The sequence below is a fragment of the Telopea speciosissima genome, chromosome 1, assembly GCF_018873765.1.
Source record: "Telopea speciosissima isolate NSW1024214 ecotype Mountain lineage chromosome 1, Tspe_v1, whole genome shotgun sequence".
In the NCBI taxonomy this organism is placed as follows: domain Eukaryota; kingdom Viridiplantae; phylum Streptophyta; class Magnoliopsida; order Proteales; family Proteaceae; genus Telopea; species Telopea speciosissima.
In genome coordinates, this window is record NC_057916.1 from 59,087,423 (window position 1) to 59,159,511 (window position 72,089).

The 72,089-nt window shown below is 44.2% G+C and overlaps 1 long non-coding RNA gene across 1 annotated transcript; it reads right to left on the reverse strand.

The window, feature by feature from the left end:
- Positions 1–19,123: 19,123 nt before the first annotated feature.
- LOC122645644 lies at positions 19,124–43,267 on the reverse strand. The gene is made up of 3 exons (XR_006330495.1): positions 43,014–43,267; positions 28,262–28,267; positions 19,124–19,135 (listed from the first exon to the last, which is right to left on the reverse strand). It is a non-coding gene; the product is annotated as an uncharacterized LOC122645644 (long non-coding RNA).
- Between the last annotated feature and the right edge of the window lie 28,822 nt (positions 43,268–72,089).

The window sequence follows — 72,089 nt, forward strand, 5'->3', positions numbered from 1 at the left end:
TCTCCTCTCCAGACCCGAGCCTAAAGAAGAACTCCAAATCTACCTAGTCGCAACCCCGGTGGAGGTCAATATGGAACTAATAAGGGTGGAGGGCCAAGCACAAAAGCCCATATACTACATCAGCCACGTTCTCGTCGACACTGAGATGAGGTACTCCAAGTTTGAGAAAGTAGCGTTCGCCCTTGTAATGGCCGCTAGAAAGCTGAGACCATATTTTCAAGCTCATCCAATTACGGTGCTAACTGATCAGCCCCTCAAGAAGATACTACACAAGCCGAATGTATCGGGTCGGTTGATCGCATGGGCAGTGGAGCTGAGTGAGTATGATATAAGCTATCGCCCGAGGATAGCGATAAAGGGGCAAGCTTTGGCCGACTTCATCGCCAAATGCACCATACCCGATACCCAAGGTCGAGGAGATGACCCAACAAATAAGGCCGAGGTCAAAGCTAAAGCCGAGCATTCGTGGATCATGAACGTAGACGGCTCGAGCAACTCTACCGGTAGTGGAGCGGGGCTAATGTTAGTTAGCCCCGAGGGATTTCACATCCAGTACACTTTGAGATTCAAATTCCTAGCCTCCAACAACGAGGCTGAGTATGAAGCCCTCCTGGTAGGGCTCTGAGTCAGCAAGGCCATAGGCGTCAATCGACTGAAGGCGCGAAGTAACTCACAGCTCGTGGTCAATCAAGTAAACGGAGATTACAAAGCCAAAGATGAAAGAATGATAGCCTACTTGAGTCGAGTTCGAGCATTGATTTTTGAGCTCGAGCATTTTGAGATGGCCCGAATACTAAGAGAAGAGAATACTGTAGCTGACTCCCTCTCAAGGCTGGCTAAAGTCGATTTCCCAAATCTGAGCTGATCAGTATACATTGAAATTCTGGAAAAGCCCTCCTTACAAGAAGAGAATGCCGTACACATTGAGGAAGATGGGCCGACTTGGATGGACTGGATCGTCAACTATCTAAAAAATGATCAACTCTCAAAAAACTGAGATGAGGCAAGAAAAATCAAGATCCGAGCCACGAAGTACACGATGATTGACGGGTCTTATACAAGAGAGCTCTCTCGACTCTACTTCTCCAACGTCTCGGGTGGAAAGGGGCCGAGTACGCCTTGGCGGAAGTGCATGAAGGGATATGCTGGAGCCACATGGGAGGCCGAGCACTAGCATGTAAAATACTTCGGCAAGGATTCTACTGATCGAGAATGCAAAAAGAGGCCAGGAAGTATGTGAAGACATGCGAAAGTGTCAACTGCTTGGGCCCATCCCGAACCGACCCTTGACGAAGCTGACCACGATGTTGAGCCCGATACCGTTCGCCATGTGGGAGATGGATATTCTCAGAGATTTCATCCCGGCTTTCGAAAATCGAAAGTACTTGGTTGTAGCCATTGGCTACTTCACTAAGTGGGTCGAGGCCGAGCCCTTGGCCACCATTAACGAAAAGAACATAGAGAAGTTTTTTCGGGACAAAATCATCTGCAGGTTCGGGCTACCCAAAGTGCTCATCATGGATAACGAAACACAATTCAACAATCCGAGCTTTGGGGAATTCTGTAAACACTTCTACATCGAGTTACGTTCAATAGTAGTAGCTCATCTAAAAGCAAATGGCAAGTAGAAGTGTTGAACCGAACAATGCTAGCAGGAATCAAGAGGAGATTGGACGAAGCAAAGGGAAGATGGGTGGAAGAGCTACCGAGCGTGCTTTGGGCGTATCGAACTACTGTGAGAACGCCAACAGGAGAAAACCCGTTTCAACAAGCATACAGAACTGAAGCGCTCACTCCCGTGGAAGTAAAAGCCTCATCATATAGAGTGCTCAACTTCGACGAGAAAACCTATGAAGATGGACTAAGGGCAAATCTCGACTTCCTCGATGAAGTAAGAGAGAACGCCTTGCTTCGGAATACCACATACCAGCAGAAGATAGCAAGATACTACGATTCAAGGGTAAAGGAAAGGCACTTTCGCCAAGGAGACGTTGTCCTCAGGAAAGAAAGCATGTCTCTGCCAAGGCAACAAGGAAAGCAACACCCAACTGGGAGGGACCGTACATAGTCTCCAAGCAAATTCACCCAGGGACGTATCGCTTGTAGACTCCGGGGGGCAAGAAGATACCTAGACTGTGGAACACTGAGAACTTGAAGAAATATTTTCAATAAAAGTGACCAGTATTCTGTTCAGCTCGGCTTAGACTTTGCTTGTTTTTGTTTATCTACGCCCTCAGCCTCAGCCTTGGCTTCTATGTTCAGTTAAAATTCGACGTCAATAAAATGATTTCTTTTCTACTCCCGAGTTTGTTTAAAATCTACCACATACAAAGTCATAAGACCAGCCCTCATAGGTTGGCTGACGCCGAAGATCGACCCTCATAGGTCGGTAGCAAAGTTATAAGACCAGCCCTCATAGGTTGGCTGACCCTTAAGACTAGCCCTCACGGGTTAATTATGCATTGAGTGCGGCGACTGAGCCGACCGACAGCTAAGATTAAAAGAAAATTAACCAAGGCATCAAGCTCCACTGAGAAATCGAACTCGGTGCAGTATTCTTACGCTAAAGCCGAGCACTACCATTGAGCCGACGTCTAAATTTAGAAAGAATAAATTTGTTAAGGCATGGAGCTAGGTCGAGTAAGCAGATCGGGTATTCGGTCTCGGCGCTCAGATGCGAGAATAATGTTGTCAAAGCGTTAAAAAGAAACAACCGAACGCAAACACTTAGACAAGTTTGGAAGGGGAAAATCATTTCATTAACTAAAGCCGAGAACTCAGCACAGTACAATTACAAAAAGCCGATGGCTCGGCACAGTCAAAAAAAAAATTGTTCTTAAGACCATGAGCACAGGGTATGTACATCATCATCAAAAGAGAAAAAAGAAAGCTTCAGAGGGTAGGTGGGTCCTTTGGGTCCTTAGCAAGGAGCTCTTTCGGGTCCTCGGTGACGACAATCAACTGAGCCACGAGGTCGACTTCGGTAGAGACCATCTGAAGGACCTCGACCTTATCCTCCTCTCCTATGTCCTCGACCACGGTGGTCGCTTCTTCATTGAACTGGGAGAGGTTCAGATCAGGGTAGGCGGCCCTCAGCTCGGATAGAAGCTCGGCTCAGCCCTCATCATAACCGACCGTGTAGGATGGCTTTCGCAAGCTATGGCACACCTCTTCGAAGTCCTTCAACTGAAGGTACTCCCCCACGGCCTCGGTTCGAGCAGCGGCCAAATCGGCCTCGGCCTTCTCCTTCATCCGCTTGAGCTTGGTCTTCAGGGTCTTCACCTCCTTCTCGGACTAGGCCCGTAAGGTGGTCAGCTTAGCTCAGAGGGCCTCGAGGTTGGCCTCAACCTTCTTTCTCTTCCCCTCCTCTTCTCGGCGTTGCTGGATGGCCCTTTGGGCCTCCTTCCCCGCCACTGCGGTCTAGGCCTCGAGAGAAGCATTATTCGCAGTCATCGACTCGAGCCGAAGAGTGGCCTCGACCGCCTTAAAGAAACCCTATGACAAAGGATTGAAGCAGACATCAGAATACCGAGCCCAAAAAAGTAAAACAAATAGTCACATAAGGAAGGAGAACTCACCATAGCCACATCCAGAAACAATGTGGATAAGAGCTCGGTGTTGCTTAGGTCCGAGAGCATAGCCTTGTCGGTGGGAAGATAGTCGGCATCGAGCCACTCCTTAGCATGAGTGGTCGAGGTCAGAGCCGAGTAGCTCTGAAAAAGATGCCACACGGGTCAGATTGTAATGTTGCTCGTAGAGGCCCTCCCCAGGGCCAACCCGGCCACGCCTGAGCCCGAGGACAACCCAGGAGGATTCATGCCCTTGACATTGAAGGACAGCTTAGGGCGCTTATCCTTCTTCGATGGGATTGAAGCAGACATCAGAATACCGAGCCCAAAAAAGTAAAACAAATAGTCACATAAGGAAGGAGAACTCACCATAGCCACATCCAGAAACAATGTGGATAAGAGCTCGGTGTTGCTCAGGTCCGAGAGCATAGCCTTGTCGGTGGGAAGATAGTCGGCATCGAGCCACTCCTTAGCATGAGTGGTCGAGGTCAGAGCCGAGTCGCTCTGAAAAAGATGCCACACGGGTCAGATTGTAATGTTGCTCGTAGAGGCCCTCCCCAGGGCCAACCCGGCCACGCCTGAGCCCGAGGACAACCCAGGAGGATTCATGCCCTTGACATTGAAGGACAGCTTAGGGCGCTTATCCTTCTTCGATGGGCTTAGATCCCCCTTGTCTTTTCTCTTCAGCTCTCTTTTTGATGGGCTCAGGTCGCCCTTTTCTTCTCGGCCTCGAGGCAGACCACGGTCTCCATAGGGCTCAATACGGCCAACGCCTTGCCCTTTTCAGCCTTGGAGGCCCCGACCTTCGCCCTGGCCTTCTCGGCCGCCTTCCTCTTCCTCTCCTCTACGAGCTCGGCCTTCAACCGAGTCGAGTTGAGTTAGGGGACGTTGCCGATCAGTGCAAGAAAAGAAGGAAAGTAAGGTTACAAAATTTCAATTGATAAAAAATTATAAGTATTTGAGCTCGGCTCGGACTTCCTACCCGAAGTCAACTTCCACAATCGGAGGAACTCCTCATTCGGGCGCTGTTGAACATCGAAGGGGGCGTGCCGAAGGATCTGATCGCACGAGGCCTGCTCCTCATTCAGAGGCAACACCCGGTTGACATAACTTAACTTTATTTTCTTCCACTCGGTTCGAAAGGGACAGTTGGGGATGGAAGCAAAGAAGAACTGAGGCTTCCAGTGTTTATTGGAAGTCGGCACTCGACTCAGGTACTTGTAAGAATTCAATTCCAAACACTTTTGCATTCGGCGGGTGAAATAGTACCACCTGTTGTCCTTGTACTTCTTCAAATACCAGAACTGAGAGAAGAGATTCACGCGCGTGGCTAGACCCATCCTGCTGAAGAAGATGTGGAAGCCGTACAACAGCAACCACGCGTTCGGGGTCAGCTGACCCGGGGACAGGTGGAAGCGATTCAAAATTTGGTCCACCAGGCCGAGCACGGGGAACCTGAAGTCATATTTGAAGGCGATCTCGTACAGAGCCACCTCACCGGGCCTAATGAAGCAAGCCATCTCCCAAGGACGTGGGGCTCGGAGCTTGATGTCCTTGGGAATGGCGTAGGTCTCCCTCAATAGCTAGAGCTTGACCTCGATAACCGTGCTCTTGACTACACCGACACTTCCCTCGGCAGGCTCTAGGATGTCCGAAGATGAGTCGACCGAACCGACCTCATTGTCAGAAGATCTCTCTTAATCTGATTCTTCATCTTCTGCCGAGGACGATCCTGAGCACTCAACACTATCCTCAGGAATGGGTTGAGCCTGTTGGCAGGATTCTTGGGGCAGAGGAGCTTCGACACCATTGTTCGGTTGGGACGCCACCACTTTGGGTTTGGGCTCGTCCGAGCCCGAGCCCAGAAGGTCTATAACGGGAGAAAGGGTGGAGAGCTCTCGGGTTGGACTCATGATCTCTCGCACCCTGGCTAGCACTTCGCCTTCAGAATCACTACCAACTGACATGTTGAAAGAAGGGAACTTACTAGTTGAACGAAGCTTGAGCTACGAGCTGAACACGATGGGGAGCTGAATGCTGAGGAAAGCCGAGCACTTGGAGATCCGAGGACTCTGAGTAAGCCGAGCGCTCTGAAGGTTTGAACAGTAACAAAATGGAAGAAGAACCTTTGCTATTTATAGACACCGACTCGCTGAGATCCAACAGTCGAATAAAATCCTAGATAGAAGATCTAACGGTCCAGAACAAGAGACTGTTCGAATTCCTGAGCTCCATAGTGGTGCCGAGTGACGTGTCATTAACAGCGCAACTGTCCAAATCCGTACGAGAAGTCAAATCCTTATAGAAGGAGAGCTCGGACTCGACCACAGAAGGAAGTGATCGGCACATCATTGACCATACTCATCAAGGTTGAATCGAGCCTTGATGAGTGGGGGGCCTATGATGAGTCATAAAACAGCCCTCCATACAGGGTGTGACAGGTGGTTGGAGCTAGGCCGAACCCGAGGACCGAGCCGAACCAAACGATGGGGCTCCAAATAGGGCGCCGAAGGAGAGGATGATCTCCTCACTCACCGACATGGCCGAGCTCGAGGCCGACTGGTGTCGATCGGCTGAGTACTGAGCCGAGCCCACCCTGCTTGGCCATACTGTTGAGGATCACCGAGGACGAATACCTGCCTGAACTCCCGCATAACCTGCAACCGTAACAAGCTGGCCGAGCTGAGCATAGTGCCGAGGTTCAAAACACCGCCCATCTGGGCCGAGCACGAAGCCAAACAGCAGGAGCATGGCCATTCGAGGCCGAGGCCCCCCAGAAGCAATAACTACTGCCCACCCGGAATCACGAGGCCACGTCATCATACCCCTATGATCATGGGAAGCGAATTGGGCCGCAATCCAGCAACGGAATCGAATCACACTCCAATAAGGACTCTTACCTCATTAGGAGTCCAACTCCGAGAATAACTCTCCACTTTGCTCTGCATGGAAGAGCCCAACCAAAAGAGGACTCTTACCATACAAGGACTCATCTGGCCGCCTCAACTCATCTTATAAATACTCAGGTATGGAGCTCAAACGCTCATCTCACTTTTTGCTAAGTTGAAACGCTGTTGCACCGGAGACCTGACTTAGGCATCAGAGAGTTCTTGACCGGAGCCACACTGGCTCTCTTGTGCTCACTCGATTTTTGTAGGCTGATCCTTGGGCGAACTGAACGACGGAGGTTTTCACATGCAACATTGTGTTACTGCTGAAGTCTTTGCCATGTAAATTCATCTACTTCAAAAACATGTGAAATTTTTTAAGTTCCTTACTATGGCTGATTACCTAGGATATTCTATACTTTTTGGTCATCTTTTATAGAACTTCTTTACATTTTAGAAAAAGCAAGAGAATATAAAAGGTTTAATGTTAATAGTTAAAATTATTTTCTGGTTGTAGTTTATCTACTATATTCTTTGGAGGTGTCGTGGTTGTTATGACTATCAAGTATCAAGTGAGAAAATTGTATAAACAAATATTGGAAAAAAACTAAAATTTATTAAGAACTCCATACTGTGATCATATTAATAAGGTTTTTTTTACTGTCATTTCACATGGTCATTGCATTGCTCATTGCTCTAATCTCGGGCAATATTGTACTGGAAGCCAGCAAGAACAGGGGGTGTACGTTTGGACAGAACCAGAGAATGCAAGTAGAGCTCAATACCATTGAGGATTTTTATCTGACGGATGGGGCTTTGATAGATGAGGTTAAATTTTTTTTTGATGAAAAAATAAAAAAACATTTCCACACGCTGTAATACAAAACAATGATGGAAGATGTCAGTTTCTCTTGTATTAATTGTAGCAAAATGGGCACAAAATGAATAATCCATCGGGAAACATGCATGAGCTCATGTTATTTGCGGTATATGTATTGTACGTGATTTTACACCATATTCTTCAGATCATGCTCAAAAATTGTTTTCTAATTTGTTGTACACATTGTCTTTCTCGATTGTTTAAGAAATACCCACACGTCCATTTAAATGCACGTGCAAGTCGCACATACTCCACAATTTTCATTTAATTTTTTAAAGAAAAAAAATTCTCTGTTCGAGAGTGTGGCCTACGCCAGCACTCTCATGAGTCTATCTCTCTCCTCTTCGGCCCCCTTATTTTACAGAAAAGAGATACATACATGGGAATGCTGGCGTAGACTATACTCTCATACAGAAAACTGCTTCCGAATACCCTTCACCATGTCAAAAGTTTCAGAAATATCCGTAACCCGTCTCAAAAACCTCGAACCGGTCGGTGCTAAAACGTCTTCATCTCCCTCCCAAGAACCGGCGCCAGAAACCTTTGCTCACTCCTTGCAAAGAAAACAAGAAACGCTCTCACATACATCTTGATCAGAAGATACATGTCGATTCCTCCCTCCCTTTCTCTCTCTCTACCCCTGACATTTATTTCACTATTTCCCCTCCAAACCGACACTCTTTCCCTGCTTCTCATCCATATAAAAGGTAACCTCTCTCTCGTGTCCTTTCTCACAGTCTCTCTCTTCTCCCCTCCCTTTCCCATCACACATCCCTCCCGCAATCCCCAGAATAAAGCCCCTTTACTGTTCGCAATCACGGTTGCCGAGGATGAACATGACCTCATGATCGTTGCGCTCTATTAGAATTCACAAGGGATATTATCAATGGCTGCATGTCTAGAAATCAAATCACCAAAGGCATAACTGATGCGTTCAAGGTAATTGTTTCTTGCTGTCCTTATCCCGAGAATTCGGAGATGCATTTTTGTTTTCTTCAGTAATGCCCAAGTCCCTGATCTCAGTTTCGTTTTGGATTTTTATAATTTGTTTGCAATTTTAGTGTGTTCTCTCTTTGGTTTTGGTTTGAGTGATTGTAGTGATGGAATTCTGAGGTTACTTTCTTGTATGGCAACAATTATCACTTTGGGGATCTTGTGGACTCTGGACAATTTGCTTTCACTGCAGTTGAACGTGGTTACTATGGCAACCACGGTTGCCAGGTCTTTGCAGAAACCAGAGTTGTGGAGTTTCTGTCGTTTTTTTCTTCCAATGATTTTAGGCAAGAATTTTCCATTTTTCATTATTTTTCTGCAGCCATTGGTTTAGCATGTTGACTTTCTCTGTTTTCAGGACTCCTTTTGATCTTTTTTCTTTCTCACGTCCCTTTCTTGGAGACACAAACAGTTTCTGGGATGATGCTGCCCTGAAATCTACAATTTTCCAATGCAGAGAAAGGAAAACCTTCATCATTCTTGATTAATGTGACAAGTACCTCTCTCTCTGAGTTTTAGAAATACCCATCTGCGCCTGTGATTGTTCTCTGTTTCCTTGAATTCTTTTACTAATAGCAGGATCATTCCTAAGGCCATCAATCGACTGAATCATCTTTGAATATAGTGCAACTAGAAATCACTTCAAGTTGGTGTGTTCTTGCATGTTTGTTTTGTTAGTTTTTTCTCCATCTTGAGTGGGTTGACTACTGTTGGGTTCCTCCTCTTGAAGAAGGCCACCAGCTACGGAGCACTAGCATTGGGATTATTTCTTGTGTTTTCTTTGTATCCACTGTCTACTTTCTTTCTCCATCTTCTATCATAGGTTAAGAGAATTAAAACACATTCGTTTATTTTAATCAATCAAGCAAGTGTAGGAAGTGGCAGCAGACTGATGAAGTATAACTGGAAGCAACTCAAGCAAGTTGCACTACTGCAACCATCAGGTTGCGGGTTCAAAACATGGAAATATCCTCTCCGTGAAGCGGAGGTAAGGCTATATACATTTGCCCCTCCCAGACCTTGCAGTAGTGGGATCCTCGTGCACTGTGCCTCTTTTTTTTTTGTTGAGGTTTGTCTTCCCTTCATTATTATTATTTTTTTTCAAATGGCGTTGGTAGATTGCTCAACTTTTTTCTACTGTACTATGTGAATATATGGGAACAAAATGTAGCAGTCAAGGAAACTATAGAATTTTCTAGGGTTCTTGCATGTTTGTTTTATGTGGGTTTGTTTTGTTTGTTTTGGTGATGTGCATCAAATGGTTGTTTTGCGTCGAGATGCCATTATATCTGCTTTACCCTTAATCTGATCAACAGAATTTGTTTATTATAGGTTTTGGTTGAGTATTTGATTTTATTCTCCTTTGCATGCAGTAGAAAAATGATTTTATTTTAATGAAAAAAATCACATGAGCAGAACTACAGGGTAAACCAGATCAAGGGCTTTGCCCTCATTTTTGATTAATTGTTTTGGTCATGTGCATCAAATGGTTGTTTTGCATCGAGATGCCATTATATCTGCTTTCCCCTTAATCTGATCAACGGAATTGTTTATTAAAGGTTGTGGTTGAGTATTTGATTTGATTCTCCTTTGCATGCAGTAGAAAAATCGATTTTATTTTAATGACACAAATCACTTGACCATAACTACAGGGTAAACCAGATCAAGGGCTTTGCCCTCAATTTTGATTAAAAAATATTATCTGGATAGATTTACCCTCAATTAGAGGCATTCCACCGATCAGGTATCAACATCAGGCACAGCTCCTGATATAGATACGCCGAACCGTAACCATTTTTTAAATCCAGTGTATATGTTTTACTCCAGCGAAAAAGAGAGGTACAAACAGAGAAGTGAGAAAAAATGTTTCAGTTTTAATCCTCGGCTATATGCTTTGTTCCAAAATTATGTCATCTAGAGGCCTTAGGTATTCTCTCGTTATAAAGAAGTAAGTTTAGAGCTTTAATGCTACGCTTACTATTCTTTTCCACTTTCCACGCATACAGAAATTGAATTAAGGTCTCCTTACACAAGAAGGAAGGTAAAATCAGGGTGAGATTATAAGGTTTCAACTTCCAAGCTTCTTCCATACCCTGTAGATGCCATGAATATCCAGGAAAAGAGGATCAAGTACTTGATATTCATCATAGGCCTCATTTCTCTCATCATCATAGGTATGCCACTATTTAAATTCTATTCAGTTAAGTTGTCTTATGATTGCTTTTGATTAGAAAAGCTTTAGTTCTCAATTCAAAAACACAAATGTATCACTTGATTTCCGGACTTAAATGTGATCAATTTGCTGCACATCGATTAATGTAACTGTTTCTCCTAATATATTGAAAGTCAGCTCAAATAGTTATTGTGGTGCATCATCATTGAGCTTCGGTTGAGTGTCATTTGCCCCAGTAAATACTGGATTATTTACTTAACTAAAGTTTTTTCTTTCATTCTCTAGATAATTTATTAACAGACTCATGTTTAGAGCATTGAGAGTGTAAAGTGGTATTTGACGAGTAGTGCAATACGCCTTACGCCACAGTTCTATATTCATTTCAAACCCCTTACGATGATTTTATTTGGTCTATAACTGGACCTTAGAGATAAATTGATGGCCTTTAGAAAGTCCCTGTAGACCATTAAGCAGATTGGACTGGGAATTAATCAGTTGGTAGGTTAAGCAGGAAAGAATAATCAGATACTATCTCTTTTAACCTCTCCGTCTGAGAAGTTTTTGAGTATTAAGCCTTCCCCCTTCATGCCTATTTGTCTGCCTGTATTTGTTCTTCTCCCCACAAATTCTTTGACCCATTAGCTGAGAAGATGAACTTTGTTGTGCTGCCATTCTTTTTGGGTGATCTCAGGGAAAAATCAAATTACACTGAGATTTGACCCTGTATACAGTTCTAGATTAGATCACCATAACTTTATTTTCTCTAGCACTTTCCATTCAATTCATCTTCAGCTTACATTACCCTATTAGAGTTTATTAGCTATACCGAGGGCTAATATGTTTAGGAGAAGCAAATGTCTTCCTTGTCTTCCTTCTGACTTAATGTTATAGAAGTCCTTGTGAAAGTGTTTTTCCTGTACTGGTTTCTTGCTGGATCAGTTGAGGGAGCTTGTTACTGGAGTTCTTCCAGGCTTAATGAAAGGTGGAGATGAAGACAAATGTAGTCCTAGGTAGGAGTAATCCCACTAGGAGCTAGGGTAATGGGGTCACACACAAGGGCTGGCCGATTGGGCAAGGGTTTAGTAATTTAGGGCAAAACTAGGGGTAGGGTTGGATATTGGAAAAAAGGGTTTATAGGGTATTAATGGGCAGGTCTAGGGGGTCAATATGGTATAAAAAGGTTAGGGTTTGGATGAGTTTTGAAATTCTGCAATTTAGGGCAGAATTGAATTTTAGGGTTTTTTTTCTTCTTTTTTTTTGATGAAACAACAACAAAGTGAAGTGTAATCACACAAACCACACACCAGCCCCAAAAGGCTAACCGACTTTTGGAACCGTGGAATGGCGGATATACACAACACATACACCACACACGCACCCAATGTGGGACTAAAGCCACCCCCTTTTTTCTTTTGATGAAACAACAACAAAGTTGAGACGGATGGAGCAAGGAGATGAAGGGGTTAGAGTGGGAGTTTGGGGCTGAAACTTGGATCGAGTGTAGGGGCTGAGACGGATGTTCGATGGGAGTTTGGGGCTGGTCTGATGGCTGGATGTGGGTTGCTTAGAATTTAAGCTAAGAATCGAATGGTGTAGTTGCAGGTTTAATGGAGGTTAGGGTTTAGTGGATGAAGGGGGGTATGGATTAGGTCTAATGAAAGGAAAGGCTGGACAGATTGGGAGGGCTTGGGCTGGAGGATGAGAAGAAGAAGGTTTAAATAAGATTTCAGATTCAAACTTACTGGATTGAAGAGATTAATGGCAGCAGCTTGAGAACTAGAAGAATCCTCCCGATCTTCACAATGCAAGGAGTCGCAGGAGTCCACCTACCCTTTACCACCTTGAGATCCACAAGGATATGCACTCAGAGAGCAATCAGTTATGGCAGCAGCAAGCTTGAAGCAAAAAAAGATTTTATTGAACTGTGGGGGAGCCTCCCACGATGTGTATTATTTATAATCAAGTCTAAAGCCCAAACTTCTACTCAGACTAGGATTCAAATCAAATCCACAGTCTTAAGTATGGGAAAAAGGTTCCAACGAAAATAAACAAGACAGCAGCCAAGTCAAGGCTGCTTCTTCTTCCTTGTGCTTGGACCGGCATCAAAAACCTAGCAATAGAGCATTCATAGAGTACTTCTATCTTTGTTTCTGGTTTCTGATCTCATTATCTCCTCTATTTCTTCAAATTCACGGTTTCACGGTTTTGATTTTGTTCTTACTTTTTAAAACCATATTTCAATTTCTTATTTATTCATTTTATTATCAGCTATTCAAGTGGAGCAATCTGTCTTTGTTCTCATTTTCCGGATATTTTCATGATCTCATGTATCACTGCTGAAGATCCCTTTTTTAACAGTTTCTATACTGTTGTTTGGGTTTATGATATGCACCTATTTTGAATATGCACTTAAATTTATTCCATTTTTTTTCTCTAACATCTTCCCATGTATTGATCTCTTTCTTTTTCTCTTTTTTTTTTTTTTTTCAGATTCCCAGGTTTCAATTCTGAATCTGTATATAGATTCTATCTCGTTGGCTGTCCAGGTATTCTTCACTGATTTCTTCGTTGATCTCTGTAGTCTTTGTACTTCTGGTTTTATGGCATCATCTTTTGACTAAGATCACTAAACAAAACTCAGTTCACCTTGGATTTTATGCTTCTTTCTTTACAAACGCTTCTGATTCAGATACTGAATCTAACTCCAATCAAACCCTTAAACCTGAAAGAAGAACTTCTGAACCTACACTCACTATACCCAACCTCAAATCCAACCTTTTTTTATGAACATGGGGGAAATGGATCCGCTTCATCCATAGTTATCAAGGCGGCAAGGCGACCATGGTGTTAGAGGGCCTTCCTAAGCGCCTTGGCGATAGGGCGGCCCTAAGGCATTGCCTTGGCGAACAAGGTGTTCTAGTGCTCTTTTTTTTATATAACCATTTTATTAGGCACAAGTAGCATATTAATTTTTATATAATTCTACTTATATACTAAATAAATATGAAAGAATTGAAGTACATAATCAAGGAATTGCAAAATAGCATAATCACAGAATTACAAACTTATAATAGCAGTAAACAGATGCATTTCATAAATTATACTAAGAAATGCACAATTTTCATTGAATCACAGAAATTACAGCAGCAGCCAAAGCCACCGGCCACCACTAGCAGAAGCCAGCCATAGAAGAAGGCATAGGAGAATAAGAAGAGGAAGAAGCTAGAAGAATAAAAGGAAAAAATGCAGCTGCAAAGCCACCAACCACCACTAGCAGAAGCCAGCCATAGAAGAAGAAGGTAGAGGAGAAGAAGAAACTAGAAGAATAAAAGGAGAAAAAATGCAGGGAAAGAGGGTTTCAGACCGTTCACGTAGAAAGAGGGTTTTTTTTTCAGAAGAAAAAGAAAAGAAAACAGAAACAGGAGGAGGACGACGGAAGAACTAGAAGGACAAAAGAAGCCAAAAGAAGAAGAAAAAAAGAGAGCAGGAGAAAGAAAGTCGAAACATACCTGAAGAACTTGTTCGCAGAGAACAACAGCAGCGGAAGCGGCATCCGCTTCGGCATCGGCAGCAGCAACCAGTTCCTTCTCTTCTTTCTCTTCGTCTTTATTTTTTTTCTGTCCCTTCTTTCTCTTCGCTGCCAGTGGGAAGTGGGACGTGGAGCAGCAGCATAAGAAAAAAACGAAAAATGGAAGAGAAGAAGAACAGTAGAAGGTAGTCTTTTTAGTTTTTAATTACTTACCTTGCTGGAGACGGGGTAGCCAGAGGAAGACTCGTCGGAGTCAGACTAGCCAGACTGCCAGAGAAGATCCAATGCCAGAATTGATGGAGGTGTTCACCACAGGTTTTTTCTCCCAAACCCAAATAACGCGAGAGGAAAAGTCGAGGGTTTTGGACTTTGGTTGAGAAAGAAGAAAAAAAAGGCTTTTATAGCCTTGATCTAATGTATCTCAATGTAGATACTTCACATACACCGGCCAATGAAAATTTAGGAAATCGAATAAATCAATAAAATAAATATACAAATATAAAATGGGTTAGTACATTAAAATAAATTTAACAGCAAAAAGCGACCGCCTTGGATACAAGGCGTCCTAAGGCGTGGCCTTGGTCGCCTAGGAGACGCCTTGGTGACCAAGGTGGTCGCCTTTCGTACATAACACAAGGCGCCCCACCATCATGTGCCCATATTTCCACCTGGACGCCAGGTGACGCCTTGATAACTATGGCTTCATCTTCGTAGACATCTTCATGGATATGCTCATTATATTACCCTTATGTGTTTTTTTGCAAGGGCACAAGAACCATGTTCTTTTGCCTGCCATTTCTTTTACCTCCAATATTTGTCTCCTTTCATGCCCTCATGTGAGTCTTTCATCGTTTGTTTTCCCGTGAATCTTGCATCATCTCTATTAACATCTGACAGTTAAATATTTGAGTATAATATTGTTAATTTGAATTTTCTCTCTGAACTTATTTTAGTTGCACTCCTATGAGTCTTTCATCATTTGATTTTCCTGTGAATCTTTCATCGTCACTATTAACATCTGACAATTAAATATTCGAGTAGAGCATTGTTCCTTTGAATTCTCTCTCTCTCTCTCTCTTTTGCTATTTCTAATCACGCCAACAAGTGCAAGACCTGAGGCGCTTGGAACAACACTTCCATTTCTTTCCCTCTTAGTTATTTTTGCTACCGTGTTTTTCTTTTTCTTTTTTCACCTGTTACCGAATTAAGAATAGCAAATGAAATCTGCCAGCAACTGTCAAATTTTCAAACTTGTAGGCCAGGTTCACTTCCTACATACTCTTCATCAGTATTTATCTTCTGATTGTTACCTGTTGGTGGAGTAAAGCCTAAGACACACCAATGAAAGCCCCTTTTTTTGTTAAAAGTTTAAAGACCTTTTTGAAAGTTGATTGACTTGATAATTATATGTGAAACTAAATAAGGCCCTTATATGTTGTGTTCTACTCTTATTGTATATACTCTTTTATTAGATGTGCTTTTATCTGTTTTATTTACAACTTCCCTCCTTATATCAGATATCCATGGTTTGCATACTTCTGAACAATAATTCGCAGGCCTATTTAAAATTGATTCTGGACCCCTCAGTGGCTCAGTCGCTGCATGCAAATGTGTCTGTTAAAGGTTTAAAGACCTTTTTTAAAGACCTTTTTTGTTAAAAGTTTAAAGACCTTTTTGAAAGTTGATTGACTTGATAATTATATGTGAAACTAAATAAGGTCCTTATATGTTGTGTTCTACTCTTATTGTATATACTCTTTTATTAGATGTGCTTTTATCTGTTTTATTTACAACTTCCCTCCTTATATCAGATATCCATGGTTTGCATACTTCTGAACAATAATTCGCAGGCCTATTTAAAATTGATTCTGGACCCCTCAGTGGCTCAGTCGCTGCATGCAAATGTGTCTGTTGAATTTCCCAGTTGCTCCACTGCAAGGCATTGCCAGGGATCCAGTCAATACCACTTCTTCGAAACTAACTGATATTTGGAAGTCGAAAAATGAAATTTGCAAAGCGTTTGGTGGAGCTTCCGGTATCGATTCAGTATGTTTTTATGGTGAACCATTTTTAAAAAAATAGTGTACATCCCAAAGGGTCTGTGCCTTGAGAAATACCGTTGGCAACTCTTTTAATTTGGAATCTGAAGGAACATTATAGTGATTTTGGGCTAGGTTTAATGAGCCATCTCCTATGATCCAAACTTTATGAAAAGGTCTGCCTTGTTTCATTCAATTGTGTCATGTCTAGATGGGATGATGATGAACGAACTGGGCTGTGTTCATGTAATTCAGATGTGAATTGTGTGTCCCAGAAGATTATTAATGAGATTTCAAAGGAGAATGTGGTCTTCTTAAACTCAATAGGATCTGGGTATATTAAAGCTGGGCTGTGTTCATGTAATTCAGATGTGAGTTGTATGTCCCAGAAGATTATTAATGAGATTTCAAAGGAGAATGTGGTCTTCTTAAACTCAATGGGATTTGGGTGTATTAAAGCTAGGGATATGGAGTGTGATTCTTAAATTGTAGTCCTTGGACAACTAATAATTTGATTGTAGATTCTTTTGAGTTTCAGCCAAATAAATGATTATGGAGCCTGAATTTGTCCAATTCTAAGTACATAATCTGAATTTGATTTTGATTTTTTGAAGTTTCAAGTTTCTTGAGGTGCAGCTTATAGATTTGTGGATAGTAATTGATTTTTGATTGTTTTTGTTTGTCTTTTTGTGGGGGATTTTACTATGACTATTTTTTCATAGTCTCTACCTTCACCAATATCTAATTTACTAAAAAACAATGCTTTGTTGGTCTCCATAAATTTTACTTCACAAGGTGGTCTGACATATAGATTTTACACTGTTATTAGAAGGTTAGTCATGAGAATATGCTGTTACTAATCTTTGGGTCCCAAGCTTGGAACCTTTCATTAGGAGCTGCATTTCCTTTTTCCATTTGCATTTTTCCTAGCTATCACTAGTTTTTCATTCATTAAAAAAGGAAATTGTGCTTGGACCAACTAATCGCAAGAGTTAGGAGGGAATGCTTGGTTAACTTGCATTGAATGTGTCCCCGCATGATCACCTTCTGTTACTTCTGCATCTAGGTAAATGTTTCTTTAACTTGTATTGGATTTGTTGGATTGAACTTGTGAGAATTCTAGGGGATTTCTTTTGATCCACCTATGGATTCAGCTGTAGAGAATGGATCCTATAGCATTATTTTTTCATTTCTAGTATTTTTTAGACTAGTTTAGCACCAGATATTTTTCATTTCTAGTATTTTTTAGACTAGTTTAGCACCACAAGGTGGGGTGGGGTGGACAGATTCTTTACTTTATGTTCTTTGTCAACTGCTGAAGAGGGGTTAGATGTGCTGATTTTGTGAACTTTGCTAATTTTAGATGTTTATATTCCATGAACTTTACATGTAATTGAATCTTTTTGTAAAATCCTTATTTAGAGGAATGAACAAGTTCTCAAGTTTCAAGTTCGCACATGCTTACTGGAGTCAGAATGGTTTCCCTATTATTAGTAACTGTATATTGGAAAAGCTAAAACACATCTTTTTTTTTGGGTTGGGTGGGGTGGGGTGGGGGGGTGGGGGAGAGGAAGATTCTGGAAAGGCCCTTCTTTTTGGTCTTAAATTACATAATGTTAATGTCATCTCTATAACATGGTGCAGAAGCAGTGTGCATTACTGCATTTGCTTGCATTGAGGGCACTCATAATGGCAGAAGATTCTTGGATTCCTTATAGTCCTTATCCTGATTGATTTGGGAACTCAGAAGTATATACCTAGGTCAGGAAATGTTTTGGGCTTCTAGTAAACTTGTCTTTTAAGTAATTGGCCAGCCTTGTAAATTACCTTTCTTCTTGGCTAACAGTACGAGTACTTTTGACGAATTGAAATCCTTATCCTGGGTTTTGTAAAGAACTATATGGCATCAATAGACGCTGAGTTAGCTAGTACACAGAAAAAGAGGAAGAAGTGGGATCAGTCTGAGTCGGGGACTAGTAGCAAAAAGGAGAAAATTGCATCAACTTTCGACAACTTAGATGAAAAGGTCAGGAACAAAACTGTTAGGGCTTTTGGTAATTATTGCATCTACATTGGGAATTCCTATAGTATTGCCGTTCTTGAAAGCAGTGTGTCAGAGCAAGAAATCCTGGCAAGCCCGTCACACAGGAATCAAGATTGTGCAGCAGATTGCCATCTCAATAGGCCAAGAAATTCTTCCTCATCTTAGGTCACTTTTGGAAATCATAGAGCATGGTCTCAAAGATGAAAACCAGGAGGTGAAAATGATGACTGCAGAGTCCGTGGCTGCTCTTGCTGAGGCAACTGCTCCATATGGTTTTGAAAGCTTTGATTCGGTCTTGAAGCCTTTGAGAAGGGGGATCCAGTCACACAGGGGAATGTTTTGGTTGCTTTTCTAAAGGCAATTGGGTTAATTATTCCTCTTATGGATACATGTGCCACTTTCTATATGAGAAAAGTGATGTTCAGACTTGTTCCATATTTTCAATCACCAGATGAAGAAATGAAAGAAACTGTGCTGATGGTGGTGAAGAAATGTGTGACCACAAAAGGAGTACAGGCTGACTACATTCGTACTGGTAATGTTATCCCGTTCTTTCGTAATTTCTGGGTTAGAAAGATGGCTCTGGATCGCAGAAACCATAAGCAACTGGTAGATACAATCGTGGAAATTGCAAAGAAAATTGGTGTTGCTGCTGTGCTATGGAAAATAGTTGAAGATCTTAAAGATGAGAGTGAACTATATAGGCGGATGGTGATTGAGACAATTGGGAAGATCGTTACAAACTTGGGTGCATCTGATATTGGTGAGCGCTTGGAAGAGATTCTTATGGATGGAATCTTATATGCTTTCCAAGAGCAGAGCAGTGATGACTGTGAGGTGATGCTCACCGGGTTTATGGCAGTGTTCAAAGCTCCTAGGCTCAGACTGGGTTTCTATATTAATGATATATCTACTACCATAGAGTGGCTATGGAAAAAAAAAAGTGGGAAGGTGAAGCAGCAAGCATTAGATCTCAAATCAAGGATGGTCGAAGTCCTTGTGCAGTATAAAGAGGAGGAACTGTCTTCAGGATCTGTTCCACCAGGTGAAGGTGGTCAGGGAGGGGTGTCTACAGGGTCTGTTCCACCGGACGAGGAAGAGAAGCAACTGTCTACTGGGTCTGTTCCACTGGGTGAGGAAGAGGAGCAACTGTTTACAGGGTCTGTTCCACCGGGCAAGGAAGGTCATGGAGGTGTGTCTTAGGGTATGAAGGAAAGGAGAGTGGAGGTTGTCAAAATCATCTGGCCAATCTTGCTTATGCCTGCTGTGTTAGTTTTACATGGGTAGTACATCTGTTGCAACCACTCTTTTTTCCCATGGGGAGGAAATTACTACAATTACTTTTGGTTTTTATGCTAAACAGTTCGTTTGGATATGGATGTATCATACGTCTCTTATATAGGCTTCAAAAATTAAGAAATCCAACTGGAAGTCGGACTAATTTTAATAGACACCCTTGGAGTCTAAATGCTAACTTGATTACAGACCAAACAAATCTAATAGGACTAGGAATAATGGGATGGACTCCCCTAGACAAGGAGGATCATAAGTAGAAGAAGATGTCGGTGCCCAAGGTTGAAGGTGAAGGATTATGGCAAACTTGATGCAAAGCTTTGATGAGCTATGAGGAGTAACTATGTTGTTCGGTTGGGGACTTCCCATTCAAGAACAGTTGATGCCCAGCAAAACCATGAACCACTCAGCTACCTCACTGAAAAAATTGCCAGAACTAAGGAAATTTACACCAAAAGAACAGCAGGAAACAAAGTTCTACAAAGAAGATCCATATGGGATTTCGCAATCTTTAGTGCCGCAAGAACAAAAATTCCTAGTGAGGCGAGCCACTCTAGGAAAGACCTCTCACTAAGAATTTTTTCGAGCCACTCTCATTAGGAATTTTGTTCCTGCACACTAAAGATTGTGAAATCCCATCTGGGTCTTCTTTAGAACTCTGTTGTTCAATTGGGGACTTCCATCTTGTGATGGATGGGAAGCCAAACGAGATGGAAGTCCCCAACTGAACAACAAAGTAACTCCTTGATGGGACAAAAGACCAGACGCGACAAGAACGAGTTGTAGAGGTCGTGAGTCCAAGACGAAGTCGCATCGCCTGTCAAGCACGAACGAGGATGCTCTCCAAGCTCGTAGAAAGGACCGAATTATGAGCTTCGTGCTGGGCTGGGCGCCAGGTCGCACCCTAGCCCGCACCACCAGGGCACCATGCGCTCGCCTATAAATGACAGCGGCCTGTCCGCAACTAGGCATGTGAGGAACGACCTCCATAACTTACGTAAACACCACCAAGCCTAACATGGACCAGCAAGGTCTGAGACTTTCGCCCACGTCACGCCTAATCTGGCGCGTGGGAAGTAACGGATAAACATTATCCCCACACTTCACTCTGTAACAGTCTCACTCCACTCTGAGATTCAAGCGTACCTATTCAGGCACGATTCTACCTCTCAACCACCATAAGTAAGGGAGGTCACACACGTTCGATCTATCTGAATTCTCATTGAATTGACTGCTGCTCAGAGATCTAACTTAAGCATCGGAGTGGGATCACCGGCGACGCCCGGTCCTCTCTGCTAATTCTTGTTTTGCAGGCAAAACTCGCTCTTACAGGATTTCTGACGCAACAGTTTGGCGCCGTCTGTGGGAACGATATTCTCGAAGCCTAAAATCTCTACCTAACCGACAACCTAAGATCATGGCAAGAGAACAAAATGTCGTTCCACCCAGCACTCAAGTTCCACCAACCGTAGAAAATCCAGTGACACGCCGGGTGACGAAAAACACCCGCGGCGGAGGGCAAACCGGAAAGCAGACCTTACAGCGGTTGAACACTGCACCAACCGATCCCTAACTACTGGCGGCGGGGGAGGCAGCAGAGACCCAACCTTCAGCAACTGCGGATGCTGGCCAGAATACAACATAGGATCAGGGCCAGTCCAACCGCAGCACCAGGGCACTGCCACCTCCGCCACCACTACCTTAGGGGTTCACCCCAGCGGTGACAGATCCAAATGCACCGGCCAATGTGGGCCAGATCCAAGACCTGCAACGACAGGTGCTCCATCAGAATGAGTTCCTTAGGGACGTGGTTAGGGAGCTGCAGGCGTTGAGAGCAGTCAACTTGGCAGCCGCTGCCACCGTAGGCTTGCCAACACCAACCTTGCCCCCAGCACCAGTGCTGGTACTCCCAAAGAACACTCAGGAGAATCTGAGGCTCGCGAGAGATGGCACGCGAGCAATAGGAAGTAGGGCTGTTTCCTCCCACCCATCCAAGAGAGAACTGCCCCATCCAGAGATCGTCTGCACTGGGAACCTGCCAACAAGGAGCAGGACCAGGAGCAGGCCCTCACTAGGGGGGGAGCAATCGGTGTCCACCGGCCAGAGAAATCATAGTAGAACCGAGAGAAGTCGCACTAAGGTCTCAGATGCACGTATTGAGCAGGTTGACCAGCAGAGGTCACCCCGGCATGACCTCCGAGACGAGTTGAATGCACGTCGCGCTAGGGCTGACGCCGTCCCCAATCAGAACATGGAAAGTGAGCTTGACCGTAAGCTCAGAGAGATGAATACAAAGATCGAGGCCCAAGAGAAGGGAAGCGTCCCTAAGGAGAGTTTCAGACCCGGCCAACATCCCTTCATGACTGAGATCATGAGAGCTGAACTCCCCAGGGGCAACAAGCCTCCTACTTTTGAGGCCTATGATTGGAAAAGCGACCCTAACGACCAACGCCATGATGACAGTCTATGGCGGGTCTGATGTAGTGTCCTGCCGCTCCTTCCCAACTTCCCTTAAAGGACCAGCAACACTCTGGTTTGCAAAGCTAAGACCAACTCGATCCGAAGCTTCACCTAGTTGGCCAAGGCGTTTGTAAGCCGCTTCCAGAGCAGCATGAAGCAAAAGAAGACTGCTGCCAACCTGCTAGCCGTCAAACAGCGGCTTGATGAAACGATCAGAGATTATATCACCCGCTTCAACGCGAAAAGCTTGGAGATCAAGGACCTAGATGATGTAATGGATTTCAATGCCTTGCATAACGGGGTCACCAATCACGACTTGGTGAAATCGCTCGCCCTAGACCCGGTCACCACCATGCCACAGCTACTGGATCGCTGCTACTAGTACGCCAACATGTTTGATATCATGAAGGCAAGAAAGGCAGTGGACACTAAAGCTCCGGAGAAGAAGAGAGCAAGTGAGAAGGACGAGAAGAAGAAAGATACCAAGAGGGTGAGGTCAGGCAGGGACTAGAGCCCAGATTATACACCACCAGGACCAAGATCCTGATGGAGGTGTATGACCGAGCTCTACTCTAATGGCCTAGGCTGATGTTCTATAGGCCGGAAGACAAAAATAAAAATAAATACTGCAAGTTCCATAAAGATGTCGGTCACGACACCGAAGATTGCAGACAGCTGAAAAGAGAGATAGAGCACGTGATCTAAAAGGGCCATCTGAAGCGTTATGTTAAGGAGGACGCGAAGGATAACTCCAGGGGTCGTGAGGCTGCAAGAAACAACCATAGGGGAGATGATAGAGCCCACAGGGGAAATGATCAAGATCGTCGTGATGACTGGCATGATGACCAAAGGGAGGCCCGAAGGAACCAAGACGAAGCCAACACCTCCACAGCGCCTGCTATCCTCACCATCCTGGGAGTACCAGGGCAGGAATCATCACATAAAGCCAAAACAAAGGTGCGGTTCATGGCGGTGGCTGAAGTCCCTGAAAAGAAAGCACGCACCGAGTCCGTGATCACGTTCTCAGATGAAGACATGGAGGGACTAAGCTGGCCACACGACGATGCTGTCATGGTTTAGGCAGTGATAGCCAATCGTCCAGTCCACAGAATCTTGGTAGACACAGGGGCATCCGTGGACATGCTGTCCTATGATGCATATTTGCATTTCGGATTCGAGCCAGGCACGTTGAAGCCTGAGTCTGCACCTCTGTACGGGTTCTCAAGTGCGCCAACCCCGATCGAGGGGTCAGTAGAGCTCCTGATGACAGTGGGGACCGCCCCTTGTCAAAAAACCATAAAGGTTAATTTTATGGTCGTCTGAGTAGCAACTGCCTACAACGTCATACTGGGCAGGCCCAGCTTGAACGAACTCGGAGCCGTGGTCTCCACCAAGCACCTGAAGGTCAAGTTTTCCACCCCGAATGGCACAGGGAAGTGTGAAGCAGAACAAAAGAAGGCCCGTGAATGCCATGCGACATTCTTGAAGGGCATCAAAGGCAAAAGTTCAGAAAAGGACATTCATTGTGACGAGTTGAACTTAACAAAATGGTATTTTGATGGACAATGGAGGTGAAGCACGTTTTTGAAGCAAGATAGGCAATCACCAATCAAAGCGGTGGAAGCTGAGCGTTCACCTTAGCGGCACCTCTGACCTCAGATGCATGTGTTAAGCATATAACTAGCGAGCGAACCTGACTGAGCCTGCCTTTCAAGAAGCGGATTCTGGAAACAAGCAGGCATGAAAGGAGGAGTTCAGATCATGGCCATGGGAGGCGCTTACTTTCTGTTCAGATTTGCAAACGTTGAAGACTTCAACCTCGTTATTACTTTAGGACCATGGTTTGTCTTCGGACCTGGTCTTGCGAAGATGGCACGCAAAGTTTGATCCATTTGAGACCAAACTGGACTCCGCTATTATCTGGGTTCGATTACCTCGACTTCCTCTTTCATACTGGCGACCGGACAGCGGTGAAAAGCAAAAGCACGGAATGTAACCATCTTCGAATTCAGTCTTCTCTACAGTAGCACCATGAATAGCGCATAGCGGAGCAGCGCCCAGGAGGCAAACAACTCCCAGCAAACTCCGGAGCGAATAAAACCAAACAAGCAACGGCCCTACTACAACACAAAGGGTGGTCGTAGATCACCAGAACAAGCAAGCTTAGCCGTTGTTGTATTTGCAATTTGAACTTCTTGACTATGCCGGCCGCCGGTCTCTCTCCGGTTCCCGGTGCCATTGTTTTCGGCAGACACTTGCTCTTGTTGATTTCGATGGGAAGATCGTCGAGGAGGGACCAGGATCTATGGTCCGTAGCTCGATCTTCCTGGTTCTATAACCTAACACGGAATCAGGCCAGCTATTTCGACCTGAACTTGGTTAGTGTCATCGGCGTGGGAGCGCATCTATCTGACTCACTCGTGTGTTCAGCATAATGACATCGCCCGCACAATCATAGCCGGCAGTTTCTGACCCCATCCAGTCTGAATGAAAGGTAAGGCACAGAGCTTCTCCAAGCCAGACTAGTTGAGAAATTAGTATCCGGCCTGCGCTTGCTTGAATGCCAGTACGTTACGTTACTAGAATAGGCGGTTGGCTGCTGCGCTACAGATCTCACCGGAAGGGTCTTTTCCTTTGCTTGCGGAAGTGACCCTGCTTGCTATTCTATCACCCCTCGCCCGGCGCAGCTCCTTCACCAGGATCAATAGCCCAGCTACACTACCACTACCCGTGAGATAGAAGTAGGGCACTTCACTCACCTCAGAGTGTTCCGTTTTCTCGCTTGTTGGCTTCGCCGTATCTTGCTTGCGCGGAAGCTACCGCAACTAAAAGAAAATGAATGAAGGAAGAAGGAACGAAGTGAAAGACTACAGAGGCATTCCGGGCCGACTACAAGACTACGACTACAATACAAGTCATGAGCGATAGCGAAGCCAAGCCGGCCCTAAGCAGGCTAAGGAAAGGAATAAACTCTATAAACAGATCCGTGTGTCGAAGACCGGACGTGCTAACTTTGATATCAATTGCCAATACTTCCCCCCTCCTCAAACTCGCTCTTAGGGCCCAGGGAAGAAGCATGCAGGCAGTAAACAGGATGAGAGCTTCGCTTGTTGATTTGACCGGGTTTTTCCAAAATCCTCCCGGCCCGTGAATGCCATGCGACATTCTTGAAGGGCATCAAAGGCAATTGTAGGGGAACAGGTTGAAGAGCTCATTGAGGTCCCGCTAGATGAGCAGGATCCCACAAGAACTGTGAAGATAGGATCTCTGCTGAAGAGTGAAGAAGCGAGGGAGCTAACCTCGTTCCTACAGAAGAATAGAGACGTGTTCGCCTGGTCGGCGGTTGACATGCCAGGCATACCACGCCACATTGCTGAGCACGTCCTGCACGTGGACCCTACTAGAAAGCCAGTGCAGTAGAAGAGAAGGACGTTCGCCCCAGAGCGACATGCTGCAATGAAAGAGGAAATTGAGAAGCTGAAGGCATCCGGTTTCATTAGGGAAGAGTAGTTTCCCACTTGGCTAGCCAACGTAGTAATGGTCCCCAAGCCCAATGGAAAATGGAGGATGTGTGTGGATTACACCGACCTCAATAAAGCATGCCCCAAGGACGAATACCTACTGCCTAGGATTGACCTGCTGATAGACGAGCCAGCAGGGCACGAGAGGTTAAGCTTCATGGATGCCTATTCAGGATATAACCAGATCATGATGAAGAAAGGAGATGAAGAGTACACAACATTTCGCTCCGACCAGGAGAACTTCTGCTACCTGGTGATGCCTTTTGGCCTGAAGAACGCGGGGGTGACCTACCAAAGAATGGTAAATAAGCTGTTCAAAGCCCAGATTGGCAGAAATATGGAGGTCTATGTAGACGACGTGTTAGTTAAGAGCATACGTGCAGAGAATCACTTGGCTGATCTGGATGAGGCCTTTCAGGTGTTATGGGCCCACCAGATGAAATTGAACCCGGGCAAATGCACCTTTGGGGTCAGCTCTGGCAAGTTCCTGGGCTACATGGTGTCTCAGAGAGGGATTGAAGCCAACCCAGTCAAAATCAAGGCCATCCAAGAGATGAGCCCTCCCAAGACGGTTCATGAAGTACAGAGGCTAAACGAGAGGATTGTCGCACTAGCAAGGTTCGTGTCCCGTTCGGGGGATAAATGCTTACCGTTCTTCAAGACTTTGAAGAACCTAAAGGACATCAAGGGCTTCGTGTGGATTGAAGAATGCCAGAAAGCCTTTGAAGATCTGAAGAGAGTGCTCCATAAACCGGACGTATCAGGGAGATTGACCGCATGGGCCATAGAGTTGAGCGAGTATCAGATCGAGTATAGGCCTAGGATGGCCATAAAGGGCCAAGCTTTGGCAGATTTCGTGGTCGAGTGTACGCAGAATGAGAACGTGCCAGAGCAAGAGGACCCAATGGAAGTAGAAACTAGCTCGTAATCATCATGGACCATGTTCGTGGACGGGTCGAGTAATTTAGAGATCAGGGGGGCTGGCTTCATTCTAACAAGCCCAGAGGGCTTCAAAATATAGTTCGCGCTGCGCCTTAACTTTTCAGCCTCAAACAATGAAGAGGAGTATGAAGCGCTGATAGCAGGGCTGAGAATGGCCAAGGCCATACAGGTCAAGAGGTTGACAGTATTAGCTGACTCACAACTAGTCGTGAATCAAGTCAACGGACACTACGAAGCAAAAGACAACTGCATGGCGGCCTACCTGGGGGTTGCCAAGAAGCTGGTGAGCTCGTTCGACATGTTCGAGATGAGCAGGGTGCCACGAAATGAGAATGAGAAGGCAGACGCGCTCTTGCGCTTGTAGACAGAGGCGCTAGCCCAGCTGGATGGGTCAATTTATATTGAGCAACTATCTGAGCCCTCTCACCAAGCTCGAGAGATTGTACTGATTGAGGTCGAGCCCAGCTGGATGGATCCAATCGTCACCTACTTGAGAGACGACATTCTGCCAGAAGATAGGATCGAGGTGCATAAGGTTCAAGGTTGCGCAGCTCGATATACAATGGTAGAGGGGGAGCTGTACAAAAGGTTAGTCTCTGGTCCCTTGCTGAAGTGTCTGAACCCCACACAGGCTCTAAACTCCCTAGCTGAAGTATACCGAGGCATATGTGGCAGTCACATGGGGGGATGCCACCTGGCCTATAAAGTGCTAAGAGCAGGATTCTACTGGCCCAATATGCAAAAAGAAGCAATCCAGTACGTGAGAAGGTGCGAGCAGTGCCAGAAGTTTGTAGCAATACCGCGTCAACCCGCCACAGAGTTAGCCTCCATACTTAGTCCTATCCCCTTCGCTATGTGGGGAATGGACATCCTCGGTAACTTCACCCCAGCCTCAGGGGGAAGGAAATACCTTGTGGTGGCGGTGGATTACTTCACCAAATGGGTGGAAGCAGAACCAATAGCAAAGATCACGAGGCAGCAAATGGAATTTTTTTTTCAAAGATAAGACCATCTACCGGTTTGGGCTGCCAAAGATACTGGTGATAGACAACGGGACGTAATTCAACAACCCGCAATTCAGGGCGTTCTGTGCCCAGTACGACGTAGAGCTCAGAACAACCTCAGTTGCCTATCCACAAGCAAACGGCCAAGCAGAAGTCACCAATCGCACCCTCCTGTCAGGGATAAAAAGAAGGTTAATTGAGGCGAAAGCAAGGTGGGTCGACGAGCTCCCCAGTGTCTTATGGTCGTATCGAACTACAGTTCGAACGCCCATGGGGGAGAGCCCGTTTTGGCTAGGCTATGGGACTGAAGCTCTGGCACTGGTCAAAGTGGTAGCGGGCTCGCTCAGAAGTTTAAACTTCAACGAAAGGACATACCAGGACGGACTGAGGACCAATTTGGACTTCCTTGATGAAGTCAGGGAGGACGCATTGATGAGAAATGTGGCCTATCGACAAAGAACGGCCCGCTAGTACAATTCTAAGGTCAAGGAGAGGACATTCAGACCAAGTGACCTAGTGTTGCGCAAAGTGAGCTCCTCCCAACCTCAACACCAAGGTAAGCTAGGTGCAAATTGGTAAGGCCCATATGTGGTCTCCAAGCGGATCAGGCCAGACACTTATCGCTTGAAGACCCCGGGGGGCAACAAGATACCACGACCCTGGAATTCAGAGAATCTGAAAAAAATTTATCAGTAAAGTCATTAAGGTCGCTGTAAAAGTTGCTCGTGAATCAATGAAAATATCTGTTCATGGTCACAATTTTGTCTACAGTCGCGTTCACAGTTGACCCAGAGTCCAGCTCGTTGAGTAGGCACTAAAGACTGACCTCTAAGGTTAGCATCAAAGACTGACCTCCAAGGTTAGCACTAAAGACTGACCTCTAAGGTCAGCACGAAAGACTGACCTCCAAGGTTAGCACCAAAGACTGACCTCTAAAGTCAACACGTAAGCCTAATCTCCAAGGTCAGCATGAAAAACTGGTCTCTAAGGTCAGCACAAAAGACTGATCTCCAAGGTCAGCACGGAAGACTGATCTCTAAGATCAGCACTAAAGACTGATCTCCAAGGTCAGCAAGAAAGACTGGTCTCTAAGGTCAGCACAAAAGACTGACCTCCAAGGTCGGCACAGGAGACCAAATCGCCAAAGTTAGCACTAATTTCCAAGTTCAGCATTAAAATAAGCAAAAGCAGCAAGATCGCGACTTGAAGAGGAACTCAAGTGAAAGAGAAAGAAATTTTTTTATTAATATTCCAAAGCATAAAGTACAAATATATGGGGAGATTACAACATCCAAGAACAGTTACAGAGATCGATTCATGATCTAAGTTCCCCTTCACTGTAAGAGAAAACGTGGCAAACTAAAGCCCACTAGCAACCCGAGTTCGGAGTAGACCGTCTTGGTGCTCTCGAACAGAAGAAGGCTGATGAAGATAAGGACCAGGGGTCACAAAGTGTGAAACAGGAGTAGCAATAACAACAACATCGGATAGAACGATACTGAGCCCATCAAAAGCACCTGTCCCAGAGCGACCCCGAGAATCAAGAGCAGGCCGCCTTGCCAAATGGGATTCACCATCAGAGAGCTGAAGCACCAAAATAGCCCTGTTTCCATTCCTTTACCTCTGAGGGGAGCGAAGAGCTTGAAGGGCAGGAGCTTGTTATTGGCTTAGGTCCTCCAGTACCCTGATAGTTCCACATCACCACCTTCCAAATCCTTTAACAGTTGGGTGGAGAGGTGGTAGCCTCCTCAAGATTCTCCACCCCTTTGATGTAACATTCCCACTTCAAGAAGTTGGCAATGGGATGAAACACAAAGGGGGGCCCTCACAGCCGATCACTCAAAGGACATGGCATGTCAATTGAGGATTGAAGCTGTGAGGGTCAATGTTGATGGAAGATTGAAGCCGAAAGTAACACCAACAAGGAAAACAAGCTTCCCAAAATTTACAGTCCCTGTATCTGGAAAGGCAGTGGCATCGTGAATGCCGGGGAAGGTACAAACCTCCAAGAGAAGAGAAGTGCAGCGAAGAAGGTGAGAAAATCATGGATCTGTGAAGATGCAAAATGGTATAGCCCCTATTTAAAGAATTAAACAACGGTTGGAATTCGGGAAAATCTCTCTCAACGCATAACCACCCACGTAAAAGTGGAAATAAGTCGAGGACCACATGCCCTTGCCTTATTGGCTTCATGCCTAAAAAATCGGAGAAGGAACAGCTACAATGGCGGCGATTCAGCTTCCGAGACAGTGCCATTACGCCCAAGGCCACGTGCCCTTTATTTATTGGCTCTTCGCCTCTCTAAGAAACCTAGATGGCGCTGTTATCAAAGCGACAATTCAACTTCAACACCAGTTCTATTAATGGCAAGGGAAGATTGCATGACAAGTCAAAAGGAAAGCAATAAATATTGGTATGGAGAATCCGCAAGAAATCTTGGGAAAGATCCTAAGTCATAATGGTGCGTGTCACGTAGAGAGGTAAACGTCACAGACGACAAATGCGGGAAACCAATTTCAAAGGGTCGACAGAAGGACCCAGCCCGTAAGGTTGACCTGAAGGTACGACCTCGAAGGTAGGCATGCGAGAACAGACGATCTGGAGAAAGCAAGAGACAAAGAACAACGTGCTCCAACACTTGAGGAGAATATCTTTCATTAATAATGGGTCAAGTACTTACACAGTGCAAAAAAAAAATAAAAAAATAAAAAAGGGAGACGAAATCTTCAACTGGTGGTTGGTGGGGGACTCGAATCAGAAGCAGCAGTGGCTGGGGGCACATCTACTGGAGGAGGATCGTTGGAAATCTTGTCTTCCGGAAGAGGATCAAGAGTAGCCTCATCGGCGGTGGTCGTGATAGCCTCTGAAGGGGGCGCTGGAGCGACAGAAACTTCCTCAACCGCAGGGCCTTCGAAGGCCACGGGCACCTCAGGGGTCGTAGGAACAGGGGGAACATAGTACTTAAAACCTAAGAAGTCGTAGCTAGGAGTCTTCTCGAGAACGTGCTTCACGATGTCGTCCACACCACCCCTATAACCCCTGCAGCTCACCTCTTTCATACGATCTTTAAGCTCCTGGGAAACCTTGAAAGCATCCAGGGCTTTCTTGACGGCCTCCACGATGACCTGAGGCTACCAGTTCTGGAATTTGACAAAGTCCTCCTGAACAGAGTTGGTCCTTCGCTTCTCCAGCTCGGTCTCCCTATCCGTTGCTGCCACCTTCTTCTCCAGCAACTCAATACGATCAGTGAAGGATTTGACCGTCTCCTTATAGTCCAAGGCTTTCTCCTCCAGTGTGGAAATTGTGGTCGCGGCGGTCAGCACCTGCTCCTCCGCGACCTTCCTCTTCCTTTCCTCCTCCTCATAGGCAGTAGACAGAATCACCACCCTTCGTCGGAGCTCACTTGCCCCACGGGTGACCTGCTAAGGGCAAAACGGCGTCAAGAAATGCAAAACACAGGAAATAATAAAAAGAGCCAAGTTCGAGGCTCACCCTGGCGAAATTCAATGCAAACGAATCCATGAGCTCGTCATCAGATTGGGCGTGAATGGCGGCCATGTCCTGTGGGGGGCCGTGATCCATCAACTCCTTAGTAACCTCGGGAAAGTCGAAAGATGATTCGCCCTCATAGACGTCCCACTGGAACTGGAGGCGCTTCTTCCCCTTCGGAGGGGGTAGGCTCTTCTTGCCCTTGGCAGTACCCCTCTTTCCAGGGTCCTTGGGGGCTTGCTTCGTGTCCTAGGAGGCCTTCCCCGAAGACCCTGTCCCCAGCGTAGCCTTCTTTGGAGGTGGATCGAGGTCCACCAATTCATTGCGTGTCCTCTTCTCTGGGGCCTTTGGTGGTAAAACCTTGTTGGGCTTCTCCATCCTATCCTTGCCCTTATCCACCTTCCCCTTGTCCTTTGAGGGAAGCTCCTTCTTCTCCTGGCTGGCAGTGGTGGCTGAGGAATCCTTGATGGAGATGCCCGGTAAGTAAGAGCGGGTCGTTTACTTGGACTGCTTCTCCAAGGCTTTCAGCCTATCCTCCTCCGCCTCACCTCGGAGCTCGTCAAAGTTGGGCTCGTAGTCCACTAGAAAAGCAAATAAAGACAGATCAGAAAATAGCTCATGATCCTAAAGCAAAGGGAAAAATAAGTTTGCAGGAAAAAGGACTCACCCCATGTTGAGCTCAGTTCGTACCTAACCAACAGATCCTCATCTGTCAAATCGCGTACGTCGAAGGCCGCGCCCTTCTTAACTAGCTCGAGAGACCGTTGGTCGTATGAGCTCAGCATGGGGACCTAATTCACTTGCAGCCGCACAAACCCCCACTCCGCTTTAAAGGGGTCACCCTTGATGCGCGCGAAGAAGAAACGGTCTTTCCACTTCTTTGCGAAATCGGGCATATGGCATACAAACGCTTTGGGCTTCTGTGGCTCCTTCATACCACGCAGAGCCACATAGAACCACTCATCGGTGGTCCTCTTCAGGTGGTAAAAATAAACAAAAAGTACCCATGAGGCCTCACGACCGAGCTGGGCGAAGAACAAGTAAAAACCAAAAAGCTGCTTCCAGGAGTTCGCCACTAACTGACAGTGAGAGATCATGAAGTGATGCAGCACGTCCAAGATAAAACGATGGATGGGGAAATGGAGGCCGCACTGAACCGTAACCTCGTACAGGCATACGGTGCCAGGCCGTGGGGTGTTTGCCCTCTCGGCTCTGGTAGGTATCTATGTCTCCACCCATGAAGGGAAGCCATACTGGGCCCTAAGAATGGCCAGTGAGTCCTCAGTCATGGTGCTCTCAAAAGCAGCCACATAGGTGGCCCTCACCATGACCTCTTGCTCTTCCTCCACTCCAGGAGCGCCATCACCGTCGGCGGTACGCTCTGATAGGCCCTCAGTTGACGCCTGCATACCCCCACTAGACTGGGCAGAGGAAGCCTAGGCCAGGCGTTTGGCCTGGGCAGCAATCTTTTTGGACCCAAAGAGTGCAGATCGCTCCTCTTGGGTCCTCTTGGAACTCACTTCGGGGTCAGAACCCCCACTCATTCCAACACCCTCGCAGGAACCCCTATTGGATTCAGTTTGAGAGGAAGACGATGATACAATGGTAGAAGCTTACTGATAGCAAAATGGCGAAGACTGAGCAAAAAGAAGAGCAGCTCGAGCGGGACGCACAACACAGGCTTGCAAGAAAATTTTGAGTAGAGGAGCTTGAGAGTTGCTAAAGGAAATGACAACCACCGGAACAAGTGCAGCGACCGGAAACAACATCAACACAAGGCAAAAGGAATAGAGGATTCGAATTCGCCAAAAGACAATAAGAGATGCAGTAAGGATGAAAGCCCCAATTTATAGATGGAAGAGAGAAGTGGAAGCGTCCTCAAATCCAACGGCCAGGTGGCAAGTCCATCGAAAGGCCGAGAACAACCAATAATGAATCCGCCCAAGATGTAATAAATGCGTAAGCCATGTGGCAGGACAATAATGGGTGGTTTAGTGCGACAAGGATCAACTGGCAGTAGGCATTGCCCAGATCTCATGATGCCTACGGCCTACGTGTCCGTTCAAAGATGGAACGTCAAGCGTCGTCTCAGATCAAGGCGTCTAAATGGTATAGGCTACATGTCAAACGATGGCTGGAACGTCAAGTCATGCCCCATCGTCGATATGTCAGGCTTGCACGTACAAAATCAGACACCAAAGAATTTGAATCGATTTAAACTCCCCAGGACGCCAACGTCCTGGAGAGTGGGGGGCTCGTGATGGGATAAAAGACCAGACGCAATGAGAACGAGTCGTAGAGGTCATGAGTCCAAGACGAAGTCGCGTCACCTGTCAAGCACGAACGAGGACGCTCTCCAAGCTCGTAGAAAGGATTGAATTATGAGCTTCGTGCTGGGCTGGGCGCCAGGTCGCACCCCAGCCCACACCACCAGGGCACCACGCGCTCGCCTATAAATGACAGCGGCCTGTCCGCAACCAGGCATGTGAGGAACGACCTCCATAACTTATGTAAATACCACCAAGCCTAGCATGGACCAGCAGGGTCTGAGACTTTCGCCCAAGTCACGCTTAATCCGGCGCGTGGGAAGTAACGGATAAACATTATCCCCACACTTCACTCTGTAACGGTCTCACTCCACTCCGAGATTCCAGCTTACCTATTCAGGCACGATTCTACCTCTCAACCACTATAAGTAAGGGAGGTAACACACGTCCGATCTATCTGAATTCTCATTGAATTAACTGCTACTCAGAGATCTAACTTAAGTATCAGAGTGAGATCACCGGCGACGCCCGGTCCTCTTTGCTAATTTTTATTTTGCAGGCAAAACTCGCTCTTGCAGGATTTCTGACGTAACACTCCTCATAGGTTATCGTAGCTTTGCATTAAGTTTGCCATGAGAGGGTGAGAGGGTAGGGGCCATGGGGGTGGGGAGGTGGAGGGAGATGAGGAGGCGAGATGGCAAGTGTAGGGGGTAGGGTTTTGTTAACCTATATGGATTGGGTACCCACTTGGGGTAGCTATGGGACCTATGGCCCATTAGAGTTAGGGTTAGTGGAAGGGGGCCACATGGTGGTCCCCCCATTTTCTATATATCGAATGAGAAGGAGAAACGCACAACAAACAATTTGAATTGCCGCTCCTCTCATTTTTGCATTTTTTCTCCCTTAAGCTCGCTCTTTCTCTCTCGGCTTGCTCTTTGTCTCCACCGTGAGTGTGTATTTTCAAGAGGCTTCTATCACTATCTCTGGTCTTAGTATGGAGGATTGATTTATCTCAATCACTTGACGAGAACACTGTCACGAAGGAGATTGTTCACCCTCTTGCTGCTCAAGACATAATCGTTTGGTTGTTGATCAAGAACATCACGATCCGTCTTCCGCTGCGTTGTGGATATCACGCTACGAAGGTAACGATCGATATTTCCTTTATATTATATTAATATTAGCATCATAGTCTTTACTGTTCTTGGTTGCGCTGCGAATTGTCACAAATCGCCATGCCTCACCATGTTTGGCCGTGGCTATGCCGCATCGTGAAATTTTTTTTTGTGTGCGCATCTTTGTTGCTGCAAATTTTTTTTAGATTTTATTTTTTCTAGCCGTGAGATTATCTTGCCGCAGGCAGTGCGGGCCTGTGTGGCTTGCGCGACCAAAGGCCGGGGCTCCTTGCTTCTTTTTCTTTGGGTCTGTGTGTCACATGGTCATGGCAAGCTGCTACATTTTTTTTAATCTGATTCATACTTGATTTTCCGTAATTGATTGAGTATTAAAAAAAAAAGGTAGCATGCAACCAAAGGGGCAACAACACCATATGGCATGCATGCACCCAAAGGAGCAACAACACCATGGCACAGATGCACCCAAAGGGGTAGCAGCATCATGGCACGCATACACAAAGGGGCAGCAGCAGCAAGCCACAGCCTGCAGCTGCTGCACCTATGTGCATCCTTCGTGTGCAAAACCAGTGTGATGGTTGTGTTTTTTTTTTTCTTTGGGCACTACTTGTTAGTGGTGAAGCCTGATTTCGGTTCAGAAAGTGGTTCAGTGGATCTTTGGAGGGTCATTTCTGCCTCGAAATGACCTCGGATGGCCAAAAAAGGGTATACATCACCACCAAAGGCTATGTGTTGTGTTGGGCTCGTCGAGACCTTTGAAACAGTATATTTTTTTATATATGTTATGTTTTGGTCCGACCCTGTCCAGTTTGGCAATTTTTGGGTCTGGGGGCATTTTTGTACTTTCTGGGCTAAGGCTTCTCTATATATTGTTCTTTTCTCTGGAAGGACTAGTGTGAGGGTTTGTAACATTTCAAAGATAGTGAAATCTCTTCTGTTGTTTGACCATGGACTTAGCTTCCCATCTTGGGGGTGAACCACGTAAGCCTCTTTGTGTTGTGCATTGTGTATCTTTTCTATTTTCGTTTTCTTCTGCATATTGCCACTTCTGGGCGTTGTTTTCTTAACACTACTGTGTGTGTGGTTGCTAGTGTTTTTGGCGCACTCGTGCTGCTGCTTGGCCTTTGTGACCTTTTTGGATTTAGTGGTCGTGGTTGCTGCCTTGCTGTTATCATTCAACATAAATTTTTTTTAGGATTGTATTAGGGTTCTTGAGGAAGAAGATGGGTGAAGGGATTCCCTTTTCACCCATAAATTTTTTTTAGGATTGTATTAGGGTTCTTGAGGAAGAAGATGGGTGAAGGGATTCCCTCTTCACCCATATTATTACTCAACCCTTATTTGGTTTTTCTTAGATCCATTTTGTTTAAGTTAATTTCTATCCTATGGTTTATTTTATTGCTTTAAAATTTGTTTTAGCAATTTATGAATTGGCAATTTTACCCTCCCATGGCGGTTATTAACCTTTGACTCACTCCACTTGTTAGGATGCATAGTCGATCTCCACCCACCGGCCTAGAGATGTTTATGCATGTTTAGGGTTAGAGACCATGACTGGTATATAAATGGACATGTTTCTATGTATGTGCGTTAGAGGTAGTCTTCGTGTGTGATGTAAAGTGTGGCACTCCCTACTTAGTAGATTGATGTAGTAGGATTTGAAAGTTGTAATTTTCTTTTTGGGACAATGTAATTATAATTTTGAGAAGCTTTGTAAAGGGTTGGCACCCACACTGCATATCACACGGTTACACTATCTCGACATGCCACTTTAAGTACCTATCGGGTTCCTTTGTGGGACCCACGCACACACGTATGTATGACGCAATTTCTGGATAGGAGATGCCCATTCCTCCTTTTGTGATTGATTCATTCAAAATCAATCAAAATTATAGGTCACCAACACTAATGTGAGATTTGATTATGAGCTAAGTCAAAATTTTTGGTCTCACTCTGTGGTACATGGAACCCATAATTTTGATAGAATTTTTGGGAGTGAATCTGTTAATGGATGAGTAATTAATGTCGCGCTATTGTTGTTTGTAGAACAATGGCCACAAAAAATGTGATTGCTAACTTGAACAAATGTGGAAAATTGAATGACACCAACAATGACCTGGGGGCCTAGAAGGTTCAATTCTTGTTCAATGAGAAAGAATGTCTAGACTATATCACCATTGAGATACAAAAGCCCCCCTTGAGGGCACTACAACCAAAGCTCGTACGAACCTTGAGGCCTACGGTACCTGGTTAAAAAAGGATCGTAATGTGTGCTACATTTTATTGAGCATCATGCATGACGACCTACTTGGTGAATTTGAGACATGCACCACAACAAAATCATGTGGGATGTGTTGAAAATAGCTTATGATGGTACGTCCACCACCAGGTTGAAGGGTTTCACCTTGAAATTTAAAATGTATAGGAAAGATCCCAAGCATACCATTATTGAACACCTTAGTGTGGTCAAAGAAATGAATACCCTAACAAATGAGCAAGTTCAAGCCGTTATTCGAACACTCCCAGACTCCTAGAACTAGATGAAAATTGTTCTTACACATAATGACAATATCAAGACCTTCTCTGATATTGCTCAACATGTGGAACTTGAAGCGGAGCACCAAGAGGCGAACCGTGCTACTGCCTTAGTCGCCCAAGGCGACAAACACAATAACAAGAAGCACACTACACAAGGAAAGCCAAGAGGTCGGGATGGGGCTAAGAATGATGCACCACAGGAAAGAAAGGTCACCAAGCGTAAAAGGGATAAACATGGTGGTAAGAAGGATATCAATAAGATGACTTGCTATAACTACCAGAAAAAGGAACACTTCACTCGTGACTGCACTGAGCTGAAGAAGGTACCATATCATCCTTGCTCTCTATTTACCTTTGTGTGTACACATGTCTTTATTGCTAACACACAATCCGATTGGATTATGGATACAAGAACGACATGACACATAGCTAGAGATCGAGTAGGGATTGTAGATTATAGAAGGATTTTGGCTGGTTCGCAAAGCATCTTCTTGGGGAATGGAACAAGCGAGGACGTCAAAGGTGTTGGAGTCTACCAACTCCAACTGTGCACTGGGCGCACTATCCTATTCCATGATGTGCTTTATGCACCTGGCATCGAACATAATCTACTTTCAGTTACAACTATGTTACGTTTAGGATATTCATTTACCATTGACTTGGAGGTTTTGACTTTATTTTTGGATAATGACGTTGTTGGACATGGTTTAATTTATGACAGTTTTATTAAATTAGATCTTCTTGATTCTTTAATGTGTGTTCCGAATCTACTACTTGGCATGCTAAACTAGGACACATAGGGAGGGATAAGATGACTAGGCTAGCTCAAGAAGGCCTATTAAGTCCACTAGCTAAAGTCACCTTACCAACCTATGAGCCTTGTCTAGCAGACAAAGCTCATCGAAAAGCTTTTGGTAAGGCAGTCCGTGTGACTCATCCCTTAAAGCTAGTCCACTCTGACATAGAAACCTATAAATGTAAAGGCACGCCATGGCACCTCATATTTTCTCACATTAATTGATGATTACTCGTGATATGGTTATGTGTATTTGATCGCTCACTGCTATGAGGCATTAGATTGCTTCAAACTCTTCATGGCAGAGGTTGAGAATCAGTTAAGAAGAGTTTAAAGACTCTGCACACAGACCATGGACGCGAGTATCTTTCTGAGCAGTTTAAAGAACTATTTGGGGAAAAGGGGATATGCAGGCAATTGACTATTCCTCACACTCCGCAGCAAAATGGTGTAGTAGAGAGAAGAAATATGACACTTTTAGACATGGTTAGGTCGATGATGGCACAGGCTAACCTCTCAATATCCTTCTGGGGGGAGGGATGCACTACTGAGTGCTGCCTACATCCTTAACAGAACGCCATCCCAGTCGATTCCCTCCACCCCATATGTGTCATGCCCCCACACCGATGAAAGATATTTTACAATAAAGAGGGTGACTGGGACGACAGGTGTCATCCCAATACCTACCAAGATCATAGATATAGTGTCCTGAGCCACAGCCCACCCTATTATATAATCATGATAACAACAGGGAACGTACCCAATGGAATAAATTATTCCAATTACAGAGTTAGCGGAAGCAAAATTCACTTAAATCAGGTGAATATAGAGCATCGGTTCTCTAATAATAACACATAATACAGTTGTAATATTCGTAACCATCCATTTCTCTCTGTATATTTAAACATAAAGTTTATACATGTATGGAAATGAATATATAAATAAACAAATAAATCAAGCCACTAGGGCACCATCCTTGGGTGTACATCGACATCCAAGTCCATCCACTGGCTCCACTTGATTCGCATCCATATGAGCTCATCAAGAGACTACCTGCATATCAACTAAAAAGGGATTGCGTAACGGGGTTAGCTCCATAAGCTACTGAGAGAGCAAGGGGGAATGCACATACACACAAACATGCAATTTCAAGCAATTCTTGATGCATGCTAATGTTAGATTAATTTTCCACCTAGCACACGAATTCTAAGTCAAGTGTATGCTACTATGGTAACGTGGGAGACACTGAGGGTCACTTAATTTATCGCTCCAATGAAACCTCAGTTATCACAAGGGAGCCTATGCCGACAAAAGCCATCAGACCACTCAGTGGTAAACCCCGATAGCCATCATTACCCCTGACCTGGCCTCTCTTCCCCACAGCCAATAGGTGCTCAGGACTATCCAACACATAAACCCTTGTTGGTAAAGGTCGTAGCATAAGGGAGCAAGAATCCTAGCCGCAGATATACTACATGCAAGTCCTATCATCCCGAGAGGTATTTCGGGTGCATCAATGTCCCATTCCATCTAGTACCCGAGTACCAGCACGGCACAACGCATACAGATCAGGATAACAATTAACAAGTTTCATAATTAAATCTGGGGTTCCGGTATCGGTACACCTGGTACCGTTACCCGATACAATAGTGAGAACAATATCACATCACATTCATAGCAGTTCACATTTGAGATAAATAATGCAACACGCTAAATGCTTATATTTCATATAATAACATGGTAATGATTGCTTAAGATATATATTCAAGCCCAAACAAATCACCCAAAATCCATTCACCGAACTCGGGTGTCACCCAGCTTGGTTGACATGAATCTCACTGGTGCACCAATTATCCATCGAGTTGGGTTGTCTAAGAATGCAAAAGCAATCGTCAAAAGATGTATAGAGGGGTCCTATGTTATGCCCCCAACGTTAAAACTGAGTTTCAACCAAGACAGCACGGACGGACTCATGGACGGAAGGAATAGGGTGAGTTCGTCCTTAACTCCGTTCAGGCCAAAAGGTCAAAACATGAAGGACAGATCCAAACGAAACTTCTACTTGGATCCGTTCCTGCATCCGTTTCATCCCTGAGACATTCCCGAGAGGGAACGGGACCACAGGTGGGACAGATCCAAACGAAACTTCTACTTGGATCCGTTCCTGCATCCGTTTCATCCCTGAGACATTCCCGAGAGGGAAAGGGACCACAGGTGGAGGCAACAGAGTAAATCCGTTCCTGCATCCGTTCGAACCATTCTACAAGGGTACATTGGATAGACTTACGAACGAAACCACGACAGTGACTCCATTCGTGCGTCCGTCGAAATTCTTTGCCAAGATTTCTCAGGGTTTTTCCTCTAGCTTGGAACCTGGAGTTCACATGGCACTTAGGGTCATAGAGGGGGTGTCTTAAGTCTCCCTAGAGTCACTAGAACCTAGGCTTACCTCATGGATCCAAGATCACATAAGAGTTTAGCTCCATTTGGTCCAAGGGTAGGGTTTGATGGTTTAAAACCAAAGGATCAGCAACAATGGTTGCAAGGCAGCTTATAGAACCCTCTATTAGGGTTTGATCATCACCATTAGAACTCCATTTAAGGGCTGAGCTTCACCTTGAGTCCCAAATGGAACCCTAGGTTAGCTCAAGCTCAAGGAATCTACTTCAATCAAGAGTGGGAATGGAAAAGAGGGATGTACTAAGAGTTAGAGCTTACCTTGGTGAGTGGAGCTCCAATCCCAGCCCTTGCCAGCCTTGAAGATCCACCTCCTCTTACTCCTTCTCTTCTTCTCCTTCCTCCATTTTTCTTCTTTTCTTCAAGCCTTGATTGAGCAATAGGAGGGAAGGTAGGGCAGCCAACCTCTGTGGCATGCCTTCCATCTTCTTCCCTTCCCCTCTTATTCCTCTTCCTACTTCTTCTTCTTATTCTTCTACCTTGTCTCTTCTCCTCCACGGTTTGTCTTGGAGGGGGAGAGATAGGAGAATATGAGGTTAGTCTTCTCTTTTAAGGGTCAAAAGAGGCCTTAGGGCTTGTTTGCTTAAGTGTCTTTAAGACATAAGATAGTCTTCTAGGTTTAAATGGGCTCTACGGCCTATTTGGCCAAGGTCACAACTTATTAAGTCTATCTAGTTAGGACATGTTTAGGTCTACCCTAAGTCCTATAAGGCATATTAGTTCTTAAGGTTTGTTTGGTTCAAGCTAAAATAAAAGAACTCATTATTTATTTAAGTTAAGTCTTGTGGGCCCAACTAGCCAATTAAAGGTAATGGTGAGAGTCCATCTGGTCCGGGGATCTAGTAATGGTGTCTGGGACACAGGGATGTGGGTCCCACAGGAAAATACATCAAAAGGGCAAGAAATAGTACGGATGGATCCACAAACGAAACCAGTCGAATGAGTTCGTTCGTTACTCCACTGCTACTGTCAGGATCCAAACCTCGAGGAAAGTTGTGGGGCTTTGACCCGTACTTCCAAGACTTCGAGGGGACTTATAATGGTAATTTAAAGTTCAAGGTCACTGGTGTTGATCATTGCCATTGTGCCATTATCCATTGGTAAAAGTCTAATTTGACCCGGGGTATTAGGATATATTCGGGTGCAGGTGTAACAATATGAGTTATGGAAGGGTATAAAGCCCAACTTGGGGCACCTACGCCCTTGGGGTGTTGCAGGTTATGTTCACAATGCTACCCATAAGTTTGGAAAACTAGGCCCTAAAGCTAGAAAGCATATCTTTATAAGATACACTAAAAGCTCAAAAGGTTATGTCATGTATGGTGAACGCCCTGACAAAGGAATGACTGCGATCCAATCCCGCGATGTCAATTTCATTGAGAATGAGTTTCCTTCTATAGGAGATGCACAAAGGAACCTTGACCTTTTCAAGGTTGAAGATGTTGAGAACATCACGCCTCCTTCAGGCAAGGATGGGGAATTACCTCATCCTGTAATCGCCGGAAGAAGTGAGAGTGATCATGAACCTAGTGGGAGTGTACCACTAGATTCCATTATGCACAACAATGCACGTGTAACTCGTCGTCATTACCCGATTGAGGGGAACGTTGCCATTGGTGCAGCAAATGATAAAAATGAGCCTACTGTACGAGAAGTGTTCTCCTCATCTGCCTAGGATTTGTGGCTAGCTGCAGTAGAGGAAGAGTTGGCCTCTATAATTAAGAGCCAAGTATGGGAGTTGGTTGATCTTCCGCCAGGGCGCAAGGCCATTGGAAACAAATGAGTCTTAAAAATTAAGTGCAAAGCGGATGGTTCAATTGACAAATATAAAGCACGCCTTGTGACGAAAGGTTATACTCAAAGGGAGGGTATAGACTATTAAGAGACTTTCTCCCTTGTGGTGAGAATTGCCTCTATCCATCTCATTCTAGCCATTATTGTTAAAATGAATCTGGAACTCTTCCAAATGGATGTTAAAACTGCATTTCTCACTGGAGAACTGGATGAGAGATCTTTATGACTCAACCAGAGGGTTTTGAAGTCAAAGGTCAAGAGCACAAAGTTTACCACTTAAAGCAATCCATTTATGGACTCAAACAATCGTCCAAACAATGGTACTTCAGATTTCATCACGCCATTACATTTTTTGGAATTGAGATGTTTGAAGAAAACCACTATGTGTATGTCAAACGATCCAAGAAGAACTTCCTCATTCTTTCTTTGTATGTAGATGACATACTATTGGCTAGGAGTGACCTTGGGATGATTGTCGCCACTAAAGAGTGGCTGTCTTTCACATTTAAGATGAAAGATATGAATGAAGCCAACTTTATGTTGGGAGTTAAAACTGTGAGAGATCGATCTAGGAACTTTCTTGGTTTGTCTCAAGAGACTTATATCAAGAAAATCTGCTCATTGAAACTCCTATGGACAAAGCTTGTGTCTTGAGCAGTGATCAATGTCCCAAAATTGATCAAGAAAAGAATTAAATGTCCAACGTACACTACGACCTTCATTATTATGGAACTGAATAAATGATATACAAAAACTTCATGCAAATATAAACACTCATGAACTTACAAGAGAAATATTATCAAAAGCCAGTGACACAGAATACATGTAGACCCTCTAACTACAACTAAACCAGAACCCAAGATTACAGAACTGGAATCAAATAGGAATACCAAGGTTGTTGAACAACAATTTCTTTTGGTACAAATAATCCTGTTTCTCTGTACACATAGGCTTCCTGTCCAATTTACAGAATAAATTTAAGTTCTTGTACAAACTACGATCATTAAAAGCCAAGGCCTTTTTCAGCGATGCAGAACAGTAGTAGTCTTCTGAGTCCCACTTGCGCTGAGACATTGCATCCGAACCTCACCCTTGCTCCTTGTATATCATCCTTTCCGATCAACTGCTTGAAGCTTGTGTCTTAAATTGTCAGCATAGTTTTGAGGAGGTAACTGCAATAGTGGATGTGTTTCATTGACACCACTGATGATGTTGGAGTTCAAATTTTCATCATGAAAGGATTCTCCATAATTACCTTCATTCAGCCATTTTGTAGAGATTTGAAAAGGAACTGTTGAGTCTTGGGACAGGGTTGTCTCTGTATTGATCATAAAATCCATTTTTGAAGTTGAGAATGCTTCTTGTGCTTCTTCTTCTTCAACAATATCAGCCCAACTCTTCTCATTCTTGAAGATAGAATAAGCTCTAGTTGGCTTTGAAGTGCCTGTAACAATGGCTACTGAAAGATTATCTGTATCATAATAGTTATTCCTTCCAACATTTTTGCCTTCAAAGCCTTGGACAGCATTTTCAGACCTACAATCCCCAACCACGCTATTGGATGCAAGCTTTTGTAGTGGCGTTCATGGCCATTTTCAATTCTTATTGATTGATCAATGAATAGTTTAGTATTTGAACTTCCCTCTGTCACTGTACAACACTCCTCTGCTCCACATGATCTTTTCTCGTCTCCTCCAATGGGATACTTTGAATTACATATTACTCCTGTCCATTTAGTCTTCAAATTTCCATGCCCAGAAATTGCAGAAACGTCTTCGATTCCCCTCTCACTACTGCATTTGATGACGTTGACGCCGATGGAGGGCTCGGCAGTAAACAAGTCTTGGACGACATTGGACAACGGATTGTACTGGGCAGATAGCACATAAACAAGATCATCAGTGGACGGGTGGAGGGCCCAAAACAAATCTTGTAAAAATTTCAGCCGAGTACGAAAAACTTACCGGAACATCCGTCTCAACCGTACTCTGCTGCTCTCTTCTGTGTTGGAGTTTCGGCTGAGAACTAGCTTCAATTTCTTGGAAGAAGTAATCTTGAAAATCAAGATTTTGACGGTGGAGTTTAATAATACCCAAGAGACCAAACCAGAGGCTCCATTCGCAGATCATTTCATTTTTGATGAAATTCTTCCATAAGATCTTTAATATGTCGTCGCCGTAAGTACTAAGGAAAAGTCCGACGAGAACATAGGGTACCCCACAGAAGGGGCAACGGTACTGAGCTGGGGTTCCTGTATCAAGTGTTCGATAAACACATGTAAGCCGCACGAATTTTTCCATTGATCGTTGAACAGATTTGTCCTCACAACTGCCGTCCATCGATCGCTCCATAAATTCATAATGGAATTTTCTTTTTATTCGGAGACCTGAAAGAAAACACATCAAACCAAGAAGTTAGGAGTCAGTCATGAAGATTCTTCACCGAGGTTTAGTTTTGAAATGAAACAACTATCGTTTTTTGGTAAGCCGGTCTGAACCGGGTCCACACCTTTGTCCACGGTCCATCTGTAAAAGAATTTGATCTTTGCCCCGAGAACCTTGTACGTGGAAAAGAAATTCATGGGCATCGAATCGTTTACTGCCGGGTCCTCCATCGGCGTCAACGTCATCAACAACGAGAACACAACAGTTTCAGACGTCCAGCCCAGTCCTGACGGTAACGGAATTGGGTGCGGAATTAGTAGGGGTGGGTTCAAGACCATGCCTCTTAGCCCCGAGACATTCGTGCCAGGGCGTCCTCGTAGCAAGCGCCCACGCCGTGCTACCATCAACCTTCGCCCATTCATCTCCCCTGTCTCTCTCTCTCTCTCTATTTGGTAACTTTCAAGCTCCTTTAGAAGTTTAGATGGCTCTGTTTAACTCCTTTTCCGAAAACACCCCTCCCACTTGTGTCAACATCAGCGAGCATGGACTCTTCTCAAAATTGGCTAGGCTTCTTGGATTCAGATCCTATACTGCAAAGAAGAATCCTGCCATCGTCCTGCCCAGATAGGTGAGAGTGACATGTGGAGATTCCACGATCTAACGGTGAGGTTTAAAAGAATTCAAATTTCTGTAAAATGATTGGTTCTCCTGCTAAACCAACACAGACCGGTTCAATCAAACCAAAACGGACTGAGCCAATCATGAATCCCAAGACAAAACCTTGAGTCGAGTGTGAAAACGAGCCATCATCTTCTTCCTCTTAGATCTCCCCTTTGCTCTTCTTCCATATCTCCTCTTTCTGAAAGGGCACTCCATGAAAGGGCATTGTTGCAACCTCTAAGGCAGGGGCTTCCTATTGTTTGGCTTTTTTTCGGTCACTCAAACAATCGCTCTGCCATCTAATCGGTCAACCGCAACTAAATAACGTGTGATAGAGAGCGTGGAGGTGCCAGAGTCTGCAAGACTTAAAGTTTGAAGAAGATCGCACTTCTGACTTCTATCAGGAGATGTGGATTCTCCTCTTGCCTTGATTGCTCCAAGGACTTTAAATTAAAGGCCAAATTACAATGCGTGATGAAAAGGATAATCACAATAAAAAATGATAGAAATGAAATTGGAAATCAAGAATTTCTATTGATCTCAATATTAGTACACACGAAGGACATACCACTAAAAGACGAAATCAAGAGAAGAACTTGACAGAGAGGATGACTGCGATGATCAAGAAGAAGATTACACTAAGGAAATTAAAAGAAATGCAATAAAATAATAGATAAGTAAAATAACAGGTTGTTGATTGATCGAGAGATCCCCTCCATCTCTGTGATTCTAACTTTTATACTTGTGAGACTAGAGTCTCCATTGAGCATCCTTTAACCACACCACCTTTGGCAGTTATAGAACTGCTTGAATGTCACATATCCCTAGAGTAGTTCCCACTCTAGTGGTAGTGTTTGTATTGGGCGCTTCACGATTACAGTCGTTCTAGTCCCACTAACTTTCCTTGTGGGGAATCTGCCTTGCTGACCGATCTTTTTACAACTTGAACTTGATCAGTCTACCATTACCGGTCAATTGGTAATTTTACGGTGTAAACTATGCCCCTTGCAACTTTTACGGACAATGCTTATAAAGTCCTTATGAGGTTACAACTCCTTTCTAGGCCATTGAGCAGTTTTCCGTTATACTGTACAATCAGCCTCCAAGATCTTTTTCCCTCCTTTTCTAGTTGTTTTATATTTTTAAAACTCTTCAAAGACATTTGAGTTGATAGTTGCCGTGGCGGGTAACTTAAACATTTAATGCCACTTATCTACCTTCCCCCTATGAGGATCCGTTCCCGCATTCTCTCTGTGGGCGATGCACGGAGAGGGTTTGTTATTCCTCGGCTGGGAGAGAAGGAAAGCATCTTCTCGAGGTTATGGAATTATCAGGGGATGGGGGTCATACAGTTCAAATGAAATGGAGTCGCCACCTAGGATTATGGCCTAGGACCCATTGATGTAGCCTTTTGAAGGGCTACGAGATTCCGTTTGGTCTGGTCATAGATTCGGGGTAAGTGGTCAGGTTATAAGAGTGGGAAGGTGTTAAGCACCCATCTCGTCCGAATAAACCGGTCTTTCTACTAGATGCTTATTTTCGAATATTCTCCCTTTAAATCAATGCAATTATGAGAAACGCAAGACGGACAACATCCCCCAGCTCAGGTGGAGGCAAAAGACTGGCTTTATTCTTCGTCGAACAGAGTAACGGCTTACAGGTGTTGGATTTTAGGATCTCAGGCGCCCCACTGCGGCGCTGCGGAGCCCCATTTTGGCCTATAGAAAGGGGTTCCCCCACCCTCATTTCACCATTCCAAGTTTTTCGGAGAGGGGGAACCCCCAGAGCTCCAGTTTTCTGATTTTTTCCCAGTTTCCTTTTTTCAGGGCCCTTCCCTGACCAGAGTCCAAGCTTTCGAGCCTTGTCCCAGTGTCCAAAGTTTGGGTTATCCGAACCCAACTTCTTTGGCCCTTTTTCATCCAACTCTCAGAAATCCCCTATGGCGTAGCCATTCTATTCGAGAATCGAGTATCCAAACCCCCAAAACCTAGCAATGTAGTTACTCTGTCCGAGCCTCAAAAATTTAACACTTGCAAGTTGTTACTCTGTCCAACAGAGGACAAAGCCAGTTATTTGCCTCCACTTGAGCTAGGGGACACTGTCCATCATACATTTCTCATAATTGCATTGGTTTAGCATACATGTATACATTCCCATCGTTAACCTTTAATTTTGGCATAATGTAGTCCTTCAAGTATTCTTGTGTAGTATACATAGTAGTTAGTATGATATAGTTTAATTTCTTTAACCAGTTTGTGCATCATTATTTAGCCAAGCATGTGGGTTTAGGACAATCATAAAAAGGGAGAATATTAAAAAACAAGCATCTAGTAGATGGACTGGTTTACCCGGGCGAGGTGGATGCCTAACACTTTCCCACTCTCGTAAACTGACCAGTTACCTCGAATCTCTGACTAGACCAAACAGAATCGTGTAGCCCTTCACAGGGCTGCACCAATGGGTCCTAGGCCCTAATCCTAGGTGGTGATTCCATTTCATATGATTATATGATCTCCATCCTCCAATAAGTTGACCTTCGAGAAGACACCTTCCGTCTCTCTCCATCGAGGAGTAGCAAACCCTCTGCGTGCAGCGCTGGAACGGATCCTAGCAGTGGGAACTTCACTGGGGATTGATGGTCAAGCTTTCAATACTAGATGCTACAGTTGAACGTAAGAATTTTCTCCCTTATGCATTGTTTGATTGATGACACTCCTTGTTGTGCCTCTACCCTCGGAGAGGTGGGGCACATCATACTAAGTACTCTGATATCGGATGATACCTGCTTCCTGTACCACTATCATGCATACACACACACAGCCCCGTGGTTAGTCGTTGGACCCCATGTGTAGTCATGGGTAATTTCACGGCGAAGCCACAGCCCCTGATATTTACTGTACAGGTTTAGAATCATCAACATGTTAAGAAAACAATGCCCAGAATGGTGATTTGCAGAAGAAAAATGAAAATCAGAGAAGAACAAGCAACAAACAACATCAGAAATTTACGTGGTTCACCCCCAAGATGGGAAGCTACATCCATGGCCGAGCAATAGAACGAATTTCACTATTCTCTGGAAATGTTACAATAACCACTCTTATAGACCTCTCAGAGATAAAAACATTATATAGAGAAGCCCTAACCTGAGGAAGTACAAGAATACCCCTGGACCCAAAAATTGCCAAACCGGACAGGGTCGGACAAAAACATAACATATATCCCAAAATATACCATTTGGAAGATCTCAATGAGCCCAACACAACTGCGACCTACGCCATTTTTCAGCAATCCGAGATCGTTTTGAGGCCGAAATGGCCCTCCGAAGATCTCAACCGCACATTCTAGACCAAAAATCAGGCTTCACCAATAACAATCTCCCACTTGAAGACTGATACCAACACTCCAGAGAAACCAGAACCCTTAACACCTATTGCTCGAGCAACACCACCAATCATCATCCATGAAGATCGATCAAAGTTGAGCAAAGTCCCAACTTTTCCATGTCAACACCCTTTGTTAACATATCAGTAGGATTCTTACTGCCATCTATCTTGTCAAGCTTCAGTTGCCCATCCTCCAAAATAGACCGAATGAAGTGGTACCTCAACTTAATGTGCTTTGTCCTTGAATGAAAGGCTGAGTTCTTTGCGAGATAAATAGCACTCTGATTGTCACTTCATAATATGCTACTCTCTTGCGCTCTTCCCAACTCCTCCATGAACCCTTGAAGCCAAATCATCTCTTTGCTAGCTTCAGTTATAGCAACATACTCCCTCTGTGGTTGAAAGAGCAACCACCTTCTGTAGCTTAGAAATCCAACTAACTTCTGTTCCTCCTACTGTGAAAACATACCAATGGTACTTCTTCCACCATCTCTGTCTTTTGAATGATCTGAGTCAACAAAACTGTGCACATCAACATTAGTACCACCAAAGCATAAACAGTAGTTGGATGTACCTCTCAGATACCTAAGTATCCATTGAACTGCTTCCCAATGCTCCTTTCCTGGGTTTTGTAAACACCTACTAACAACTCCCACTGCATGGGCAATGTCCGGTCTTGTGCTCACCATCGCATACATCAAGCTCCTAACTGCTGATGAATATGACACTTTTGCCATGAACTCTTTCTCGTCCTCTATAGAAGGACACAAATCCTTTGAAAACTTGAAATGAGCTGCCAATGGAGTGGTTACCGGCTTCGCCTTGTCCATGTTGAATCTCTTCAACACCTTCTCCACATATCCTTCTTGGGATACCCACAATTTCTTTTGTTTTCTGTCTCTCCTTATTTGCATTCCAGGGATCTACTTTGCTTCACTCAAATCCTTCATGTCAACGACTTTGGATAGATTTTTCTTGAGATCACTTAATCTTTGCATATTAGATCCTGCAACCAACATATCATCTACATACAATGCAAGAATAATAAAATCTTCATTTTCAAACTTTTAAAAATAAACACAATGGTCAGATTGACATCTTGCAAATTTCCTGTCCTGCATAAACTTGTCAAATTTCAAATACCATTGCCTTGGGGCTTGCTTGAGACCATACAAGCTCCTGTTCAGTTTACAAACCAACTTCTCCTTACCCTTCACTTCAAATCCTTCTAGTTGATGCATGTAGATCTCTTCATCCAAATCTTCATGAAGAAATACAATTTTAACATCTAATTGTTCAAGATGTAAATCCTCTATAGCTACAATGCTCAACATAATACGAATTGAAGTCATTTTAACAATAGGAGAAAAAATTTCTTGCAAATCTATACCTTTCTTCTTTGCAAACCCTTTCACTACAAGCCTTGCCTTGTACCTCTTTGTTCCTCCAGCTTCACTTTTTACTCTGTATACCCATTTGTTGTGCAATGACTTCTTTCCAGCTAGCAACTTCACCAGATCCCAAGTCTTGTTTTTCTTTAATGAGTCCAGCTCTTCATTCATAGCTTGCTCCCACTTGACTTTGGACTTATCCTGCATTGCTTCATGAAAACATTCTGGCTCACCAGAATCAGTATACAAAATAAAGTTTAAAGAAGGGGAATATCTCTTGGGAGGTCTAATTATCCATACAGATCTTCTAAGAACAAGAGTCTCAGGTTCCTACTCTTGAAAACCATCATGATCATCATCATTGCCATTTTCACTCCCAGTATCAACATCTGAATCTTTAGCTCCATCTTCCACATTTTCGGGAATTCCTTGCACAGTTGGTGTAGCCCTACTTTCAATTTCATCAAGTTCCAGAAACTCTGTTTCATCCTTTCCATTTTGTTGCTGCCTATCTTTGTACATGCAATTTTTATTGAGTACTACATCTCTACTCCTGATAATTTTGTTATGCTCATAATCCCATAAACGATAACCAAATTCATCTCCATCATATCCAATGAAAGCATACTTGATAGATTTAGAATCTAATTTCTGCTTATTTTCTTTATCAACAAGAGTATAAGCAATGCAACCAAAAGTTTTCAGAAAAAACTAATTCACGTGTTTCCCAGTCCATGCCACCTCTGGAATCCCTCCATCTAATGCACTAGATGGGCTTCTATTGATCAAGAACACTGCTGTGTCAACAGTTGCTGCCCAGAACTGTAATGGCATTCCCGAATGGATCCTCATGCTCCTTGCATGTTCTAAACTTGTTCTGTTCATTCTTTCTACAATACCATTTTCTTGTGGTGTCCTTGGAACTGTTTCCAATCTTCTGATTCCATTAAGAGCACAAAATTCTTTGAATCCTCCTTCACAGTATTCTCCACCATTGTCACTCTTAAGACACTTAACTTTGTTCCCTGTTTCAGATTCTACAAGGGCTTTCCATTTCTTGAAAATATCAAAAACATCAGATTTATTTTTTATAGCATAAATCCATGTCTTTTTGCTTGCACCATCTATAAATGAAACAAAGTAAGATTTACCACCAAAAGATTTTACCTTAGCTGGTCCCCAAACACCTGAGTGAATAACCTCCAACTTTTTCACTTTTCTTTCTCTTCCTTCTTTGTGGAAACTAACTCTCTTTTGTTTCCAGTGTACACAGTCTTCACAGAACTCAAAGTTAATATTCTTCAAGTTAGGTAATAAATTTCTTGAGTGAAGCTTCTTTATGCTTGTCTCACTCAAGTGTCCAAGTCTGTGATGCCAGAGTGTGGTACTCTCATCTACAGAAGCTACTGAAACAGTGTGGTCATTAGTACCAGTAAACATATACAAAGTACCATACAAATTACCCTTGGCCACAATCAGAGACCCCTTTGTAATTTTTCGTTGGCCATTACTAAAGCCAACACTGTACCCTTCACTGTCCAACTTGCTTATTGAGATGAGGTTCTTCTTCAAATTAGGGACATGTCGTGCCTCTCTTAATTTTAAGTGTCTGCCATTTGACAATTTTAGTGAAATTGTCCCTTTTCCTGCAATCTTACACACTTTGTCCATTTTCCATAGTAACATTTCCAAAATCACCATGAACATAATCACAAAAGTAATGCTTATGTGAAGTACAATGAAAGGAAGCTCCAAAGTCAATAAACCAAACCTCAAATTTAACATCTCCTGATGCAGATAAACATAAATCACTGTATACCTGATCATTTGTAGAAATCAAGTTTGCTTCTTCCTCATTTGACTACTTACCCTTTTCATCTTTTTTCTTCCCTTTTCAGCAATCTTTCTTCATGTGACCCATTTTACCGTAGATCTAGCACTTCTCATTTATCTTTCCGTCTTTTTTCCCTTTTTCTCTTCCTTTCGACTGTGATCTACCTTTGGATTGGGACTTTATCCCACTCGAGTCACTTCCCTTTTCTTGTTGTCTGCCCCTTGTCTCAATTGACAGTGTAGTAGTAGATGAGGTCATCTCAAAGCTCTTTCTGCATATCTCATCACTCAGTATGCAACTGACAACATCATTGAAAACTAAATTTTCAGTGATGGCATTACTCACTACCATAACTAAGTTGTTCCAACTTTGTGGCAGAGAATACAAGAACTACAAAGCCCTAAGCTCATCATCAAAATTAACATCAACAGATTGCAATTGACTAGTGTCATATTAAACTCATTCAAATGGTCAACAACAGATCCAGAATCAGACATAGTCATATTAAACAATTTTTTCATAAGAAATACTTTGTTAGAAGTAGAGGATTTTTCATCTAACTTAGCTAGGGCGGACATCACTCCAGTAGTAGTTGTCTCCTTCGTAATGTTGAAGGCCACCTGCGACGTAAGTGACAACCTCACCGTAGCCAACGCTTTTCGATCAAGAATCTTTCAATCTTCGTCCTTCATCTCCTCTGGTTTCTTCCCTTCAAGTGATTGATACAAATCCTTCTAAAAAAGATCTTCTATCTACATCTTCCACCACTGAAAGTTATGGCCGTTGAACTTCTCACTCCTCGTCGTTCCATTTTCTACCATCGCTCCTACTCAAGCTAAACACAAAAAAACCTTTGATCTGCTTCCTAAACCAAAGCTATGATACCAGTTATTAAGCAAACAATGCCCAAAACGGTGATTTATAGAAGAAACATGAAAATCAGAGAAAAACAAGCAACAAACAACACCAGAAATTTACCTGGTTCACCCCCAAGATGGGAAGCTACATCTACGTCCGAACAATAGAATGAATTTCACTATTCTGGAAATGTTACAAAAACCACTCTTACAGCCCTTTCAGAGATAAGAACATTATATAGAGAAGCCCTAACCTGAGGAAGTACAAGAATACTCCTGGACCCAAAAATTGCCAAACCGAATAGGGTTAGACCAAAACATAACGTATATCCCAAAATATACCATTTCGAAGATCTCAATGAGACCAACACAATTGTGACATGCGCCATTTTTCGACAATCTGAGATCATTTCGAGGCCGAAATGGCCCTCTAAAGATCTCAATCGCACATTCTGGACCAAAAATCATGCTTCACCAATAACACGACGAGGGTATTCATTAGTGTGTCGTGGGGTACTTTGCTACCCAAAAAGGGCACTAGCTTGTTTACTCTAAGATCGTGTAATCTATTCCTCCGGTATATCAAAAGAACAACGTACCCGCTATTTGCTATCTCGAGCGATAGGTATATCGGTCCTGTCAAGGGTGACCTATTTCTGTCCATCAGCCTCCCTATTGCATGTATCATGTAAGAAATCAGATCATATACGACTAGGATACACCACAAACTAACTTAGTAACCTTCCAAGGCCAAAAGCAAGGTTCTCAGTAGTATAACCCTTTTAATATAGTTTACCTATTAGGGAAAAGAGCTCTATCGGTCCCTCAAATGTGCCTTGATAGTCCCTTGATAAAAGTGACATGACTATCAAGGTTAGTGTATCAAAAAAAATGTAGCCTCGATTGTCCCTCGGAAAATGATACACTATCTAGGATGGTATGTCAGTAATGGAACTTTAATCATCCCAAAATGAAAGGTACTCTATATTATTAAGGGATAGACTGTTGGGAGGTCCTCAATTAGGCCTCTCTGTAACGATTCTAATTTAACCTCTGAGACCTATTGAACAACGAAGGATTTATGGCAAGATTACATCGATCATAGGGGTTACCCTTGGATCATCTTGAATCTTGATGTAAATCTCACCATCCACTACCTGAGTAAGAGGAACCCCAAAATATAGGAACACCTGGGTCAGGAATCTCCCATGGAGCAGGTTCCCATCAGATGGGTTCTGGGCATGATAGAGCATGACCTGCATCAATAAATAAGGGAGGTTGATCATTGGACCCCCCTTGTCGGCCCTCAGCAAGCAATAGGTAATGAATGCCCAGAGCATAGAAATGCTACCCCGGTTCCCACCCTTGGGATAGATGTTATAGGAAATGCACCTGCTAATGATCCTGGCGGTGGGCTTGTAATCCCCCTCAGACTTTAGAATCCTTTCAACCCCAGTCAAGGCTTTGAAGACCGTCCTCCTAGTCTCCAAAGAAAACATGTTAGAAATATCCACCCTAGGCTTGTAATAGCACTTGTCGCCTGTATCTGGCAATCCCAAAATCTCTGCCAATATGGTTGTAGTAAACTTGATGTCTACCCCTTTTACGCTGCTCTTTAACCCAAACCCTTGCACCCCAAAAGTCAGTACAAGGTTACAATAGAAATACCGAACCAGGTTCGGGTAGCATGGATGTTTAGGAGATAGCAACGGTGCCCAACCTAGGGCATTAAACTTGGCATAGAGCCCGTGTTGGTGGAAGTCATCTACTTGCACCACCTTACCATTCACAATGTTCTTAGAAGAGAACTTCACCCAATCTTACGTATGCTCGTACCGGGAGAACCAAAATCGGTCAAACTTCGATTCTTCGGATGAGGAATTCTCTTTGGTTGATGGAGAGGGTACTGCCATTGGTGAGAGTGGCAGTGGGTCTGACCGCAAGCACTTGCGGGGTCACTGCCTTCCTTCCCGTGTTGTGTTTGCCACTTGTGGACATGGCTGTAGCAAGGTAAGAAGAAGGAGAAGAGAAATTAGGGAGTAAAACAGAAAAATCAAACAAAAAGAAGAAAAATGGGGACAGCAGTACTAATAGCAATATAAATGCGAAGAAAACTTACCTTGGGCTCGCTTAGATGCGCGGGGAACTTGAAAGAATGCTTGGAATTGGTGGAGGAATGGCCAAGAAGCCCTTTGGAGCACAACCCTGGTGGTTTGGAGCTCTCAAAATGAAGTTTGGAGTGAAATAGAGGGCTCACGAACTATTTATATCTGAGACCAGATTCTCTAGGCGATGCATTGGGCGATTGAGCCAAACGCCCAGTGAAAAACCCAGAGAATGGAAATTAAGCAGAAATGTGATTTTTAATACTTGGGCTTATGATTCCTACATTGTAATAGTACAATTAAGTTCTTTGAAGCATTTATTGGATAATGTGAAAATATTCAAAAAATAAATAAATAATAATATAATAATAAATAAATATAAATAATACACAAATATGCATATGATGTAGAATAAGCAAATAGGTAGATGCAAGGCAAGGGAAATTTTATTTTTACAACCTGTTTGGGCATAAATATTATGTATGAAGTAATGTGTGTAACCTTAGTTGTATGAACCTTTGTGTGGATGATATGTGTGGAAACCTAAACTTAGATACATAGGGTGTATGGCAGTATGTAGATTGCAGTATTTCAAAATTTAGACATTTCCTATGATACTATGCCTGAATATAGGTCATACCTTACCCATGGCCTAACCAAACCAAGGCCAAACACAATAGGTTATAGAGCGAAATAAAAAAATATTCACTGCGTATGTCCCTACCTAAGTGGTGTGTTAGATCCAATAGGACACTGTGGCATTGTGTGCAACCTCGAGCTAATCCATTTAACTTCCTGATTATGCTGTTTTAATTACTTATAGTGTTAAGCATGATTATGAGATAAGTGACCATAGAAACCTAATATCTAGAACTTTTCCATGGTAGGATTTGGCTGTATTGTTCGGGCTTGGAGACCCCCAGCAACATGCTCTACATTAGGCACCTGAGGAAGAGATTAGCTTGGATTCAAGAAATATAGTCCCGGGCAGAGAAGCAACTGATTGTTTACCTGGCACTTGCAGACACTAGTGGAGCAGCGGAGCGTGCCGTGTACCTTGCCCTAGTAGAGGAGGTTAGGGGTGATATAGGATACCTATACATGCAAGCTTTTATAACTGGGAAGAGGTTGGAGAGACTAGCGTGTTAGGTACAGGTATAAGACTAAATAGCCACTGATTAACATAAATCTTTAACTTGTCATCCTACATAACATATCATGGCATAAAACACATCACAGACATAAAACTCTTAGCAATGGTAATGTAGCCGAAAATATCCTTGGTAAATATCACTCCTTACTGAAATGCTAACATTATTACACTAGAACTGTGGAAATGACAACATACATGTGATAGATAGAAATTGTAAATTTTTTCCATTAAGCGTGTGAGAATATTGAACATAAAACTTCTTTTAGAAATCAATCATGGTCAATACTAGATCCAACCGGGGTGGTCGTCGTGGAAGATGCCCTCGATTTGTCCCAGAAGTTGAGCTACCGGACGGAGCCGAAGTTCAAAATTTTGAAGTATCAGTTACTTCACCGAGGGTACCACGAGCCGTCCCAAATGCTGTACCAATGGCTGCCCGAGCTACTGCTGCTACACCTCAGTCAGGTATGGCAGCTGGAGAGGTGAACTCCATCGTGACCACTATGATGCGAACCATGCAGCAACAACAGGAGTTACTGGGCCAAATGTCTACACAATTCACAGCTATGATGCAACAGCGAGCAGTGCCACCACCACCACCCAACTAGCCTATACAATTTCCACCACCTATGTCCCAACATGCGGCGGAAGGCTCTATAGCTAAGGTGATGGAGAGATTCAAGAAGCTCCAGCCGCCCGCGTTTTCCAAACTAAATTCTGAGGCAATGCAGCCGGAGAGGTGGATTAGCCCCTTGGAAAAGGCATTCGACATACTTGAGTGTACGGATGCGCAGAAACTGATATGTGTTGGATATCAGCTACAAAATGAGATGGAAGCATGGTGGAAGGCAACCAAGCCTAATTTAGAAGTAGCTCATCCAAATCTCACCTAGGAGAAATTCAAAGAAGTTTTCTTTAAGAATTATTTCCCTGAGAGATTTAGAGACAAGAAGGAAGCTGAGTTCTCTGCTCTCGTGCAAGGATCCAAGACCATGCTAGATTACCAGTAGCAGTTTGAAGATCTGTTCCATTTTACCTCGGAGCACATGAAGGGGGAAGCTAGTAAAACAAAGAAGTTTGAAAAAGGACTCAAACCAAAGATCGGGTCTATTCTATTGGTCCTAGATATTTAGCACTACGCTCAAATGGTCGATAAGGCGAAGACTATGGAAGACAGATTGAAGGAGAAAGAAAAGGCTGCAGCGTCGCCCGGCTTGGGCAAAAGGCCAAGCAACTATCAGAATTTCAGATGGCCGAACAAGGTTTTTTAAGGAACTAGTTTGAGCCCCAACCCGACTCAATATCGTTGGCCAGATGTGGGCCAAACCCCTTTTTGCCCCACTTACAGCCGGTCTGCCTAACCTACTGCAAGCCAAGCGACAACTGTAGCTCCACCAGCCCGACCTGCAACGAGCCAAGCAAGCCATGCATCTTCACCGGCTGTGTTGTCCAATAGATGCTACGTGTGCCCCAAAGCAGAACATATGGCTAGGGAATGCATGCACCGCGGATACAACACATACTCGCCAATCTAGTCCCACGCTCGACCCTTTCAGCCACGGGACAATCGGACGCGATGAAAAGTGTTCGCGTTGACCAATGAAGAAGTGGAGGCGAATCCTGAAGTGATGACAGGTAAGTCCACCTAACACTACTAAATTGTAGGAAATAACCTGTGGATGCAAGAAAAATTAATTGCATCCTTATTTTATACAAACCCTAGGTACCCTGATTGTCTCGTCCCCCCCGCGCGAGTGTTATTCGACTCGGGTGCATCCCACTCTTTTGTTTCCAACGCTTTTGCAAGTAGGATGACCTTTCTACCAAGGGACATTGGGCACAATTTAGTAGTTAGCACACCAACCGATAGTGTCGTGAGCCTGAAGGAAGTTTACGACCCCTATCTGGTGGAAATTTGTGGGAAGAACTTAACTGTCCGTTTGATTAAGTTTGATATGAAGGACTTTGACGTGATACTAGGCATGGATTGGCTATCCGCCTATGGGGCGAATGTCATGTGTGCAGAGAAGAAGATCACATTCAAGTTGGATGATGGCTCGGTTTTCACCTACCAAAGTGAACCGATGAAGAAGTCCAAAAGAATATATTTATCCGTCCTCTAGGCGTGAAGGTTGTTGAATGAAGGATGTCAGGGATATTTGGCCACGGTGATTGATACCGAGGCAAAGATAAAACCCTTGGAAGAACTTGACGTCGTTAGAGAATTTCCCGACGTCTTTCCAGAAGATCTGACCCAGCTACCGCCAGATCATGAAACAGAATTCGTAATTGATTTGATTCCTCGTGCGGCACCGGTATCCAAGGCACCATACCGAATGACACCTATAGAATTAAAAGAATTGCAGGTCTAATTACAAGATTTGTTGAAGAAAGGATGAAGAAAGGACTCATTCGACCTAGCGTGTCTCCCTGGGGAGCACCTGTGCTGTTCATGAAGAAGAAGGATGGTAGTATGTGAATGTGCATCAACTATTGAGAGTTAAATAAACTTACGATCAAGAATCGATACCCATTTCCGCGCATCGATGACCTATTTGATCAACTACAAGGAGCTAGAGTCTTCTCTAAGATTGATCTTAGGTTCGGATACCATCAATTGAAGATCAAGAGCAGCAACATTCACAAAACAGCGTTTAGAACTCGATACGGACATTATGAATTTTTAGTATTGTTGTTCGGGTTAACCAATGCCCTGGCAGCGTTCATGGACATGATGAATACGGTGTTCCATGATGTGCTAGATAAGTTTGTCATTGTATTCATCGACGACATTCTGATATATTCTAAAAGTGAAGAGGAGCATGCTTGACACCTTACGTTTGTGTTGCAGCGATTGCGGGAGCACCAACTGTTTGCCAAGCTCAGCAAGTGCGAATTTTGGCTCCACCAGATTGGATTCTTGGGACATACCTAGACAAGGTTAAGGCGGTTCTCGAGTGGGAGACTTCGAAGAATGCCATTGAGATCCATAGCTTCTTGGGTTTAGCCGAGTATTACCGTCGGTTTATTGAGAATTTCTTGCGCATCTCAGCACCCATGACAAAGCTAACAAAGAAGGGTGTAAAGTTTGAGTGGACCGAGGCTTACGAGAAAAGCTTCTAAGAGTTAAGAAATCAATTGGTGACGGCACCAGTGTTGACTATTCCAGATGGCACCGGAGGTATGGTGGTATACACTGACGCATCCCGAACGTGATTGGGCAGTGTATTGATGCAGAAAGGTAAGGTGGTCGCCTATGCCTCAAGGCAGTTGAAGGAACACGAAAAGAACTACCCTACTCATGACCTAGAATTGGTTGCGGTGGTTTTCGCGTTGAAGATTTGGCGACATTATCTCTATGGTGAAAAGAGCGAGATCTTCAACGACTACAAGAGCCTGAAGTATTTCTTCACCTAGAAGGAGCTAAATATGAGACAGAGGCAGTGGTTAGAATTGGTAAGAGATTATGACTGTGAGATTCAATACCACCCGAGCAAGGCCAACATAGTGGCAGATGCATTAAGTAAGAAATCCCAAACCGCATCCCTCACTTCCTTGGTTGTTAGCGAACCGCTAATAGAAGAAGCTTGGAAGTTCGATCTAGAACTCATGATCGAAGAAAAGGCTATGCAACTAGCAGCTATGGATATACAACCATTGATCTGGGAAGAGATAACTGAGAAGCAGCCTAGGGACCCCGATCTAACCAAGATAATCTGGGAAGTGAAGCATGGAGTTCACAGGGACCTAGACTTCTTGTTGGCCCACGATGGGGCATTGAAATTCAAAGATAGATTGTGCGTGTCTGGGGACTATAATGTGTAGGACCGAATTCTTAGAGAAGCACATAATTCACCTACTCAATCCACCCTAGGAGCACAAAAATGTACAAGGATTTGAAGAAGTACTATTAGTGGATTGGAATGAAGCAGACCGTAGCTCTATATGTGTCTGAATGCCTCACCTGTCAGTAAATAAAGGCGGAAAGACACAGACTGTATGGGTTATTGCAGCCACTCCCTATTCCCCAATGGAAGTCGGAAAGAATTACCATGGATTTCGTGACCAATCTACCCAACACCAGGAAAGGGATGAATGCAATATGGGTGATTGTTGATGGGCTAATGAAAGCGGCTCACTTTATCTCCATCAAGATAAACTACTCGATGGAAAACCTCGCCAACTATACATTGAAAATGTAGTCCGCTTGCATGGCGTGCCCGTCAGCATCGTATCCGATAGGGACCCCCGATTCACCTTAAGATTTTGGAAGAGACTGCAATAAGCACTGGGATCCCAGCTAAATCTCAGCACGGCTTTCCATCCTCAGATGGGCAGACAGTCTAAATGAACCATTCACTCTGGAGGACATGCTCAGAGCCTGTATACTAGAAATGAAGGATAGTTAGGATGCCCACATACCCTTGGTGGAATTTGCATACAACAACAGGTACCACTCCACCATTGGCATGGCACCGTATGAAGCTTTATATGGTTGAAAGTGCCGCACACCATTGTATTGGGACAAAGTCGAAGAACAGAAGTATCTCGGGCCTAAAATGATACAGGTAACCTGCAAGAAAGTGGAGGTGATAAGAGAAAAGATTAAAGCGGCCCAATCCAGACAAAAAAGTTATGCCGACAATCGGAGGGAGAATATTGAATTTGGAGTCAGAGAAAAGGTATTTCTCCGAGTATCTCCAACGAAGGGGTTGCTACGCTTCAACAAGAAGGGCAAACTGAGCCCAAGATATATTGGTCCTTACGAAGTCCTCAACAGAGTGGCACCCGTAGCATATCGACTGGCACTACCGCCGTCCTTACAGGGTGTCCATGATGTCTTCCATGTGTCAATGCTAAGGAAGTACATCAACAACTCGACACATGTACTCTCAGCTGAACCCGAACAACTACCACCCTCAATTGATGATGTGTCTGACCCATTATTGAGCATGAAATGAGTCCCAACAGAAGGGTGACCCTCTCTCCCAAATAAAGCTCAACCCCAGCCAGTCCTTCAAAAACTAACCGCCTCTGGGTGAGTGCAAGGGCGTAGTTGTACTCATTCTGATCGCTCACATCATCAATCTCCTCCTCATCATAATGATGCCAATGGACCTGGTAGACATGCACAGAAAAGTCAATCATCATATTTAAAACAATAATAGAAGGAAATTGTTGACATTACTCGGTTGATCGTCAAGTCGTTGAGCTGGAGGCACACTTGCAGCTTGTCAATAATGGTGCACTTCGATGCCCCCCAGTGCATTGCTCTAGGGATGTCGGAGACAGTCTCATCAAGAGAAGAGGGAAGATAAATCCCCAGAACCTCATAACACCACACCTGTTAATGAAGGATAACATGAAGAAATGGCAGAAAAGAAGGCAAATGGAAAAGATAAGAAACTGAAGCATACCCAAAGGACATAGGCGTAGCCAGTGAGGTTGGGTGACCCCAATGGTAACCTATCCATCATCCCTAAGAAGTGGGCGTAAGTAGATCTGCCCCAATTAAAGGTCCTGGCATCCTCAAAGTCTATGAAGAAACAACCGAGGAAGTGTCCACGTGACCTCATCCATCACAGAAAGGGACATTAGAGATCAAGTACAGGAGGAAGCTCATAGCAGTCTGGTCTAGCAACACATCAAAGGAAGTGTTATTTATCTCTTTGTCATCCCACTTCTTCTTCAAGGAGGGCACGAGCATGACGTGCTTAGTTACCTCGAAGCCGAGAAGATCGCTAATCTCCCTCAAAGACCTCATCCGGTCTGATGGAGGTAGTACAATGGGCCTCCTAGTGAAGGGAAGACCAGTAATCATAAATAAATCCAAAGGAGTTATTGTTACCTCCCCTGTAGGCACATGAAAAGTATGGGTCGATGGCCACCAACGATCGGCAAGAGCTCAAACGACTAGAGTGTCGAGCTTCGGGGCGACTACTTGGGCCATGCGACCAAGCCCAGTGCGATCCATCCTCTCCCTCACAGCATGGTGAAGCTGCCAATACCACGTCTGAACATCATTCGTACGGCAGTATTTCTTATAACAAGGGGCATAGAGATTCTACAAAACGAATGGCTGAAATGAAAAACTGAACCAAACATGTGCTATGAAAAAGAAATAAGACAAGAGTCACTTACATCTATGAGACCTTGACCCCAGATAATGCAGCATTTGTGACGAGATGTATCCATCACGATGGAACCAGTGTGCCGCATGTTACCCACTGACTCTAAGGAAGGGCTCCCAGACAGGCTTTCTTCGCAGACATGATGAAGAAGAAGAGCAAAAACAAAAGAAGAAAAAAAAGAGAGAAATGAAAAAGAAGAGAGAGAAAAAGAGGAAAGAGGGCAGAGCTCCAAAGAGGGAAAACAAAAAAAAAGAGAAGAGTTCAAAATGAGGAATGAGGGAGAACCCCCCTATTTATGGCAGAAACAGGTCGGGTGCGCTTGGCGGCGCCGGGCGGCAGTGCCGCAGCTCAGTTGTGGCCCTGCGTTGTAGACCAGCGTGGCCCATAGCCCCGCATGGCGATGCCGTGTGTGGTCGATGTCCTCGCACGGTGGCGCCGCACTGGTCCGCGCAAAGAAAAAAGAATATTGGCTGGTGAACATCCTGTCTTTCAAAAATTCGGTCGCAATGCCGTCTCATTGTTACTTTTTTTTAAAATTCGTTCCCTTGGGCCTCAAAGCTATTGCCATCGTTACTTTTTCAAAATTCGGTCGTGATGCCGTCTCATCGTTACTTTTTTCAAAAATTTAGTCGCGCCATCTCATCGTTACTTTTTCAAAATTTTGGTCGCAATGCCTTCTCATCGTTACTCTTTCAAAATTTTGATCGCGATGCCATCTCATCATCACTCTTTCAAAAATTCAGTTGCGATTCTGTCTCATCGTACACTATCATTACTCGATCACAATACTATCACATAATCAGAATCCCAGCAAGCAATGTTCGAACGCCAGGAGGAAATCCAGTCGAGCAATGTTCAAAAATCAGAATCCTGGCAAGCAATGTTCGAATGTCAGGAGGAAATCCGGCCGAGCAATGTTAAGAAATTAGAATCCCAACAAGCAATGTTTGAACGCCAAGAGGAAATCCGGCCAAGCAATGGTCAAAGATCATAATCCTACCAAGCGATGTTCGAACGCCAGGAGGAAATTCGGCTGAATAATGTTCAAAGATCAAGTTCCCCTAAGCAATGTTCGAAGGCCAGGAAGAAATCTAGCCAAGCAATGTTCAAAGATTAGGTTCCCACCAAGCAAATGTTTGAACGCCAGGAAGAAATCCAGACAAGAAGTACCCAAAGAATAGAATCCCACCAAGCAATGTTCGAACGCCAAGAAGAAATCCATCCGAGCAGTGCCCAAAGATCAGAATCCCACCAAGCAATGTTCGAACGCCAAGAGAAATCTAGCCGAGAATGCTACCTCATCAGGTAAGAGCATGCCTAGGAAATGCCATCTGAACCTCAAAAGATTTACCGAATGGTTTACCAAAACGCGTTTTTATCGTTTACAAATCCATCACCTATGAGCAAAGTGACGACAGTTTTCGCTCATCAAAGGTTTCGCTGAAACAGGTTTTATCATTCAACTTCCCCACCTATGAGCAAAGTGGAGGTGATGCATGCTACTGGTGACAAAATCAAGCGGTCTTTTATCTTCGCCCTTCGACTGTTGGCACAGGCCTCGGCCAAAGAGGGGCAAACTGTAGATGCTGAATTTTGTCACCACCCAGCGATGACGACAATCAGACGCAGATGACTGGCAATGGCTCTTAAAAACCAACTTGTCAAAACTACATAGCCCAAAAACACCCCTACTCGCCCTGTAAGGCATACATCATACGCATGGCAGCCCCACCGGATGGCACTGAGGCCTGTGCAGCCTCGCAAGGCAAACCCCGCTCAACCTGCACATTGCAAGGCAGTGCCACTGCCACGGCCCTGGAAGGTAACGCCACATGCCATGTGCGGCCCCACAAGGTAGTGATGCGCACCACATGTGCCTAAGCGGCCTTGCCGTGCGGCCCCGTGGTCTGTGCGGCTCTGCTGCGCGGCACCACAGCCTATGCGGCCCTGCAGCACGTGCCTACGCAGCCCTGCCATGCGGCCCCGCAGGCGCTTAGATTTGGATTTTTTCCCCTTTTTTGCTCTGCCGCGGCCCCGAACATTTTTTGCAGCGCCGCTGAACCCAAAATTTGCCTATAAAAGGGGGTCCCCCCCCCCCCCCTCATTTGCATAATTGAAGTTTGTGGGAGAGGGGGCACCCCCATAGCTCCAATTTTCCAGATTTTTCCTTGTTTCCTTGTTTCGGGGCCCTTCCCTAGCCTGATTTCGAGCCCTCGAGCCTTATCATTCTGTTCGAAGTCTAAGCTATCTGAGTTCGGCTTTCTCGGCCCCTTTTGCCGAAATCTGGGAAACCTCTCGTGGCATAGCCACTTTGTCCGGCCTTTGAGCCCCTAGCTTCCAAAACCTTGGACACTGTTATTCTGTCCGAGATCCTAAGATCCAACACTCGCAATCCATTACTTTGTCCGACAAGAGACAAAGCCAATCTTCTGCCTCCACCTGAGCTGGGGGACGTCGTCCGTCTTGCATAATTGCATTTGTTTAAGGCCTACAGGTATACATTTCTTCCGTTAATTTTCAATTTCGGCACAATGTAGACTTTTAAATATTTCTGTGTAGTGTACAGTAGTTAGTATAGCATAATTTAATTTAGAGAAAATTACTTGGACACCCCCTATACTATGGCCTAATTACTTAATCTCCCTAGCATTTGAAACAATTACTTGAACACCCCCTGTAGTTTACCATTTCTTTCAAGTAAGTCATGTTCGTTAGTTTAGTGATGATGTCATCGGTTAAGTTTTTTATAATGCCTAAACTACCCTTAAAGGGTAGTGAAGTGACCCTTTTACCCTCGTCCTCCTTCTTCTTCCTACAACCTAATTTCATATTCAAACCCTAATCGATTTCAGAAAAAAAAATCTATTTTCTTAAACAAATTTCAAATCAAAATAACCCGAAACCCTTAATCGATTTCAGATTTAAATCCTAATAAATCTCTTTCATGGCCGATTCAAGTACAAAAAAAATTTTAATTTGAGCCAGAGCGCCACCATACCCGACTGCTCCGCCACATCCTCCGGTTGCCCCATCCATTTTAGAATAGGAGTAGCAAATACGTACATGGCCAGAAGCAGAATAGAGTAGAGAAACAGAACAATCCATGATCTCTGCATATAGATTCCTAACATATGGAATTTCTTGGCTCTAAATGCCTGACCACATAGTGTCTCCAATACACTAGCCATTCCTAACTAATAAATCCACACAAAAAATAAAAAATAAAAACAAACAAAACCCAGAACAGAGATTGTTATGAACATTCAATTAAAACATTAAAAAGTGTAGCAGAGTAGAGAAGATTAAGTACCAAGAGACTGTAATTGAAGCCACAATGACATTATTGGCGATGGAGAGGGACGCGAGCTCGAGATCACTAAGATGGCCAGCGAAAGCTTGGGTGATTACATTCATGGAGTGGGAGGAGACATGGCTGAAGATGGCTGGACCAACGATGTGCCATAACAGTTTTGATTCGATCCAAACCCTTTTCCCTAAATCTTCCTCTTCTTCATTCTCTATTATTGGTGGTATTTTCTGCAATAAGGGAATAGATTCTTTGAGCATGTTAATGTCAATTATGGGTTTGTGATGGAAATTACTTTGCTTCATTATTTAATTGTCCATTTTGACCTGGTGTCTTAATCTTCCCCCTCCCTCCCTCCTCAATTTGAGAGAGAATGGAACCAAGCTGAAACCCCCAAATACCCTTGAATCTGGTTGTGAAAATCTTTCGTTTTCCCTTACTTCCATATGCACCAACATATGGCAAATTGAGTCAGCCTTCAGAGATATAGCCTCTGCCACTTGGGCTATGATATCTTTACAGATCTTGGAACCAGCCTTCTGTTCACAAGCTGAAGATAGTATGACAGTTTGATTTTGTCCATTCTGAGATTATTGCTACAAATGGACTGTTGGGTTCCACCGATTGAAAATTTTGACCTCTCCAAATGGACTGAGATTATTGCTGCATAAATGGATTATTGTTGTGAGATGAACTGAGATTATTACTCCACCCCTACTCCCTCTAGGGTTCCACCGATTGAAAAAAAAAAAAGAGAAGAAGAAGAAGAAGAGCAGAGAAGGCGAGAAACCGAGAATCCCTCTTGATGTACCCATCATGCGTTGATGGTGATGGTGGTGAGGTTCGATCCTCCCTCTGCAGCTGAGCTGTAGTTGCAGGAAGAAGAAGAAGAAGAAAAAGTTAAAGAAAGAAGGAGAGGAAGGAGAAGAAGGAGGAGGGTAAGTTGGTCATTTAACTTCATAAGTTTAAGTTAAAAAACTCATAAGGGTAATATGGACATTTCCATTTAAACACGAACAGTAGACTGACACCGTCAGGTTTCGGGGGTGTCAAGTAATTGTTTCAAACGTTGGTAATCTTAAGCAAAATGGCCATAGTATAGGGGATGTCTAAGTAATTTTTTCTTTAATTTAATTAAATAGTTTGTGCAACATCATTTAGCCATACATGTGAGTATAGGACATTCATAAAAGGGAGAATATTTGAAAACAAGCATCTAGTAGAAAGACCGGTTCATCCGGGCGAGGTGGGTGCCTAACACCTTCCCACTCTCGTAACCTGATCACTAACCCCGAATCTCTGACCAGACCAACCGAAGTCTCGTAGCCCTTCTAGGGCTACACCAATGGGTCCTAGGCCATAATCCTAGGTGGTGACTCCATTTCAATTTATTATATGACCCCCATGATAATCATTACCCATGAGAAGACGCATTCTTTCTCCCTCCAACAGAGGAGCTATAAGCGAAAACCCTCCACGCAGCGGGAAAGAGCGCCAGACCAGGGTGGATCCAATCCTCACAGCCGTCACCTTAGCAAAGTGACGGTATAGTTGGTCCTGAATGGTTTGTCACAATAGGTTTTATCGTTGGGCATCGTCACCTTAGCAAAGTGACGATAGTAGTTGCTCCCGAACAAGGTTTTGGGCGTCGTCCCCTTAGCGAAGTGACGATAGTAATAGGTTTATCAAATGATTTACCAAATGACTTACCGAATGATTTACCGAATGGTTTACTGAAACACGATTTTATTGTTCAAAAATCCGTTACCCATGAGCAAAGTGATGACAATACTTGCTCACCGAATGATTTATTGAAATGCAATTTTATCGTTCAACTCTGCCACCTATGAGTAAAGTGGTGGTGATGCATGCTCCTGGTGACAAAATCAAGCGGTCTTTTGTCTTTGCCTTTTGACTGTGGGCAAAGGCCTCAGCCAAAGAGGGGCAAATTGTAGACACTGAATTTTGTCACCACTCCCGGCAATGATGACAAACGGACATGAAAGGCTGACAATGTCCCCTGAAACCCATCCTCCAACACCTTAGAAACATAAAAAAATCAAAAAACACCTCCGTTCACCCTGAAAGGCGTACACCATATGTGTGATAACATTGCAAACTGGCGCGGCCCCACCATGCAGCACCACAACTTGCACGGCCCCGTAAGGCAAGGCAGCCCCACAAGGCCGCGCGCACCACGCAACCCCACCCTACGGTGTCACGCCATGCAGCCCCACCTGGTAGCCCAACCTTAGTTCCCAGCTTTGGAGCCTAGTCCCTCTGTCTGAAGTCCGGCAACCTAAGCTTGATTTTTTGACCCAATTTGCATCCATTCCTTGAAAGGTCCTTATGGCCTAGTCACTCTATCCGAGAGTCGAGGGTTCTGCTCCCAAAACCTCGCGACGCCGATACTCTGCTGCAGTTGTTTCGATTTGGTCTCTGTAGACCGTTACTCTATCCGGCAAAGTCCAATTCAATCATCGCAAGCCGTTACTCTGCCCGACAGAGGACAAAGTCAGTCGTTTGTCTCCACTTGAGCCGGGGGATGTCTTTTGCATTGTATTTTTCATAATTGCATTGGTTGAAAGCATACAAGTATACATTTCTATCGTTAATCTTTTATTGCAGCACAATGTAGTCCTTTAAGCATTCTCGTGTAGTGTACAGTAGTTAGTGTAAATTAGTTTAATTTTATTTAAGTAATTTGTGCATAATTTTAGCCTTGCATGTTGGTATAGGATATTCATATAGGAAGAATATTCAAAAACAAGTATCTAGTAGAAAGACCGGTTTACCCGGGTGAGGTGGGTGCCTAACACCTTCCCACTCTCGTAACCCAACCACTTACCTCGAATCTCTGACCAGACCAAATGAAGGGCTACACCAACGAGTCCTAGGCCATAATCCTAAGTGGCGACTCCATTTCATAATTATTGTATGACCCCCATCCCTTGATAAGTGATAACCATAACCCCGAGAAGACGCCTTCTTTCTCTCTCCAACCGAGGAGCACAACAAACCCCTTCGAGCTGTGGGAACGCGGCCAGGAAAGGATCCTCACAATCCCAAAATTCCTTGACTTTTCAACATATAGTAGCCATCATAGGGCTAGGGTATGAAGCACCAGAGAAAGGAGGCAATGGTAAAGAAATGAGCCAAGAATTCTAGAAGGCGACCATTTCCAAGAAGAAGAAACCATCTCCATATCAAGGAAGGGGGAGCTTCCCTTACTGCGGAAACATTGAGCCATGGTTTGATCATGACACTAGAGGTCTCCAGCTAGGATTTGAAGTCTTCTTTCAAGACAACATTGATTGGGTAGCCCTCAAAGTGGAGCATATGAAGTTGAAAGCTGCTAGAGAGGAACTGGATGTCGGGGGATTGTTTGAGATAGCCATGATTTCTGCGGGGGATGAAGAAGGGTCAAAACCTTATCTGTTAATTCACCCCCTCCAAGAACCAATTGTAAACTTGATTACTGTCTCTGAAAGGTTTAATGAGATAGAGTCTCAGGGAAGGTCAGCTCCAAGTTAGTCCCATTTGTTAATGAGTCTGTTGTAATCAAGGAAGATAGTACCTTCCAGTCTGTCGAGTTTGCTTGTACCCCTGCTTTCATCATGAATGAAATCAACCATTCGAGTATGTCTCCTCTTCTGATTCTTCTTTTGATTAAGATGATATCCTTGAACACCATCATTTAATAAAGCAATTAAAATAAAGAAAGGCACAACCTGTTGGAGGGGACATATGCTCCATAAATTTAGGGACTGAGCAATGCCCCCGAATGATTAAAATTGGTTCCTCAGTCACTGAAGAGGAAGTTGGTCAAATCATAGCCCTGTTAACAGAATTCCAAGAAGTGTTCGCGTGGTCCTATGAGGATATGCCTGGTATCGATCCAAAGATAGTGCAACATCAAATGCCTACTCATCCGAATGCACGACCCGTCAAGCAGAAGCCCAGAAGAATGCGACCTGAATGGAGCGAGAACATCAAGGAAGAAGTCATCAAGTAGTAGAATGAAGGATTCCTATAAGTGACACAATACCCTCAGTGGTTGTCCAATGTTGTCCCTGTACCCAAGAAAGATGGGAAAGGGAAGATGTGTGTGGACTTTCGGGACCTCAATAAAGTCAGCCCCAAGGACGACTTTCCCTTGCTACACATTGACATATTGGTCAGCAACATGGCAAAACATGCCCTATTTTCATTCATGGACGGATTCTCCAGATATAATATTGTCTCCCATTCTTAGGACGAAGACCTTGTGCATAGTCCCCTAAAACTAGGGGTATCAAAATCAAATTGAAACCGTGAAACCGTTTAATAAATGGTTCAATTATGGTTTCAAAATTGATACCGTTTAATTAAACGATTTAAACAGAACAGACCGTTTAACACCCTTACCTAAAACATAGGAGCATTAGGCCATGGGAGCAACTTCCTCAAGCATGTTGGAACACCATTCCCAAGAAGGGTTTCAATGCTCAATATTGGTAATGGCATCAATCACTATCGATACTAAAACAATCTTGACACAAATTAGATTGAATTGGACCATATCAGGTCTGAACAAGGTAAACATGCAAAAAATAGTCCCTTTTGTCCAATATTACTGATCTGTATCGGTATCGATCATGGCCAATACTGACAATCTTGACACGAATTGAATTGGATTGGATCATATCAGGTCTGAATAGGGTAAACATGCAAACAATAGTCCCTTTTGACTGTGATGAACCAGATTGGTACCAACTAATCATGTTTTGCCACTTGTCATGAGGAAGCTGAACCGATTTAATAAGCCGATCTGAAGTGGGGTAACTAATCAATGGCCCAGCCATCAATGAACGTGCCACCAATCGATGAGCTACCCTTGCCCAAAGATCGGTCATCAAGCACCATGATCGAGCTCGGTCAACAGGTCGGTTTGGACTCTGCCAAATTGACCTGCTTAGTACAGTCAGCTAATCCTACGCATATCCAGATCATCAACAAGCAAAGATAATTGGCCCCATCTTAACTGAAGAGAACTTGTCTACCAATCAAACTAAACTAGAGGAAGAATTTAACTCAGTAGGTAACCAGTCCGATTAAAGACATGCGTTCCGCATGACCTTCCAGCAACAGGTATCCACCTTGGAGGATGCCACCTACACAAATAGGAGTCACATAAAAAAGGTCTATGGTCATCTAAGGCCCTACACCGATCTACCAGCTTAGCCCTATAAATTGCCATCCCTCGCAACTTCTTACTTTCTCTACTTGGAGATTTATCTGTTGCGAAAGGTCTAATTTAGGCATCGGAGTGACTCTGCCGGTTTAGACCGGCACTCCCTTGTCTAGTTCTATTCTTCTATGTGGGTCAGCTCAGCCACAAGAGAGCACAGTTCGGATTTGGCAGCAACAAATTGGCATTGTCTGTGGGAACTTGCATCGAAAAGTTACAATGGTGACAGAACGATCTGAGATATCCCGACGAAGATCCAGTTGAACTAATGGGGTCACTTATCAAGGAATAGTTTGGATTGATGGACCAAATACTCATCAAGCTACTGGGGCGTTACTGCCACCATCGGCCCCAGTAGCTAGTGCACAACCGCTAACTATAGTGCAAGGCGAGCCGCTTCCTCTACCTCCCCCACTTCTAGTGCACGGGGTTCAGGGGATTGGAGAGGTCGCTCCCCCAGTAGCCCCAATGGTAGACCTTCCTACCTTCGACCTGAATGCACCCGAACTAATGCATAGGTGCACAAACTTCGGCTTCAAATTCTGGAGAGCAACGCCTTATTCATAGCTTGCTTAAGGCAGTTTGAGATAGCAAATCAGCCCCGACCCGACCCAGTGATTTCTTCTCCTTTAGAGAGGAGCAGTTGGACAACTCAGCGCTTCTAGAGCCGAGATAGTTCTTCAAATGCAAGGCAGTACACCCCATGACCACCTAGGACTGGAGGAAATCAAGCTAATGCTTCTAGTGCAATGAGACGAAGTAACAATCAAGCACATGTGACAGCTAACTCAAGACAGACATATAGGGGATTAGGGCGGCAAAGAAATAGCCCACCCGCTATGTGGAGCCGAAGAAGAGCCGACGAGCCAGAGCTCGAGCCCCAAAAGATTGTGGACAATTCACCCTATTGAGCCGAGGAGAAAATCCTAGAGAAACAACTGCAAGAACTCGATGAGTGGATCAAAAGCCTTGATAAAAAGACAACGGGGAATATTCTTTCGTTATGCCGAGTGCACCTGTATTGCAAAGAAATCATGGAAGCACCCCTCCCAATTGGGTCAAACTACCAAGTTTTGACATGTACGATAGGAAGACTAACCTGATCGACCATGTCAACTATTTCAATGCTGTAATGATGATCTATGGCGGGTCGGACGTGGTATCATGCCGAGCATTTCCAGCCTCGTTAAAAGGAGCCGTTATGACCTGGTTCTCAAATTTGAAGCCAAGGTCAATCAACAGTTTCAAAGAGCTCAACAAAGCCTTTGTTATTCGTTTCCAAAGTAGCATTCGGCAGAAGAAGACCGTTGCTAATCTCTTAGCAATAAAGCAAAGGAAGGACGAGCCGATCTGTGAATTCGTGACTTGGTTCACACAGGAATCCTTGGACATCAAGGACCAAGATGATGCGGTCGCTTACAATGCCCTTTGCAGTGGTATAACTGATGAAGAGTTAACCAAGTCTCTTGTCTTGAACCCAATTGAAGGAATGGCCGATCTCATGGACCGATGCCACCAATATGCCAACATGACTGAGGTCCTTGCAGCTCAAAAGGAGACGAGTGGAGTTCAAGAGAGAAAAAGAAGTCATGACAAGGAAGATAGGAGAAATGACCAACGAGATGATTGGAATGATGACAAGAGATCAACGTCAGATCGCACAGAGAGAGAGAGAGAGAGCCTAGAATATACGCCACTCAACGTCAGGAGGTCTGACATCCTGATGAAGATCCAAAATCGCGGGTTGCTTTGTTGGCCCGATCTGATATACTGCAAGGCAGAAGATAAGAACCCGCACAAATTCTATCAATTCCACAAAGATATGGGGCACGATACCAAGGACTG